Raw genomic sequence first — 72,089 nt, 5'->3', positions numbered from 1 at the left:
CTAAAATGAGTGTGTGGTTCTTTAGCAGGGATTTGAGCCACTGTGCAAAGTTTTTTGTTCTAATTTTAGTGTTCTTTGCCTAGTGGTTTTAAGTGATAATTGTAAACAATGTATCTTCTTCTTCTTCTTCTTCTTCTTTCGGCTTTTCCCGGTTAGGGGTCGCCACAGTGGATCACCTGTCTGCTCATGATTGGCAGTGGAGTTTTACAGTATTGAGTTGCCAGCCCGGCGCCCAACCTTCCACAGAAGGCACACACACACATACACTCACACCTAGGGCCAATTTAGAGTGTCCAATCCACCTACAGCATGTCTTTGGAATGTGGGAGGAAACCGGAACACCCGGAGGAAACACACGCAACCACAGGGGGGACATGCAGATTCCGCACAGAAGGCACCCTAGCCGAGGATCAAACTGGAGAACCTCTTGCTGTGAGGCGGCAATGCTAACTGCTGCACCATGTGGCCACCCAATTGTAAACAATGTAAATATTGTAAATAATGTAAATATGATATGATGTTTAATAAAGAATCCCTACTCTTTTTGATTGGTGCTATGGAATCTTTTACATCCACGTGAGCTACCACCAACTCAAACACATGTCTCATCTAAAAGACAACATACTCAGGAGGGCAGCACCCTTCTTATGCTATACTACAGGGTCAGCAATTACTCTACCTGGTGTGGAAATAAAACCCACAATCTTCTGCACCAAAGGAGAACGTGCTACCTGCTCTACCACTGACACTGCTACATAGTGTCCTAAAATTAGTTTACTTCTTTTATTATCTTTGTGTATGAATTACTTTTGTATTTATATTTATGAAATAAGTAAAACATAGAAAAAACTTAATTTATTACTTTGCATTTTTGTGGAAATAATGTTTTTGTATACTCCTGATCACACCCAAGTCAGTCTCTTCAATCTCCTTTTCTCCTGCACTCTAAGACATCTCTTCTTCCACTGCCCCACATAGAGGATGGCTGCTTAACTATCTCAGATGTGTGTTTTTACAATATTTCTGACATGATTCTGATTACAAATCAGCAAGTCACTGAAGTTATTACTGCACTTGTTTAACATGTGGGCTTATTTCTGTACTTATTTCTATTGAGTTTTGCTACATGCTTTTATTTATTAAGCAGGGGACTGCAAAGCACAGATTTTCAGAAATTTATTGTGCTTAATCCATCTGTGTTAGTAAATATTTCCTCTTCAGTTCAAGTTGAAATAGATGTCTGCATGTCTTCCTTCCGACTGTTAAATGTTTATGACTTTGTACATCTTGCTTCTTTAGGGGATGGTCATTTTCTGCAACCTGTTGATACAATTTCATTGTATTTTCTGCCTTCCGTTTTGCCTCACATGCTTTATTTGCAGTTTAAATAACATAATGTGAATTAGCTCTAAGCAATCACTTTTACCTTCAGCTCAAAGAGACAAGAAGTACACAACTATGCCCCCACATAAAAATGTAACAATTGAAAGGAAGTTATGACATCCTTCCTGTTTAACTTGCATTAAACAAAATATATTCACTATTACAGATGGATGCAATAGAAACATTCCATGGCAATGTTTGCTTTGATAATTTTCTGGTTAATAAATGTAAATATTTAAGGAGGTTAAGTAAAATGTATGCAGAAGTAATCAAACAGTGCATTTCTCTGTATCCTCTGTGCTGATCTTCGGGCCAGATTCTTTAACATTCGAGGACTCTGGTGCATTTTGCTAATATCAACACAAAAGTTGTGGATAAGCCTGTAATATGCAAATGTGCCTCAGTGAGCCTAGAATACTTTGGCACAAAAGAGAATTGCCCGGCAGGATCAGTGCACTGTCTAGAAGTCACAGCAAATCCATAATTCAAGAAAAATCTATCATTAACCGTGATGTGCAGCACCAAAGCTATAAAACTTGTACAAACCCAATGCAAGCTGGACAGCATTTAAAATAATACATATCTGCAACAATACATCCAGTAGGTCCACAAAAACTATGAATGTTTCCATAAGTCATGCAGTAATAAAATACATTCACAAGAAAATACAGAATCCAATGGAATCTGTCAAATTTTGAATAAAAAAATTACATAATAAAGGTGAAAGGCAATCACAGCCACTTTGCCATGGTTAACAGTAGCTATCAATGGGTGCAGGGCACTAAGTAAATCACACATCCAAGGAAACAGAGAGATAGAAAAGGGGTATGGATAAAGAAGAGGGACACATAAGAGGTCTGCTGGAATAGTAAAATCTGTAGGACAATCAGACAGTTAGAGGGGCATCAGTATTTTTTTTTTTGTGAATAGGCCCCATTTTTGTTTTTTAGGAGATTAGAAGGAAAGGATAAGGCAGGAAAAGAGGAGAAGAAGGGCAAGGCAGCATTTATAAACATATACAAACATAAGAAGTGACAGACAAATGTTGGAAATAAACATAAAGGAGAGGTAAGGTACACAGACAGCACCCTCTACAACATGGATAACAGAAAATGGCCAAACAGGATAAGGATGCATACCAGCCATGGTGAAATGCAGAAATACATATACACTGGGCACTATGATGTTCTGACATGTTGTAAACTGTGTGGCAGTCCTATCTGAATAGGTATGACTGATGACAGGTGCATGCTGTAAGAGAGGAAATAGGGATCACAGCACACATTGGATATGGAATCCAATCCCAAAGTAGTCTGTCATCAGGCAAGTGTAAGCCAAGCAACAGCACAGATGACCAAATATAGCCCAGGAAATGTTGGAGAAGACCAGAAGAGGACAGAGTAGAATCTCTGACCATTCATGCAAAAGGCAAACAACCAAGCACAGTGCCAAACAACTATACTTTAGCAAAGCAACAAAGTGGCTGCACATTCCCCTAGTAGGTGTACACAACCCAAACATACATGGAAAGGAAATCATATGTCAAAGACATATACCATTTCAGAGGCAACACAGAGGTGTTAACATATATGTGTGACCTTCAGTGGCCTAACAGGAACATGTCAGAATGCAATGTTAATACACATACACATACCAATGACATGGAATAATAAATGGTAGGAAATGTATAAATGATGCTATGTACAGATGAACTACAACCAAATACTCCATACAAGTATAACAGGAACAAGGATGGAATGCAAGCAATTGCCAGCACCTTGTGTGTATATGACCTGCATGTGCATAATGGCCAAATAGTTGGCACAAGGTAGCATTGTAACAATACAACTACATGATAATGGATAACAATGCAAAGGAAGGTTAACTTATAACATGCATATGTGCAAGATATATGCCAAACCTACAAAGTGGGAAGGGAGGTGGACAACATAGGCACACATCTAGTAGGATATGCCAGCAAAGCAGTGTAAGCAAACAATAAACCTGGACAACACTTTCTAAGGGGACACATTGCATATGCATGTGTCCACCACATAGGGTGGTGTGGAAGTCCACCCAAGCTATATTGAAGCAAATGCTAACTGTATATCACATGAGCAGACTGCACTGCTCACAGCACTAAACATGGCCATGTACAAATCATACACACATAGTAATGTGCAATCATCAAACAGCAATAGGCATAGTTACGCAAACTATGAATCAGTATCACATATTCATATATATAGTCATGCCAACATACTACAAAAGGTGTAAAAACACCTGTGGTGATATATATATATATATATATATATATATATATATATATATATATATATATATATATATATATATATATATGGTTCCCTATTAGAATCCTGAAACACTATAAGCCTGAAAGTCAAAATCCTGAAAACTAATGACTGAAAATGCAAAATCTCGAAAATGCAAAATCCTGAAAGTCAAAATCCTGAAAATACAAAATGGACATACTGACGTCATTGTGGCTTTGCTATTGTTAGCCCTGTGGTGTTAGGTCATGCATTGGGTCCGGGTGAGTGTGCGGTTGGTTTTATGTTAGGGTTTGGGGCGGTATAAGTGAGTTAGGGTTAGGGCGCAGGTTAGGCATGTATGCAATAGTGACAAATATTGGGGTTAGGGGCGGTTTAAGTGAGTTAGGGTTAGGGCGCGGGTCAGGTGAGTGTGCGATAGTGACGGACCTTAGGATTAGGGTTAGGGTCAGGGTCAGTTGGTAGATATTAGTGTCTTTATAGTGACATATTTGCATTATTTGTGTTTTCAGGATTTTGACTTTCAGGATTTTGCATTTTCGAGATTTTGCATTTTCAGTCATTAGTTTTCAGGATTTTGACTTTCAGGCTTATAGTGTTTTGGGATTCTAATAGGGAACCATATATATATATATATATATATATATATATATATATATATATATATATATATATATATGGGTCTACTTTTAAATTTCGAAATCCCAAAACCTTGAACCTCTAAATCCTTATGTTCAGAAGTTTGAGGTCTTGGAATCTCAAAATTAAAAATAAAAAACGCTTAAAAGAAGAAAACCTCATACATACATTGTGCTTATATATCATTGACTATGGGTATGACTGAGCAAAGTACAGTCATGTGAACAACAGTACAAGACAGGAACATGGATTAAATGTATGTACAGAGTCCCAAGGTACAATGGGGTTTCGGTATCAATCAGACTATGTGCAGAGACATGTTCTTGTGCGTAAATGACTACATATGTATACCAGTTGCTGAAATATGGATATGTCTGTGAATATTTCCATACATGTTGTAATATAACAGGAGGACAAAGAAGGGATTCTGGAATGTTGCTAAATAAAGTAGCAATTCCACTGTGTATACACAAACAATACAGTGGCATTCTGTGCAGTATGTGAAGGAGGACTGCCAATATATATCCTAAATAGCCTTGCACTTCCTAGAAGGAAGATACTAAAGACAAATAATGAACTTTGACTATACAAAAGAGTAGAATGTGAATGCAGGACAGAGAAGAAACATGGAAAGAATGGCAAAAGCATAAAACACCACAACATCTTGAAAACTTCAGAATGCTTTGCAATCATACTAAAAGCAACTAAATGAAAACAAAAAGGCCATACTGTAATAACTTTCAGAATAATAGTAAACACAACTAAAAAATTCTGAAGAGCCATTAAAGAAATCTTGTATCCCAGCAAAAAGTTCAACCCTAACCCCTCTCCCAATAACTCACCACTATAAATCACAATATAATTCAACTCTTATTTCATAGATGGTATTGTATCTCTAACCATGGATGCCCCAACATCTAATCCCAGCTCTGCCTCACATCCACCTTCACTTTCAAACTTGTGCCTCATCCTATATAAAACTACCCTTAAACTCAAACCATGCTCTTCTTCAGCTGATAAATAACATTGCCTATTCTGTCTCAGTCGTTATAAATAGGTTAGTCCGTGAATCCCAAGTTTCCTTTTTCTAGAAAAAGTCACACATTATCCCTCTGCACAAAGCAGGAAATTCAGCAGACATTACTAACTTTAGACTTATACCAATCTCATCCCCCTTCTTCAAAATACTTAAAAAATGTATTCAAAAACAATTGCAAATTATCTCCTGCTAGAAGAACTCCTATTCCCCACACACAAAGCTCTGTTCTTAGTCCTGCCCTCTTTAACGTTCTCATTAACATCTTCCGTACATAGACACAACAGGCCTCCATAATAAAGTATGCAGATGACTCCACACTCATTTGCACATCCGACAACATGGCACATCTCCAAAAGCTTTAATAGCCACTGAAACATGACTTTTGTAACTCACAACTCATGCTTAATCCAAAGGAAAATGAGCTACTACTTTTTTTCCACAAATCCTCCACTCATGAAAGATCATTTAAAGCCCTCTTTCTTGATAATATAACCATTAAAGTCACTTGTCATAGGAAACTATTAGGAATGATAGTGGATGATAACTTTAAATTTGAACAGCATATACAAAATTGCATAAGAAAAACTCATCAAAAACAAGCAATGGTTTACTTTCTCAACAATGCAACTAAAACTACACTTGCTAGTACTTATCACTTTCCCACTCTTCTTTATGGCACTCCCATCATTACTAACCTGCAAGCATCACAAAAAGAAAACTTGAACAATTCTATAATAATGCTGCTAAATTTGCAGCAAATACCCCTTTTAGAACCCACCACTGTATAGTACTAAAAAGCCTAAATTGACTAGAACTATCCTATCAACTAACATATACGCAGCTTCTTACCACCTATACAATTTTCTAGCATCCATCTGCTTGTCCAACACTAAATATCATTCTACACAACTATGTTCCCAGTCAGTCATTATAATCCAATGACCAAAAATTGCTGTCAGTCCTCAAACCTATAAAATCCAGCAGGCATTGTTGTACTCATACCATGTTGCTAAGGTCTGAAACAACTTACCTGTATCTATCAGGTCAATACCCTCCCTCCCATCCTTCAAAACCATTCTGAAAGATTTCCTAGCCAGAATCTGGTTCTGTTCTTGCTCAACACCAGGATAAGCTATATCCCTAAATGTGAACAAATACCTATTCATACTTTACATATACTCCAACACTAAATATCATTCTACACAACTATGTTCCCAGTCAGTCATTATAATCCAATGACCAAAAATTGCTGTCAGTCCTCAAACCTATAAAATCCAGCAGGCATTGTTGTACTCATACCATGTTGCTAAGGTCTGAAACAACTTACCTGTATCTATCAGGTCAATACCCTCCCTCCCATCCTTCAAAACCATTCTGAAAGATTTCCTAGCCAGAATCTGGTTCTGTTCTTGCTCAACACCAGGATAAACTATATCCCTAAATGTGAACAAATACCTATTCATACTTTACATATACTTACTCTCCCTTCTTCACTCACTTCCTTACTTCTATCAATTTCTATCCCTGGCTTTCTCTCTAAATATACCATAAACTTGCTTTTCTCTCACTTCATATTGCAATTTCTGTTTGTATTATACTAACTTACTTTAATTTCTGGATAAACTGGCTAACATTTCTCTAAATATTAAATCATTGTCATATAACCGTATCTATTCCTAACCAATATTTTCATATTATGTCTAATTCAGTGTAATTATTTAAACTGTATGTTTTTGTATTATTTTTGAAGATGTAATATTATTGTTCTTGAAATATTTTGCAGTACTTTGGAGCTTTTCTCCCGGGGCCTCCACTGAAAATGGACTCCTACCTAGTTGGACTTTCCCAGTAATCAAATGTCAATAAATAAAATAAATAAATATAGCAGCCACAGTAATATGATGCAATGTGGCACTATTGTAGCCAGTACCTGTCACACACAAAGGCAGTATACCAGTGTGATAGCATGACACTACAGTGTCATAGAAAGCACAGGGGCAAGTAAATGTCATGTTGATGAACAGACATGACACAGCAATCCACAAAACTTACCCATCTCACTGTGTTATGTGGGAACTTATGAAACAAATGTTGTTTGTGAGTTGCTGTTATCCTACACATGTACACAGTGGAACTCTTGTGTCAGTGGCAGCATGTTAACTGGAACATTCGTAAGTGTAACATACAGGGCTACAGTGGATTGGGCATAATAAGACTGTGCTACACTGCATGCATAGGAGTACACACCTACAGACAGATATAAGGAGTAGCATACCTCCCCACATTGAGCAACGTATGCATCAAGTACAGCATTTCATGGACATCGGCATGAGTACTGAATGTTTCCTGTGGTAATGTGTTATGCTCCAGGTGCAATGTATACAAAATGTCATATGACATCTGCATTGCATGGTTAGATGTGTATCAAATATGGCAGCAGTATGTTATGCATGTACAACTGTGCCTATACAGTACAATTGGTCATATTGCAAACATCAAGATTACAGCAGTACACATTTGGATAACACAGATAATACTTACAGTCCTGAGGGGCCACTCTGATGGGGCTGAACATCACAAATGATTTCACAAGCTATTTCACTGAAAAGATGCACACAGCCCCACCATGTCTTTAACAAAAATCCCACCATGACCCTCATCTCAGTCTGAAAGACATCAGTCATAACCTCCCGCATCTTGTCCTAAAAATCATCTGCCTGTGGTAGTGGTTGACATCTCCTATGGAGAGCACCAGGGATGAAGCCACTTGCAAGCCCAGGTCTGTCCTTATTATCATCATCATCAGCTCCATCATCGTCATCATCCTCAGACTTTGAGTATTCGGTCTTACATGATCCACTGCACAGATGGTAATGTTCTCCATTTTAAGGAGTGCCTCGAGTGAGTGCATTTTGAGATTTAGACTTCTAGCATTGAGTAGCATTACCCTCAGATTTTGCTTGCCTGTTCCTGTTATGGTGGTGAATTTGTTATTTGAACCTTGCCTAAAAAAAGGCACTATAGGGGCAGTAACAGCCTTAGCCAGTATCCGGAATCCCAGGGGTGACAGGTGCAGGCCATCTGTGGCAAAGCATCATGGTCTGTCAACCATGTCATCCCAAGCAGACAGATACTGGATCCCCTTAGAATGACACCAGAAGCTTAGCCAATTGTTGAATTCAATCATTTTGTCCTTGTACTGCGGTATCATTCGGAGCGATGGCAGAATGCTACTCAGGGCTAGGGTCATACCTGCCTGGGCTAGTTAGTAATAGCGATTCACTCAATTAAGCATTTGCTCAAATGATATAGACCCACAGTAGACACCCATTCAATATGAGAATAGGCATGCAAAACTCAATGGAACAGCCAGATCTACAAATTTGCCACCACCTGCTGTGCAAACAGCAATAACAGCACAATTAATTTTTATGTTAAATATTACAAACAAAAGCATGTTGAGAGTTGCACAGAACTGTCTGTCATCTTGGTTATGATGCACAAGCAAAAACATTACCACCTGAAAATATGCCCTGCTCCTAACTCAAATGTAAAATAAGCACAGGATCTGTATGACTGTTGTAGTCACCTTGCAGCTGCATGATAGGTAGTCTTGCATTAATATTAGCATGCATGGAGCTGCCAGCCAAACCATTCCTCTATTAATGTTATTGTCTATTCTAGGTAAAATAACATAGAAATGTCTAACACATACCTCTCTCCCTCTGCTGCTCCTCCAACAAGTGTATTTTCTCGATGCATAGTGCCTGACTTCTGGCACAATCCTCATCACTTGCAAAAGGTACAAAGCATGTATGAATGCCACCGACATTTTGTGTAAGGTCAATATATGATGATAGGCAGATATAACATAACAGTGAGCAGCACATGTTCTCTAGCTTTGACATGGAATATAATTTCAGATTTTGCCTATTCATTCATTGCTGTGTCACACACAATACTTTACACAGTGGAAGAGAACTGAACACAAACTGGAGAAAATGAGATTCAAACCTATAACTCTCAACTATGTTCACATTATAACCTTGACACGTACCTGCCTAACTAATCCATTTTGGCTGTGATTGCCTTTGATAACTGCACTTAAACAACTCAAAGGTGTGACTGCAGGGAACGAGTAAAGACATGTATCAGGGCTTCCACATTAGAAGATGGGTAAACTACAGTCCAACATGCATTATGTGCTCTGCATTTGTAAACAAAAACGTGCAGTCCTGACTGCATCCCAGCACACTGGTCATAGCAATAATAGACTGTATTGTGATGTACCAAATCATATCTCCCAAATGTCCCTGATGTTCAGGGATGTCCCTGAGTGTGTCTCAAAGTGCAGCTCAGTCCCTTTTATTCCCTTCTAATAATACTTAAGAAAGATGGTGAATTGCATTAATAAATAATGACAATTACTTGAGGTGTATATAGCCTTAACTTTGGCAAATGAACATTATTTCACATTCCTGTATTTTGTCACTGTTACACATTAATAGTATGAACACAGAAAATGGGTCCCTGATTTATACTGAGTATTTCTGGATTAGTCTCTAATTATGTTGACATGTATCCCTGATTGGTTGAGAGCTATGTTTCATCGAGATATGTAACAGCCAGACTGAATTACATTTTATAAAGTCCAACATCTGGTAAAAATGCCAACCAGCAGTGCTCTTCCATTCATGACCATGTGTACAACAAACATGTATTTAACCATATTATGTGTTTTGTAAACAAGAGAGGAATAATGTAGGTCTGTATGACTCAGCATTCACACATACAGGAGTATATTGTGCAATGGTCTTTGAGTATGAAATGCATAGTTTCAGTAATCTAGGCAGTATAGGTGTCAGTAAAACATGACCATAAAAAGATGTACTGTATAAGTTGCCAAACAGGTCTTATGTTCAATAGTGTGTACATAACAAATACTGTTGAAGAGAAACCTACCATGAGAATTGAGCCCATGTGGAAGGGAGGAACACTCACCTTGCTTTATTGTTTAAGCACATAAGCTAAGTGATGGAACAGCTAAGTAATAATACTAAAAGGAATATTTAGGACTTATAGGTCACAGCTATATGTGTGATGTCCATAGGAATGTACAGTCCAGTGGGTATTATGACACTTAAAGTAGGCATCCACAGCCTGTCTCTACACCTCTACAAGCCTCCAGAAAAGCTCCTATGCATCCCTCTGATGTAAATAATCATAGGTTCATAGGACGATACTAGGCTATTGGCCCAGAGGCCCTTATAAGCCTAGCCAAGAATTTTTGCCCATGTTCCCTCAACATCAGCACTGTTTCTCCTGTCCAGCAGGGACACAGGTGGGATCCCAGGGGTGTATTTTCTGTTTCCCATCCAGTCATCCAGGTTCCTCTTAAAGAGGGCTGGAGAGGTACTCTGCTTGACATGGAAGGGGAGTCTATTCCACAGGCTGGGGAGTCTTTGGGACACAAATCTATCCCACCAACAAGTTCTACTAATGTCACAGACCAGGTTAAGGCCTTGCATGTGGGTTGCATGCGTGTGGGTTGCATGAGTGGAATTTGTCTTACGGATATGCAGCAACTCCATCAAGGCTGGGTCTGAAATGGTCTTGTATGCCAGACACAGGTAACCTCTGAGCAGTCTGTATGAGACTGAATAGAGGGACAAGGCTTTTAGCCTATTTGTATAGGATAGGTGTTTGAGACCCTGGATTTTCCTGGTCAGGAACCTCTGTGGTCTCTCCAACTGCTGCATGTGCTTGGCAAGGTACATGCCGAAGGGGGCATTGTACTCTATAATGGGTCTGATAAGGGAGGAGTACAGGGATGTTATGACCTCCTTGTTCCTGGATGAAATACCCTTATTTATGAGGTGGGCCATGTAGAAAGCCTCCCATACAACAGAGGCAACGTGTTGGTTAAAAATCAGGTTGCTATCAACCCAGGTGCCCAAGTCCCTTATGATTGATTGCATGCTTAGTACATTGTTATTAATGTGATAATTAGTGGGAATGATATTTTCCCCAAGGGGATAATGATGCATTTCTTGGCATTCAGTTTGAGGCCATGCTTCTGGCACCAATCATTAGTTTAGGCAAGGCCCTCTTGGAGGATGTTCACATCACTAGGGGAATTTAAGACAGCACCCAGCTTGCAGTCATCTGCAGACTTGGTCAGGAACAGACCACTGGTTTTAACTTGCACCTTATAAAAGTATATCCCAAACAGTAGAGGCCCCAAGACCAATCCTTGGGGTACACCACTCATTACAGTTCTACTACTAAAGGTGGCTTCCCCTACTTTGACTGAGCGGGTTCTATCATTGAGCCAGTTAGCTACCCATCTGGTAACATATGAGTTGATGCCTAGCTGGGAAAGTTTATCTATTATGTCTGAGTGGGGAATAGTGTCAAAGGCTTTGGCTAGGTCATGGTAGGCAGTGTGTACCATCTTCCCCTCGTCTATGATGCTGACTGTTTCAAATAAGCCAACCAAGTTTAACAGGCATGATCTCCCTTTGACAAAACCAAACTGTGTGGGGTCAAGTGTTTGGAGGTTGCCAGTGTCCTTATTTATAAGGTCCATGATAATGTGTTCCATGGCCTTGCAGATCAGGCTAGTTAGGCTAATGGGCCTATAATTGCCTGGGTCAGTGGATGCTCCACCTTTGTGTAGAGGAATGACAGTGGCTGTCCTCCATTCAGGTGGGATGAAGCCAGTGCTCAGGCTTTGGTTAAATAGGGTGTCTAATGGAGCTGAGAGCTCATGCCCAAGTTCATGTAGGATATAGCCAGGGATGTTATCAGGTCTCATAGAGACTGTATTTTTTGCCTTTGAGAGGGAATGAAGGACCTACTCCCTGATGATGAGGGTAGGGGACAGGTGCTAGGGATGTCCTGGTTTACTGATGGGGGAACAGAGGGGTGAAGATTTTACTGAACCTGTCTTCAAACAGGTTGGCTATATCTATGGTGTTTGTGTATGTGGTGTTATTGACCAAAAGTTCAGAGCAGATTTGAGTGTTGCCTTTGAGATTGCAGACATATGTGAGTAAGGCCTTTTGATTGTCCTTGGTGGACATGGCCAATTTGGACTTGAAGTTAGCCTTAGGGGATTTCATCAGTGACCTTATTTACTTGTTCAGACAAAGAAGAGATTTCTTCCAACTTAGCACCTGCTCCTTCTTGGCCCTGGACAGCACTTTTTCCTTTTTATTCTAGACTTTGTTTATTGCTGCTGTCCACCAGACAGGTTTACTCTTCCTTGAGGAAGATGATTTGGTCCTGTCGGGTTTTGCTGAGCCCATACAGCTATGTAGGTGCTCATATAGTTTTAAGGTGTAGGCTTGGACATTATCGCTTGTTTCAACTGAAGGAATGGTGGCTGTGAAGTTGCTTATGTCTGCCCTGAGGAGATTGTAGTCAACTTTGGAGATGTTTTTTTCGTTTGACCCTGACAAGGGTGGAGGGGTCAAGGGAGATGGTGACTTCAAAAGTGATTGCTTTATGGTCAGGTCTTACCAAGGAGGATGACACTGTAGGAGTGCTACGGTGACTGCTCATGTTGGTTAGGACCAGGTTCAGGATATTTTCACCTCTCTTAGGATTGTCAACCAGCTGAACCAATGCATTGGCATTGACGAAATCAAGGAATCTCTAGGTGTTCATGTTTGGGCTCAAATAGGTCTTCCACTCTAAGGTCGGGTAGTTAAAGTCACCCAGGATCAGGGTAGAGGGTTGAATCGTGATGGATTCAAGTAAGTCCAGATAGGTGGAGTGGGCGTGCTGAGTCATGGTTGGGGGTCTGAAGCTATCTATTATTTGAATATGTGTTTTGTCAACAGTTAACTGCACTTGGAGTGTCTCCTGTGTGTCATAACATTTGACCAGCCAGGAGGTGTGTATGTCTTTGATAAATATTGAAACTCCACCTCCTTTGACTTTATAGCCCTCTGTTTGGGGTCTGAAAGTATGGTAGGATGAGTAACCTGGTAAGGATGGGGTCCTCTCCACAGCTTTGAACCAGGTTTTAGTGACTGCACAAATGTCAGCATCCTCCAGGGCAAGGAATGCTTGCAATGAGTGCAGTTTCATGCTAAGACTCCTAGCGTTTAGCAGCATGACCTTTAAATTTCATTTATATGAATTTTTCATGTTGGTAATTTTGTGCTTATGACTTTGCCTAAAAAAGGCACTATGGGGGAGGCAAGAGCCTTTGCCAGAAGCCTAAAACCCAGGGGAGACAGATGAAGGCCATCTCTGGCAAAGCATCGTGGTCTGTCAATCATGTCCTCCCAGGCTGACAGGTACTGGATCCCCTTGGAATGACACCAGAAACTAAGACAATTGTTAAAGTCAATCATTTTCTGTTTGTATTGTAGTATCATTCTGGGTGATGGTAGGATGCTGCTTAAGGCTAGGGAAATACCTGCCTGGGACACTTATTCAGTGAGCTCAATCTTGTCTCTCTTCATATAGTCCAGAGAGGTATATCTCAAGTTATTCATACCAGCATGGACTATGATAGATTCATAACAGTCCCTGTTGTTAAGAGACTTGAGTGCATTTGTGATATGGAACATTCTAGCATGTGACAAGCAACTTACTGTGACTTTCTCCTTGTCTAGCCTGGTGAGGGGCATATCTTGTGTCTCACGATAGAGTCTCCCATGACTAGTATGTTGGGTTTGTGGTTGGGCCTTAGAGGCTATGAGACACAATGATGTATGTACTATGTGTGATGCTTGGTGCTGTGGGTTGTGATGAGTACATGCATTTTTGCTTCGGAGGTCTCTTTTTGTTTAGGTATGTTTTTGTTGAGAACCCCCACATATGTAGGAGTGTGTTGTACATATGTGGGTGGTGTTAGAGGTGTGATGCTCATAGTGTTTTTGCAGACAACCTTTTCAGTGCCAGATGTACTGGCTTGTGACTGAGCAAGGATTCTAGGTTCTTAATGTGATTGCATCTCTCACATATTGTGTTCCTAGTTTGTAGTAATAGTGGGTTGCCTGTTTACATAAGGCAGTTGCTACACTGTTTCAGGATGCCCATATCAAGCAGACTAGCAGGAGAAACCATAGCAAATTGTCCATCCGTGGTTATCAGAATCTGTGGAAGAGAGGACAGGGATAGTAGAGTGGGCACTATCTGAGGAGAGTATATATTGGTGTGAGTAGGGCTGGATAAAATCAATACAGTAGCTGCAGGCGAGGGCCTGACTCACACAGGAGTGCTGGTAAGGGAAAAATGCAACTGATATACCTCAGAAAGTGTTAAAACAGCACAGCTGTGATGTGCAATGGGCAAACAAGCATTATCCCAAGCAAATGCTGGGTTTAAATACCACAAAAACAAAAGTAAAGTAGAAACACTGGAACTGACCAATCAACCCTTGTCCCTGAGCTCTTAGCTCAACACCCTATGCCAGACCAGTTCCAACCAGTTCACTTACTCCCATTAAGTGCAGGTAGGCCCTGGCCAACACAAGATGGTGTAGCAGAAAACACAGGAATCACCCAAACAGATCTTAATACAGAAAAACCTGTAATCAGATTATGCTAAAGATATTTAAACTCTGTTTAGGTCAATTTAACACAGCAGAACAGATACACACTTAAATATAATAATAACAGACAATAGCAAACTCATTTAAACAAATTAACCAATTAACCAATAAAAAAATCTTAAAACTGAGCCCTGTTCCAACAGTCTTTAATCAGAAAAGTTCTAACTGCACATACCTGCCACTAGGGTGAAGGGGAACCCTCTCCAAAAAGATGGCCTGGATTAGTGCTGAAGTTATACAAACAAAGCTAAATTCAGCAGGTCTGAATCTGGTCTATGCTACAGCAAACAAGGTGCATCAATTTCAGAAAGAAACACTTCAAATAAGCAGACACAATAAGCCTTTAACCAGCAATTCCCAGCTCGGAAGGGCAGAATCTACCCTCTCCTTCCACAAGAGTGCAGACCACAAACCTTCTTAATGCAAGATAACTGGCCTGAAGCTCAGGTGCTTAAACCAGAACTAAGGCACTTTTAGAATAAGCAGACACAATAAGCCTTCAACCAGCAACTCCCAACTTAGAAGGATGTAAGCTACCTCTCCTGCCACAAGAGTGCAGACAACAATTTTCTTAATATAAAACAACTGGCATGAAGCCCAAGTTCTTAAACCAAAAGGCTTAGAATAACAGTTACAATTTAATCAGGCTACTAACAAGCAGTAATAAATGCAGCAGAATAAATGCAATTGAGTAGTTTTAAGAATGGGCAGCAAAAGCAAAATAAAATAATAAAGTAGGATGAAATACAAATACAGTAAATGCAGATGAATAAAGTGCAATTTTTTTAGGTTAAGTGGGAAGGGATGAAACACAATACTTTTAGGTTGAGAAACTAAGGGGGGGGGGCTTCCCAAATGATCTCTCTCTACTCAGTAGAATAAGCTGATGAGATGGGACTGGGAAAAGCATCCAAAATGAGATTTATAATAAGGGTGGGCAACTCAAAAGCCACCAAATTTAAGAACACAACAAGGACTGGGCAAGTGGTAGGGGGAACTCTTAAAACTCCAACAGGACAGAAAACTTAAAACAAAACAAATGTAACACTAGAATAAGATATAAAACAGAAGTGATCAAACCTTAAATAAAGAGCTCCAAATCAAAATAATGCAGAGATGAGTGATACTCAGAGCAATGCAGACCACACAAACACTTCAGCTAACTACAGATATTTCTAAATAAAAGAGCAATGCTGAATCTCATCGTAGTGGTAGTAAACCTGCATTCCAACCTGGTAGATTCCTGTTCATCATTTGTGCTCCTTCACAATCCTGTTCCATATGTTGATCATCACAAAGTTCCTGGATTGTGCTTGCATATGTTGCTCAAGTCCAACATAGATGGTGAGCATCTAGGTGGTCTCCTCCTCAATCCAGTTTGGTGACCAGATACACCAAAGCCTTTTTGCTTTAGCCATCTCACTGATGCAGGTCAGGAAAAACACCTTCAGAAAATTGCTCACCGAGGTCTCATTGTGTTCATAGGTAGCAATGGTATGAGCTATAAATGCATCAAAACCACACTTTAAAAGTGGCACTTGTAAGATGGTGTCAGATGATTGGAAAGTAATGGTCATGTGTTACAGTTAGTCCTGTTTAACAATGCCCATTGAGCAATTGCATGGTGCACCTTTCCATTACACTGATCTATTGGTTAATGCACCAGATTTTGAGAACTTGTGCAGACCTGAACAAATGGGATTCTAATACCTTGAATGACATTGAACCTAATTAATTATGTATGGTGAAAATGGTACTTAAATGTTGTTTGCACATAACTGGTCTTACTTTAAGGTATACCTGACTTATAGGTAGCTTCAAAGGTAATGTGGCATCTGCTGGCATTGCTGTGGTAGGATATATTGCTCTCATTCCAGACCTATGTTATTATTACTCCTTATATATCTATTTATACATGTTGATTGTCACTTCTTTGGCAAAATTGTCTTCAATACAAAATTTCAGTGACATACTGGAGTGTTGTAGAACTGACCACTATGCGTACAGGTGGGTTCATTTGCACCAGGGATTTCACATATACACCTGTACAGATAAATGGTAAGAGCCCCACTGAACAATATATATACAGACTGACTGACAATACATCTGTATGTATTGCTGGTGTCTGTGTACATTCTGTGGTATACTTACAGAAAATAATGTATTCCCAGTGTATTTGTACATTGCATGCTCACCAGTTATGCTTTGGATATTCATTGTTGCTTAGTAATACATGTGCCAGAAAGAATACATCCATGTTCATGTAGGGTTATTGTCTATTTTAATTTCTTCAAATCTTTTGGGTTTCTAACACTATGATGGAAATGGACCCCATTCCTAAGTCAAAGTACGATTAAAGTTCATGAAATTAGTACTGTTTCAATCTTTGATTTCAGCCAGAAGTGCTCTTTGCAGTACCCGCAATGTGCTCAGTAATGACTCCTTCTGCAATTTCTATGGAGTTACATGGATTTGTAACATATCTAAGTACGATTGTAGATTCTTTTTTATAAGACCCATTGCTCCTATTACTATTGGAAATGTCTGGGTATCTTTCTTTCACACTGCACTCATTTTTGCCAGCAAATCCTGATATTTTATGACTTTGTATCTCTCTGTGCAAAACACACTGTAGTCACTGGGTGTGGTGATTTCAGTGATTAATGCTACTTTTATCTTCTTTTCATGGACCACTATACCCATTTTTCTAGCATATATCTTTTGAACTATTGGTAATGGATGATCCCATGTGATGTAGACTTCATCAGTTTCCATGGTGCTTTGTGGCTCATGTTTCAAATGTTTTTCAGCCACTTCAGTACCATAATGTTTGCACAATCCCCAGTGCAGCAGTCTTGCCACATTATTATGTCTTTCAGGATACAGTCCTTCTGCCATTAGTATGTCACACCCAGCAATGAGTTGTGTAACTGTTTCCAATTCTGTTTTACAAAACATACATTTTTCTGTTTCTCCCACATGTTCAATGGACTTTGTAATCCAACGTGTACGTAGCCCACTATCTTGTGCCGCCAATATTAACCTTTCATCTCTTGGTTTAAATTTTCCTCTCCTTAACCATTCCTGAATTTGTTCCTGATCAACATGAAGTTCTTCTAGAAGTTTTCTATACTTGCAGCCATATTTATGCATTTTCCAGATTTCTTGCCTTCTCGTCTGGTCCTTCACCTTATATTCTTTCTTTTGTTTTTTTTTGGCACATTCAGTTGCTGCCTGATTTTTATCTGCTTCTGGTTTGATTTCAATTTTTGCTTGATGCTGATATGCTTCTGCTAGATTAAGCAGAGAAATCATCTTAGATTTATTCTCCTCATGTTTCAAAACTTTCACTATGTTTGGGTCTCATGACGTCAGCAGATATGTGTGGAGTCCCATAATTGCAGATCTATACATGCAATCAATTTCAAGGAGGCCTATTCCTCCTTCAGAATGGGGAATATATAATCTTGGTAGACACATTTATTTTTATAAATCATTTGGTGAGCATGAAGCATCCTTCTTGTTTTCCTATCTAATCTATCCAACACATTTTGGGGCCAATCAATCACTCCAAAACTGTAAGTTAGGATAGGAAGAGCAAACTGGTTTATGGCTTTGATTTTGTTCTTAGATGTCAACACTGTTTTCAGAATTAATTTAAGTCTTCTAAATTATTCCTTACTAAGTTTTATTCACATTTGTTCATGTTTTATTGTTGATCCTTCATTAATTCCCAAATATTTATACACTCCCTCTTTCTTAAGTTCTTTTATATCACATTCTTGTCCCAAACTGTTTTCCTTGTGCTGCACTTTTGCAGTTTTCTTGCTTTAAAGGTTGCTTTTGCACATTTACCAAAACCAAATGACATTCTTATATCATCTGAAAAAGTTTTGAAAACTTGCAGTTGTGCTTTCAGTTCCTTGTCTGATGAGATATACATTTTTAAATCATCGACAAAGAGAAGATGAGAAGTCTTTACACTTTGTTGTTTTCTAGGGACCAAATTATAGCGATGACCTAAGCTGTTGAGTAGACAGCTTAATGGGATAAGAGCAAGGAAGAATAGCAGCGGTGACAGAGTCACCCTGAAATATCACTCTTTGAATTTTTATCCCTGGAATAATAATTTATCATGGCTTAATTGCAAAGTGGTCTGGCACTGTTTTGTGGTCAACATAATGTAGTCAATCAGTGTAGGGTGTATCATATACATTTTTAAACACTCTTTTATCCATGAATGTGGGATACTATCAAATACTTTTTTTGTAGTCAATCCATGCCATACTTAGATTCTTCCATTTTTTACAGTTCTCCACTATGACTTTATTTAACAACAAATAATTATTTGTTCCATATGACTTTCTTTTATTGCCTTTTTTTTCTACTAATAAACTCTGTCAGCATCAATTCCCATGTAAAGTTTATACATCATCGGAAGTCAAGTTATTGGTCTATAATTTTTAGGGTAGTTTCCAGGTTCACTCTTAAGTAGAAGCATTGTTTTTCCTGTTGTTAACCAGGTTGGTGTCTGTTCAGGTTGTGCGTATAAATAGTTCTTACTCATGGCTTAATCTTCGTGCAAAGATGTTAATACTTTAGCCAAAAGTTAAGTACTGCATCTGAGCCTGGGTTTTTCCAATTAGAGGCTTTTCTTAACTTTGTTTTAATCTCTGTGGCTATTACTTCATCCCATTTCATATCTTGTACCTTTAAACTTCTTATTCTTTCTTTTACTTCATCTATCCATTTAGCATCTTTGTTATGTTCCACAGGATCTTCATAGATACTTCTCCAAAATGTATCTATTTCTTCTTTTTTTAGTGGTCTTTCAATTCCTTTTACCTTGTTTCCCAATTCTCTTAAAACCTTTTTGGGTCATTAATGAATTGCATATTTTGTTTTCCTTTATATTTATCTGTGTATCTTCTAAGTTTTTCTGCCTGGGCTGAGATTTTTAGTTTATTTGCAATAGTGCATGATAGATCCTGGTCTGTTTTAACACTGCGTATTTCTTTTATGACGCCTATCTTAGTATTTTTGTTCATCTGTTCCCTCTTCTATATTCTTCTGACAGCGACACTTCTTGTCTTAGCTGTTTTATAGTTTTCTCGATTCGATTCTTCTATGATGGTATTCGATTTCTCCCCCCTTACTACCCTGTGTTCTTGTGGTAGAACTTTATCAGTTATTAATTTAGCTGCACAGTAACATATCCTGTTTACTTCTATTATATTAAATGGATCTCTATGGACAGTCCTAATTACTGTGTTCATTTGTTTTATCAAATTTCTGCCTTTTTGGGTTTTATTGACCTTCTGCAGTCTATTTATTTCATTGCTCTTAATATATTTATCTATCTCTATTAAATCAAGCAACTCTTCTCTTAGCTCGTTTTCTTCTAAACTGAGGGCACATTTTTTATTTTCCATTTCCTGCGGGCATTCAATATAAAGTTCTATAGCATCTTCCTGTAGCACATTCTCTTCAATTTCATCCTGTGCCATCCATTGCTCTGTCATATGGGAACTCACTGGCCTATCACTCCGCAACATTGACTACGTCAGAGTTTCCACAGTTTCCTGTTCTTTCTCTTACTATCCAGCTTCAAATGAACATTTATACTGGTTTTCTGTGGAAGGCTTCAAAATATCTTCATATGGCACCTGATCAATTGCTTCCTGTTCCACTGGTTTCCCCTTAATTTGGATATCCATTGCTCTATCCTGTCATGGTGCTTTCTGAATTAGACTTTCCACATTGTATCCTTCACTTCGCAAGTACTCCATAACCTCAGTTTCTATTTCTTTAACTTCTCCATTACTAATCTCCTTTTCTGCTTTTCCTCTTTGTCTTCTTATTTTTTTTTGTATTGTAAAGTTTTCCATATTTGGATTCCTTTGCCTGTATTTCTCTTCAAATATCTTTGGTGCTGCTCTTTTTGTATTGTTAGTTTTGCTTTCTGCTTTGCATAAATATTACACCATACTAAATCGCTTTTCCTTTCCCATGTTCATATTTCTTCTTCATATATCTCCTGATCTTTCTGCTTCTCCTTACTTTGTGAACTCACTCCATCTTGCTGTGATGTAACCTGTGTTAGACCTTCTACACCAAATCCTTCACTTCGCAGCTACTCCATAACTTCAACTTCTATTTTTTTAACTTCTGCTTTACTAATCTTCCTTTCTACATTCCCTCTTTGTGAAATTATTTTCTTTACTGTGAAATTTTCCATATCTGGATGCCTTTGCCTATATTTCTCTTCAAATATCTTTGGGACTGCCTTCTTTATATTGATTAATTTGGCTTTCTCCTTTGCATAAATATTACACCATATCAAATCTCTCTTTCTTTCCCATGTCCATATTTCTTTTTTATACTTTTCAAAAATGTCTAGGTTTTGTTGTTTATATTTTCTCACTTCCTCAGATGCTTCTTTTTTCAAGTAGATCAGCGTTTCTTGATCTAAATACTGTTTTTTCACAAATCTGTTGTATTAATGAATACAAGTTTTTATTTGAAGCTTCTGACAGTTTTTCTTGTGGAAGTATTTTTCTTTCCAATAATTTCTCTCTTAATCATTTTGTATATTGTGTGTCTGGAAATTCTGGGCTTTTTGCATAACAGTAACAATACATAATTTATTTCTTATCCTCAATAGTCCACTTTATCGTCTTAATGGTTCTTCTCTGGCATATCAGTTTTTGTGATTTTTGTGGACTACTACTTCCTTCTGCAACAGGGGGCCATCATCCCCTGGTCCTGGCCTAACCCCATTGTAGGGATGTTTGCATATCTGAGGATTCTACACTGTCATTTTTTCCAGTTCTGGCACCAGTGTGCCTACCATTATTGGGCACTTTTTTATCCTGGGCCTTGTGCACCCAGCTATCCTTTTTAATTTTTAACGTACTTCTGTCCATGCTATATGCTATATAAATACATCTATATATCAGTGTCGTCTTGGTGAGATTTTGTGAAAAACAGGGTCTACCTTGTGAAGGTACTCACCAAGACTTGAGGATGAATTCAATTTCAGCAATACTACTCTCCTTTGCCTGCTGACTTATCATCTCTGCATTCAGACCCTTACCTGGTACCTTGTACTGTCTGTGTTGTGCCTTCAGATAATGAGGCTTTCTGAGGATTTCCATAACTTGTGCAATCACTATTGTACAGATACTTTCTTATAATAGTAATATAGTGGTAGCTAGAGCATTTCATCCCATGCAGACAAAAGGGAGATGGTTTTGCCTATTCTCTGTTTATTGTGTTGATATGTAGCTATTTGTGTATAACAGCTCATGTTACTATAACTGTTTGTTTTCTACAGGTTTTCTTTATACTGCTGTGTTGCATACCATATATTGACAGTAATTACATTATTATGATGTATCTCACTGAATGTGGTTGTGTTTGACAGGCATTCAATATTATCGGTTTACACATAACCATTATTTTATGATGTGTATGTTAATGTGTGAAGTCCATTCATATTCTACTGAGTGTGTGGCACAATGGTTGAATGGTTGCCTTTTCATTGTTGTGATATCCACTGCAATGGTTTCAAAGCCCACATATAACGTCTACAGATATCACATGTGACGATGTTTCATGTGTTATGTATTCAGAAGTTGTTTTCATATCACTTACGATCTTTTACATCATCACCATCTACCCCCTTTTTCCCATTTTCTACGTGGTGTTGGGGTGTTGTGTCACCTGTCACCATGTCTATTCAATATCATCCTTCTACCGTCTTCGATACTCATGCCTGAATGTCACAGGTCTTCTCTCGCACAATCCATCCACCTCTTTGCTGGAGGCCATTTTTTTCTCTTATCTTCTTCCTGTCTGTTCCAAATGTCTTTCACCAGATTGTCTTCTGCTTTTTTTTCACGTGCTTGAACTACCATAATCTGTTCTCTTTGACTTTTTCTGCAAATGGAGCTACTTTGGCTTCTGTTCTGATGGCCTAATTTCTTCACCTGTCCCACAGTATGTATCCTACAACCCATCTCAGGCACTTCATCTCCATCACCTCTAGCTTCCTCAGCTCCATTGCTTTTACTGCCCAGGTTTCTGTACCATACAGTAGAACTGGTTGCACCACTTTTTTGTACACCTTACTTTTCAGCTTCTTTGGCATTCTTTTGTCATACACTACCCTGCACACCCTGTGTCAGTTGGCTGCAGTCCCTCCGATTATAGCCTTATTTTTTAAACAAGTAATATTTTCATTGAATTATCACTTATGAAATAGGTGACCATACATTTATATAAATGAAAACAAGCCAAACTGACATATTTTCAGTTGCAAACATTATTCATCATGTATAATCTACTGTAAAGTCATTGCCATTTGTACATTATATAGTTCATTCAATTCCTGCCTTCCCTTAAACCTCATTCCTCCTCCCAAGCATTATTCTGCTTGTATTGTTCCCACAATTCACATTTGTTCTATGTAATTTGCTCCTACCCTTTTCTAAAGATCCCACTTCCATTTATTTTATCTCTATTACTATATTTACTACCTCTGGTGCTGTTCATTTAGACTTTGATTTTCATTTTCTTGTAATTGCTTTTTTGGCAGCCACCAGAATTAAACTTAGCAAAGCCTTACTGTGTCTAGGCAATTCCAATTCTGTATCACAGCTCCAAAAAAAAAAAAAACTAATTTTTCTTAGTTACACCTAGTTGCTCACACACTGTTTCTGACAGAATAGTCTGAAGAGAATTTTTAAAGTCTGCCAACTCATTACACTCCCAAAAATGTGCTCCTAATTACCTTTTTCTTCCGCATCACACCTCCAACATTTGCAATCTACTTAAGGAAAAAAATTCTTTGGAGTCTGATTGAGGTATAAAATTAGCTATGCAAACACTTCCAAGAATAAATATTCTAGATTTTGCCTCTGATTCTAGCATTGACCTCCTTATTCAGACTTTCCTTCTCTTCAACCATCCCTCTGAGATACTTGAAGCTGTTAACCTGTTCCACTATCTTTTCTTCTATTTCAATTCTCAGCTTCTTCTGATGTCCTCTACTTGCTGCCATTACAACTGCTTTATCTGTACTCAGTTTCATCCCACGTAACTTCAGGTTTTTCATTCCATTTCCCCATCCTTTTCATCACCAATATGAAGAGCAGGGGGCTCAAAGCTGAACACTGATGTAGCCCCACTCCCACTGGGAACCCCTCTGTGAGACCAAACACTGTTCATACTTCAGTGACTGGCTCCTTGTACATAACCTGCATCAATTCTACCACTGTTTCTGGGACGTCATACCACCATAGGACTGCCTAAATTAGCTTTCTTGGAACCTTGTCATATGCTTTCTCAAAGTCTAGGAATGCCCAAATGGACTCTTTTCCCATCTCTAACTTTTTCTCAACTATCTCTGTCACTGCAAACAGCGGGTCAATTGTATTGCATCCTGATCTAAATCTGAACTGCTTATCTCCCATCTTACTTTCTACTGCTTTGCATATTCATTTGTCAATCACCCTCTCCAGAACTTTCATGCAGTGTGATAATAGTTTGATACCTCTATATGTCCACAGCTGTGGATGTCCCCTTTGTTCTTGAGCACTGGCACTAGTATGCTTATTCTGCAGTCATCTGGGATGCACATTTCTCTCCATACTCCTATGAGTGCCCTCCAAAGCCATTTCTCCCCTCTCACACAACATATTTATTATAATTTCTTATCTGCTGTGGCCGCATTTAAGCCTGCTGCTTTCCCTGACTTTATTTTCCTCAGTACTCTTATTACTTCTTCTATGGTGTGTTCCTCCTCTTCTTTCATCATAGGCTGGGTCTGGGGAAGTACAGCTTATGTGAGATTTTCTTCATTCAGAATCTGCTGGAAGTGCTCCTTCCATCTGCCTTTGATGTCCTGTGGACTAGCGAGCAGATTGTTGCTGGCATCCCTTATAAAGAGTGCCTAACTATCTTTTTTATCTTTCTGTCTTTGTCTTGCAACCTGGTATAGTTTCTTTTTGCCACCTACTGAATCACTTTCCAGAAGATTGTAGAGTGCCTCTGATACCTTGTTCTTTGCTACTGAAAATGCTTTCATAGCCTCTTTGTTAGCCAACCTGTATTCCTTCCTAGCCTGGTCCAACTTTTCTATCTCCCATGCACTCCTTTCTTTGATGAGTTCCTGAACTTCTGCATTCCACCACTAGCTTTCCTTATGTACCTTATTTCCATACCTGGCTAGGCCTCATATTTGTTCTGAAGCCCTCCACATGCTGCATTGAGCTGCTTTTATTCTTCTTCAACTCTACCTATTTCTTATTTTTCTTCTCGAGGTGCAAGAGCCCCGAGTAATTCTTTGAACTGTTGTGCTTTCTTTCCCATCAACTTCCAAGTCCTCAGCCTGGTCTCTGTTGACCTTAGAGCCTTCTCTGACCACTGCTTGTGGCAAACAATGGTTTATGTTGCAAGTTGACTGTTTCCTGGGAATCACTTTACAATCACTGATTCTACTCCAGTGACCTTTCCTTACTAGGGGCAAATCTACCTGAGTAGCATGTTCGACACTCTTGTATGTGATCTTGTGACTCTCTCTCTTTCTGAACCATGTGGTGGAGACTATCAAGCCATTTGCCAGACAGAAGTCTAAAATGGCCTTTCCTTCTTTATTCCTGTTGTCAACTCGTGGACCGAGGTAGTCCTCATATCTTGTTCTGTCTGTCCCAATATGTGCGTTCAGGTCACCCTTTATCAACAGCAATTTATGCTGCCCTGCTTTATCTTGTAGGGACTGCAACTGCTGTCTCAATGCACCTTTTTCCTCATTATTACACCCTTGCTGTAGGATATAGGCAGATATTATGAATACTGCCCTATCATTACACTAGTCTGATTGCCATGAGCCTGTCACCTATTCTGATAACATAACTCACTGTCTTCTGAAGTCTGTCCCTCACCACAGTTCCCACATCATTTCTAGTTTGTGTCATCCTGAGTAGTAGACTTTGCATCCCAAGCCAAGTGGGTTTGCTGCACTGCTCTTCCACCTTGTCTCCTGGATACATAAGATGTCCAGTCTCCTCCTTACCATCATGGCTATGATGATTATTATGTTCTTTTATATGTAACTGTGCTATACATGACAGGGACTGTTTTATATCACTTTGCATTGCACATGAATGAAGAGCAGGTCAACTGACATATGCTTGCAACATCATCATGTCCACATGTGGACCACCCATACAAATTATACCCTGTGCATATCACTGCCTTCCAAATGATACACCAAAGTAGAGGTGACACTTTATCTCCCTGAGAAAATGACATCATCAGTGCTCTGCACCAGCATGAATGGAGTCTCACTGGACAGGTGGGAAATAATGTGTGGAGGAATGAAGTGTGGGCAGACCTGACCAGCATGATAAATGGTGTGGGAGGTCACAATACATCCTGGGGGACCTGCAGCAACACTGCTTTGACATGATCCTTCTTGTAGCAGACAGAATACACTTGTATGAGAGTTTGAGGATTGCCACCAGTGGTGGCCTACCATTGATTCCCCCATTGTTACTGGTATTCCTGAATAACAGCAGGTACAAATGCCGTATACCCGGTAGAGGTATAGAAGCAGGTGTTCTAGGACGTACATGTAGGCCATACTCTTCCGAACATTGCTGCATATATGCTACCACATTAATTATTGCTGTCTCATGCATATTCATGTTATTTTTGTGTTCTACAGTAGAACTGCATCATGAACATGGGAGCACACATCCTGACAATATCCAATGTAAGTGTAATAGCATGTTATCATACAAATGCAGTACATATATAACACTTCCAGAAACATATGTGAGGTTGCCTTTATTCATATGAATAGGTCCATCCACTTCTGCACAGCAGCAACACATCAGGTAAGTATCTCCATATACAGTTATGGTGACCATTACCTGTTATTGTCTCTGCCGCTTGTCATTACAGTGGTCTGTGGTTACATGTTGATATATCCCTGCCATTGTAACTTACAGATACATCATCACAATATACAGATGTACCTACAGACAGACCAGGAATGGTTTTTCACCATGTTTATAGGCTGCAGCACTGTGTATCACACCTATGATATTTGATATTTATGTCGCTGTTTTACAAACACAGGTGCATCTGGATATGTGCATCATATGTCAAAAGTGTCTCCATATCCTGTTTGTATGATCATTATGTCATCATGCACCTTTGCCTGCATTCATGACTGTTTTGTAAACCCACATGTTGTGCTTTGTGCTTTTTTTCTACTGCAGGATCCTCACTATGACAGATGAGAAATTCACCACACAGGAAGGCTGTAACTGGTATGACATTTCCTCTCTTTCTTACATGTCAGTCTTGCTACTGCTGTTTGTGCCCTGTGTTAATACTGCATCCTTCTACTACTGCATAGGACAACTGCCATTGGCACATCAGCCTCAACCAACTGGTAATTGTATATATTACCTACTGCATGCTGTACCTCTGTTGGAATGGTATATGATGGAGACTATGTGCTTACTAATACTGTCTGGTCACCTTTGTTTCCCTACAACAGTTGCATTTCAGCCCTCACCCCCAGTAGTGGATTTCCACAAGGACATGTCAGGTGTGTTTTACTTTGTTATTCCTCACATATGCCATATATGTTGCATATGTAATGTAAATGTTATCTCCCATTATATAGCTTCCATGCGCCAGACCTAGACATGACTTGTAAGTCTTTAATCTCATTAACATTGCAGTCATATTGTTGTCCCATATGTCAGTACTGAACTGCACCATGTAATTTATGTCAGCGTATCTGATCCTGTGTCCTCTGTCTCTTATTGTAGCATGTCCACTGCCTGCCTCCTCCAGTAGCCCATTCCCTGATCCTGAGGTGGAATATGATATGCCTCACTGTGCTAGCATGACATGTGGCACACAAGACACAGATTTGTTAATTCAGTTTCTCCCAGATGGTGACAGCCTGTAGCCATGTGAATTGGGCTGTAGACTCAGACATGGAGGAAAACATGTCCATCCATTCTGATGATGTGGGGGCATCAGATGTTGGATAGGATGATGCCTGTGCACCACTGTTCCATGCTGAGTGTGCTGGTAATGTTGACTCTTCCCCATGACAGAGTGATACTGTCTGACACAGTACATGTGGGTAGGTAGCTGGTGTGCATAGGGGCATGTCATAAATATGTCAGCATACTCCTACAGGGGAATGAACATTCCCAGCAATGTCATGGATCTGATATCCATGCACTTGTCTGTGCTACTGATCATGTTACACATCAGCTGTATGTGTGTTACATGAATGTCAGTAGCTCAGACATGGAGAACTCATGGTGGCATTGGCTACACAGCATGACAGTACATTATCTGTCATATGCTTCATTGAAAGCATGGTTATGGCAGTGCTACAGCAGTGCCATAGCACTAACCAGGTGATGCTTACCCCAACTTTTGCTTAGCCAACTACCACATGAGAGAGGTAGTTCCCCCCTCATTAGACCTACACTTGCCCATTGGACATGTCTGTGTTATGTCTGTGCTGCAACTTGCATGTACATGTGCTGTTGGCCAAACCACTGTGAGCCCAGCAGTCACAACCAGACAGTCAACTCACAGTCATTATCCTTTCTACAATGTATCTCCACATACTGGTATCCTCACATTAAGCTCCTCATTAGAGTAGCATGGGTCAAGTGTTTCTGGACATGGCAGGGGCAGTTAGGACTATGGTGTGAGCACCCAGCATGGACACCCTAGACTGAATTAGTGTAACACTGACAGTTGATCAAATGTGTGCCCTGTAGTGTCATTCTGACACTGTGGCGATGAACACTGTGCAAACCACTGACATTTTCATCTGTATGTGGTTGTTGTGATGTATAATGCCACAGGATTCTGTTATTTTTGCTGACCTAGGTGACTACATTCCCTTGTTGATTCCTTGATTTACATTGACATATGTTAATAGTAATATTGACGACAGTAACTCAATATGTGATGACTTGCTTTCATGTTTGCATGGTTTGATAGAGGATAGATAGGGATGGGGTTTACATTATAATGTCTCTTGTTGTCTGCCATTCACACATGCACCACTATGACTCTGTATGCATTCATAGGTTCATAGGTTGGTACTAGGCTATCAGCCGTAGGGCCTATACAAGCCTAGCCAGAACAATTCCCTGATTATTTTTTCCCACACTATTTACTTCCCTGGACCCCTGTCTAGCAGGGCGTTTGTCACTTGTGGCCTTATTTGGTGGTTCCTCTTATTACTGTTTTGTATATGTTCATATTGTTATATGTTATGATTATGTTGTGAATGATGCTCAGTGTGTAAATCTAGTGGGTCATTTCCATTAAATGTTATCTGACCTGCTGTTGTGGGGCAACACGTGAACATCAAGGTTTACTCTGTGTACTTCTGTATGTCTGGCTTGTCATGACTCAAAGGTGTGTATCAGACACTGTAGTTTTGCCTGAACTAGGACTTGTGGTCACATCCTCTGTCACTCATGCCTGTTTCATCTCCCCCTGTGTCCTCCAGATCCTCCTTTTACAGCTGTGACATGTCATCTTCAGACATCTGGGGTTCTTGGGGTAGGTCACCCACACCTGTGGCAGGCAAACCTCCATGTGTGGTTATTAACATGTTGCATGGCATGACGCATGTAGTAATCATCAGTGCCACTTTTAAAGGTCTGTATTGCAGTGCACCCCTGGATGTGCCCAGACACCTGAATCTGGCTTTCAGCACGCAAAATACATGCTCAATGCTTTTTGTTGTCGCAATGTGTGCTTTTTTGTATGTCTCCTCTGCCGGGCTGGATGGGACCATGTATGGCTTCATTACCCATGGCTCAAGTGGATACTCACAGTCAACTGTTGGTGGGGAGGAGATAACATATATGTCACCAACATGCATACTGTTGACAGGGTGTACTCTACTTATATCCCACCTGTGTTCCTTTACCTACCCATTAAAAGTCTCTCAGGTGTTTTGCCATGTTGAAAAGCAGCCATCAAACCACTTTCAATCTATATAGCAACATCTTGGACACTACCAAGGTGTCTCACCATGATATTTGTTATGCTGCCATCTGCTGAGTACACCATCTGACAGTTCAGTGATGGCCGCCCCTTTCTGTTTATGTACCCTTCTGCTTCAGGTTCCATGGAGGAAGTGGGTGTAGTCTATAACATTGAGGAGATGGGAGAAGTTGGCAATGTTGTCGAACTGGTACATGACATTTCACCACTTCATGACTGTAGATGGCAAGTGGATATATTCTTCTAGCTTGGGGCACATTGCTGCTTGGAAATGTAAGAGGATGCGACCAGCAGCTGTCTGGGACACTATTACAGCTTCTCCCATATGCTGTTGGAATGTTCTGGATGCCAGTAAACCCAGACTCGGACATACTTTGTTTCTGACAGGTATGGGGTTGCCTCACAATGTACATATAGACATTTGTAGGGTGCACATGTTGTACACAATCTGCACCAGCAGTCTGTCTAACTGGGGACTATATTATAACATCGAATGTTATAATATCGAACCCCAAACACTGAAATCTGAAAACATCAAACAGTCAGAATAGCAAATATTTTCCCAGGGAAAAAAATTGCTATTCTGAGAAACATACACACAACACAAACACACACAAAAAACAGCAATCCACACACATACACTTAAAATCCTACACCTAAACCTAAACTAAACTTTACATACACTACTAGCTATCCACTTACCTTAACCCAACCCTAACCCTAAGGTCCATCACTATTGTACACTCACCTCACCCATGCCCTAACCCTAACTCATTTAACCCGCCCCAACCCTAACCTACACACAACCGCACACTTACCTGACCCACGCCCTAACCCTAACTCACCTAACCCGCCCCTAACCCTAACCTACACACAATCGCACACTTACCTGACCCGCGCCCTAACCCTCCCCCTAACCCTAACGTCCACACAACTGCACACTTACCTGACCCGCTCCCTAACCCTAACTCACCTAACCCGCCCCTAACCCTAACCTACACACAATCGCACACTTACCTGAACCCGACCCGTAACGTTCCAACATATTGAACACTGAAAACAGCGAAGCCACAGCAATGGTCCACCGAATTCTTTCCCTGGGAAAGAATTTGGTGTCCTGCACCTTCACTGTTTTCAGCATTCGACATTACGGTTCAATATTATAACATTCGATGTTTATAAAATTCAGTGTTATAATATAGACCTGTCTAAGTGGTACCAGTCAATTATTTCCTGCTCTGACAATTGGCTTAGTTGTGGTTTGGTTCAGTGACTAGGTGACTGCCTTCTGGAATGCATTGACATATCTTCCTATATGGCTTGCAGTACCATAGCTGGTTGTATTTCATGCACTGGTAGTTGTATTCTGTTTTTATTTTTCAGTAATGATATAGATTCTACAAACTTCCATCAGAGATAGCTTCCTTTTGTTGGGTCACAATAGGGCATTCACCGAGGGTTTGCAAATGTAGTCGGCAAAATACTGGGTTGCATTTAAGTGGCATTGGGCCCACACTGTTTGTTTTGGAATCTTATAGGTGTGTACAGGTCTGTAATTACCCTATACTGAACAGATAATTACTCAAACTGATTCTGACATGTCTTCTGCAATCACATCCTTACCTGGTGCACTGAAGTCTTCCTACAGCGTGCTGTGCTATCTGCAGTATTGTTTTGGAATCTAGCCCATTCACTTGTTATTTTAACCCTCACCTCCACTCTGCCTAGGGAGTGGTGGCTAACTGAGTTTAGCCATCTTAAATGTGCAATTAACATTTTGGAAGAAATTACTATCTTATACAATTATCATATTAATACATATTTTGTGTCTTACACAAACCAAATCTTTTTTTTCTAAAAATGATCTGATTGTAGGATAGCTACTTACTAGTGTATTATACCATGACCCCCTATTAATATTCCAAAACGTGCACGCTGATTGGCCAGCGTGCACGTTGTAAATCGACTTATACTAATGGAAAAAGGTCCGGTCGCCCGGACTTTTTCCATTAGTATAAGTCTTTTTTTAAAACACTGTCTCGCCATGTTAAAAGAGTTTAACATAGCGACACAGGTTTAAAAAAAGCAATGGAGATCTCTGTTGCTTTTTTTAAAGCTGTCTCGCTATGTTAAACTCCTTTAACATAGCGACACAGTGTGTAAAAAGCAACGGAGATCTTGCTTTCTCCGTTGCTTTTTTTTTTAAACCTGTCTCGCTATGTTAAATGGGTTTAACATAGCGAGACAGCTTTAAAATAAGCAACAGAGGAGATCTCCATTGCTTATTTTAAAGCTGTCTCGCTATGTTAAACCCATTTAACATACCGAGACAGGTTTAAAAGCAAAGGAGAAAGCAAGATCTCCGTTGCTTTTTACTGTTTCGCTATGTTAAATGGGTTTAACATAGCGAGACAGCTTTAAAATAAGCAACGGACATCTCCGTTGCTTATCTTAAAGCTGTCTCGCTATGTTAAACCCATTTAACATAGCAAAACAGTAAAAAAGCAACGGAGATCTTGCTTTCTCCGTTGCTTTTGGCCACAGCTCTGATGTACTGTGTAGGCATGCGCAGTACATCAGAACTGCCGCGGATGCCAGACAGCTGTGGAAGGGCAGCAAAGAGGCATTATACAATGCCATTATTTAAGAAAAGTAATTGTTTCTTTTCTTAAATAATGTCATAGTATAATAGCAATAACCCACTTCTGGGTGTGGGTAATGCAGGATTTAACCACGGTTGTCTTTGTTTGGTCCCGAGGGCGAAACCACACCAACCGTGGTTAAATCCCGCATTACCCACACCCAGGTGTGGGTTATTGCTATAATACATACAGTATTTGAAATTAGTGGCAATGTAAATCTGTTTTCTGTGTGTGTGTGTATATATATATATATATATATATATATATATATATATATATCTATATATATATCTATATATATATATATATATATATATATATATATATAGTTCCTCTTCAGAAGACTGAATGATCATAAGCTTGAAATTCATAAGCCTGAGACCAAAAGCCTGAAAACTCAAAAGCCTGAAACCCAAAAGCCTGAAAACACACAAAATACACATACTGACTTTAATGTGGCTTCGCTATTCTTAGCGCTGTGGTGGAAACGTACGGGTTGGATTCAGGTAAGTGTGTGATTGTTTTTACGTTAGGGTTAAGGGCGGGTTAAGTGAGTTAGGGTTAGGGCACAGGTTAGGCGTGTGTGCGATAGTGACAGACTTTAGGGTTAGGGCGGTTTAAGTGAGTTAGGGTTAGGGCGCGGGTTAGGTGAGTGTGCGATAGTGAAGAACCATAGGGTTAGGGTTTGGGTTAAGGTAAGTGGGTAGATAGTAGTGTCTTTGTACTGGCATATTAGCATTATTTGTATTCTGTGTGTTTTCAGGCTTTTGAGTTTCAGGCTTTTGAGTTTTCAGGCTTTTGGTTTCAGGCTTATGAATTTCGAGCTTATGATCATTCAGTCTTCTGAAGGAGAACCATATATATATATATATATATATATATATATATATATATATATATATATATATATATATATATATACACACACACAGCTATGCACACACACAAAAGCATATCAGCACATAAACATGCCATGCAGTTATATTTGCACATATGTCTATCCCTACTTATACCTTTGGATTACATATATAAATATATTAGCACTTACACATACATTGCTTCATACATTTACATACATTTATGTTATAATTATCATAGAAATCTGGCCTCTCTCTGTCACCTTGTCTATCCATTCAGCCAGCTGGCCAGATCTATGCCTCTGTAGGTCACTGTGCTCATCCAACTCTTTCCAGGTGTCAGTTATTTTCCACTCCATGCTGCATTGTGATGACTCAAGTTTCATCAGGTACAAATCCCTTAGGAGGTATATCTCGAGTTTGGTCTCCTTGTCAGACAAGCATTAAACTCATGTTTGTGCCTTCATGGGTGTTGCAATCTTTCAAAGTGCCAATTCACAGGTTTAGTACCATGCCTTCTGAGGTATGACATCACCATACCAAACCCATGTACCAAGCAGACCTGGCCAATGATTTCAATCTTACCTGCAGGGCAGGCAAATGGCAGTCCTATGCCAGGACAAGCTTTCATCTCGCCTACCTGTCACATTAGGAGCCCCCCAGGGCTCGATACTAGGACCCCTTCTTTTCTCCATCTTTATCAACAACCTTCATTCAGTCATCCCAGATGCTACCTGCATTCAATATGCAGATGACTCCATCTTGATTTGTTCTGACACCTAACCAGCTACTTTATTCACATTAACCCAAAATACCTTCAATACAGTGGGCAAATGGCTCTCCAATCAACATCTAATCCTAAACCCCAACAAAACTAAGCTGCTCCTCTTCTCCCCCACATGTAGGGCCACCCTTCAACATAACCGCTAACAATGGCACTATCATCTCCCCAGAAGCCCAAACTAAAGTACTGGGTGCCATAGTTGATAACAACCTGAAGTTTGATGCACATATCAATCAAACTATCAAAACCATTAATAAAAAAACTTGGCTGTCTTTATAGAATCAAACCTTTCCTTACCCCACTTGCTAGAACTGCAATTGCCCATTCACATCTATTATCAACTCTTCTCTATGCCTCACCTCTATTCTCCAACTTAAACAAAACAGATCTTAATAACCTATCATCCTGCTATAACCACATTGCCAGATTTGCTACTGCCACAGCCTACCAGACACACCACTGTCACAACCTTAATCGCCTAGGATGGCTTGAACTGCCAAGCCTGCTGCAGTTCAACCAGCTAATAGTGGCACATAAAGTCCTTTACCAACCAGAAAATACACCTGCACTAAAAAGTATTATCAGCCCCTACACCAGCACCCGGCCACTGTGATCATCCACTAGACTCCTAGTTCAAACATACATATCCAACTACTCAGCTGGGGACTCTCTGTTTGGAATCTCTGTTGGAAAAACATGGAACAGACTCCCAGCTGACTTGACCCTAGAATCCTCACTAACTCAATTCAAAAACAAACTCAAGAAATACTTCAAAACTCATTGGTTATGTCCTTGCACTAACCTTGACTAGTGACCTCTCTATTTCTTGGGTGCCTTACCTTCAACTACTTCTAACTTTTTTCTACAACTCCATTTCAGGAAGGGTCAATTGTATAACTGCTGCTCAATGTGTCTTAAACCTGAATGTAATGTTATGTATATATAACTTTGAAAATAATGTTATGTTTTGTAAAGTGTTTTATAATAAGTTAGTACTATATGTGCTAAATGCTGGTATTGCTTATGACTGTAATCTGCTTGAAACTAGCATTTACTAAATGTTCAATGTGTATTATTATCTTGGAGCTTTTCTCCCCGGGCCTCCGCTGAAAATGAACATATATCCAGTTGGACTATCCCGGTCAACAAATGTAAAATAAATAAAATAAATAAATTAGACATGGAATTGCTATTATTGGCAAGTTTGGTTTCACCAAACTGCTTTGTCACATATATTTTTAAAGGAATACGTTCACATTTCTTTTCTATGGTAAATAAAATTCAATTTTGAAATCATTATTTTTAAGTTGCTTATATGTGCCATTTTTCTGTGATGTAATAACCTGAAGGTCATGCATTAGTCTTTTCTTTAAGTATGCCTTTTTCAGTATAGCATCAGAAAAAATGTTTTTTTTCTCCATTTTTTTTTACTTTACTGTATAAATATATCTTCCTGTGGATGTCATTATCATTTTATATAAACTATTGAGTGATTTCATGTGATGAGTAGTATCTCATTATGGAGGATGGGCATGGATTATGCATCAGGATTATGCAGACTCAACTGTATCTGACTCCATTTTCCTTTTTTCAATCATAGGGACTTTTGAGATTTATTATGCATGTTTACAAGGATAGTTTGGCTCAATGTCTTTGTGTGCAGCTTGCTCACCTGAAGAGTAGTTACATGAATTTACTGAGTTACATACTCATGTATTACTGCAATTCTTAGCGATAAGTGTAACTAAGCCTAATCTGAAAATAAATCATGTAAATGAGCTTGAATGTATGCCGTTAGCAATGGTATAAGATGACAGTGTAAAGTTAAGTGTTCTCAATACTACTATGTATTTGTTGATGATGCTGTACAGGTTAATACAACAAAACTTTAATGGGCTAAATTTCAACTTGCAGTATGTGGATATGAATAAGGGTGTTGTGTCACCAAATTCATTTTTAAACTCAGATCTTTGATTTATTGGTGATGAATGCTAGCATGCTGTCATTGCTCAGTTCTTTAGCTGATGAGTGGATCAGAAGTTTCAGTACATGACTTTGGCATGCTGTTTTAGGCAAATGAGTGATCCAGGAGCTGGGATCCAGAAAGAGAAAGGACAGTTTTTGCCATGAGGAGAAACACATCATCATGGCTGCCGTTACGACATATGGCAAATGACATTTTGGAAAAAGGGAACCCAAACAAACTGAGATTGCAAAGACCTTGAACCAAGTTGTTATGCATATAAATGTTGTTGGTGAAAGTAACTGTACATTAACACACTGCAACAAGAAGGACAATGATATGATAGGATGTGCCAAAGCAAAGTCAAGGCAGAATGTAACTGCCTATACTAGTAGCGGGGGGCTCAGACACTTATTCCTTTAAAACCTGATGAGTGATATGTCTTCTGCATTCAGAGTGATGAGTGTGAAACAGATGATGATGGCACTGGCATAATCAGAGGTGGTGTGGACACTGGCTATGACCCATGTCTGCAGCATTAACAAACATCTGTTCAGGAAGGTAGGTTTGAGCACTCTAACATATTTACATAGAGAAATGAATGCTGAAGAAAAATGATGGCATGTAACACGTGACAATTTCTGTTAACAGGTGAACCCTCTACTTTGCACATAATGACCATGAACAGAATGTGCATTGGAAGTATCCTCCACACCTCACTACACAGCATAAAGTAGTTCACTCCAGTATCTGAGTAGTAATGTAGTTAATTAATTCTTTACAAGGTTAGCAGCAGAAACAAACAGTTCCACTATACCAGTACATTTAGTGGATATCTTCAGCAGAATGCCTGATGATGATGATGATGATGATGATGATGATGATGATGATGATAACATAGTTATATTTATGAGACAGCCTGAGGAAAGTGGCACACAGTTGCCAAGCTTAATGGCAGGATCTGACATTCAGAAACAAAATTTCCACATGTAAGGCCCACACTGAAAGGTGCACAGACTGAATAATTAAAATTGAAGCCAACCAAGCACCACCAAATAAATGTCAAAATGGAGAGATGCTAAAACAGGAAATCTTGGAAAGCACAAAGTTTATTCAGCAAATCCAATTGACTGGTTTCGTCTTACATCTTCATCAGTACAAAAAAAAGGTCTATTGTATTTGCTGAATGCTGAATGAATTTTGAGTTTTCCAAGGTTTCCTTTTTTGGTGTCTCTCCATTTTGGCATTTTTTAGTGCTGGTTGGTTGGCTTCAGGAACTCACATCCCACAGTATGTTAATAGTTCTGCAGGAAGAAACAATGGATCACAAAGTCAAGTACTTGGTGACATTATACTACAGGTTGGTACAAAACCTATGCACCTCAACACCAGTGTCTGCAAACCCACAGGAACACCCTCTGGATGATGGCAGAAATTCAGAGGTAACAGTGTCCACTGTGGCACCTTTACAAAGTAGTGAATGGCAAAGACATATGTCACAGCTACCCCAAGAAACATGTAAAGCATTGTCTACACAGCAGCAAATGTGCTGTGAGATTGTGAAGGTTCAGTGCACTGCCACAGAGAGTCAGCTAGAAATCATCATAGTCCACCACGGGTGTGTGTGAGGATTTCCAGCACCACATGGAAATGGCAGAGAGTAGGGGTAATACCATGATAACATTGATCAGTAGTAAGGTGGCACAACAAGCATCAATGTCTGCCCCTGTTTGTAAACTAGTGAGGACTTACCATACTCAAATAAAAATCGGTATTGAAAGGAGAAGAGGACAGGATACTGCCTAGATGTGTAGGGGCATATCAACTTGTGCTCCAAGTGTTTCTGAAGAAGGTAGTGGAAATAGTAGATGTGGGAACAAACATAACAGAATTCATGCAGGCCATGTCAGCATTCACTTACACATAGCAGAACCTCTCATTTGAGGTCCTGCTTCTGCAGCACTTCATGATTTGTGTCTGTAGGATCACCCGCATGAAGTAGGTCATGGCATCACAGCAAGTCACCATGCATCTCACATTTCAGCACCTCCTCAAGATCACATGCACCTTCACCTACCCCATCTTTAGAGGATGTCATGTATGAAACATTTGTAGTTGACCTAATGTTAGTCACTTTAGATATTTCAATTACTTACAATTTGACTTCTACACACAGATGTCAATGTTTAACTTTAAAGGCAATGCGTTATTAAGGAAAAAAATACCGCAGAATACAAACCAGTATTAAGGCGCTTTGCATCTGCATGCATTTCATTTCAATAATGGTAATGCTTGCAATTAAAGGAAATATCTACAAAGAAAGAAAGCTGTACTTCATAACATTAAAATTGCACTGCTTTACATGATTAATGATCTATCCATTATCAAAATTTTCAATTCAGCATTGTTATTGCGTTCAGTTACCCAGAACATAAAACAAATAACACACACTATTAAAAGAAACACCCCTTAAAAATAATAAAAAGGCTACATGAGTATCATGCCATCTACACAAGCACTGCTGCCACTTCACCCTCAGCACTGCACAACTGATGATTGCTATTTCTCAGGAAACAACTTGGTATATATGACAAAGTGAAATAATCGGATGTGCAGTACCTTAACAGAGAAAACTAAATGATTTTGAATATGTTAAAACTGAGGAAACATTGCATAATACAAAGAAAGTATGTGATACATATTCCATTCAAGTGCAAGCTATAAACTCACATTAAGTGCATGTTAGATTTAAGTCAAATACTGAAATGACACATTTTATTAAAAGTACCACTTCAGGAGATTCAGTACATGCATACTTAAATGCACCGCATAAGCAGAATGTATTGTGCAAAACTGTTAAACATGTAATCATTCCATACATAATTCCTTATGACATTACTGAACAGGTGTCAGTGAGCACTCAGGCATGACTTTTATAAAAATAATATCAGTAAATGTTCAGAAATAAAAAAACATATTTAAAGATTATAGGGAATGTCGGCTGAACAGTGACAAGTAGACAGTGCACCACACAGCATAGCCCACTCATTTCACTGCATGCATCAATTATACTCTGTGTGTTTTTCACAAGTAGGGAAACACTAACCTGAATCTCATGGTCCATAGTTCTAATCTAGGCACTGCCTCTTTACTTGTGAATTTGTATGCCATGTTCAAGCCTGCCACATTGAATGCCTCACTACCACTGCTGCTGGCTGGTCATCATTTGTTATAGTAGGACTGGAACTGGGAGCTGTAGTGACAGCATGGGGCACTTCACCACTAGACTGGCACATGATTATGTTGTGCAGAATACAACAGGCAGTAAACATCCTGCACTCAGTATCTGTCTTATATTGTAGAGCACACCAAGATTCATCCATGCATTTGAATCTGCTTTGCAACATGTCAAACACTCTCAATGATAATACAGGACTGTGACAAGAATGTATTAAAATTATGTTCCACAGCTCTACTTGGATTTCTCACTGATGTCATGAGCCATAGCTCCAGTGCATAGCCAGCATCACATGAAAAAAAAGGAAAAGGGGTGAGGCACACAAAGAAAAAAAGTTGTTTAGTGTTAAATAATACATTTTACCTTGAATAAATACTTGAATGAAAAAAAAATTACACTTACCAACAAGATGACCAGTGAGCATCTTCCATGTAGGAAGAGGTGGTGGAGTGAAATAGTGTGCCAGATGTGGGAATTGTATACACTGCCAGGGTACTGAGTAGACACACAAGTGATACACCTCCAGGTATCACACACTACCTGGCAATTGATAGAATGGTAGCCTTTCTATAGCAGTAACACTTCCCCTATGGACCAGATAGGGCCAAAATTGTAATATGAGTTCAGTCTATCACACTGAGCACCTCAGGGAAATGTGCCACCCCATAAAAGGCAGTCATAGTTGGGGGGGTCAGTCTTAATGTGACACCCGGAAATAGATGTACTGATCCACACATGCCAAGAGTATATGAAGAAACTACTGAAGTATCCTCAAGGCTGAAGCCTGTTAGATATCCAATGTGTCCCCATTCCATCTCTGGAAGGTGCAGGTGGCAAGTATAATGAGGTCTTTACATACTTTAGTGACCACAGTGATAGGAAGGCCACTCATCCCCACACTACCCTTGTGAAGACCATACATACCCACTAAGACCATTACAATATGTCTGACCACTCTACATTTAAGTATCTCCTAATTATCAAATTATGATGAGTTATTCTCTGTCAGTATCTCCACCTTCTTGGTTGTCAAGCACCTCTGGGTGCAAGCAGTTTTGGCTTGGCCAGGCAAGCAGCTCACAGGGGGAAATAGCAATGTTAGCAACAAAAGAAAGCATCTTTGCTGACTACAAATTAGAAAAAGCATGATTCCGCATTTTATAATGAATCTGAGGATGGCACAGAAACATGTCAGAATGTGACTATGAGTCCTAAACAGGCAGAAGAAGGATGTATTAGGATAAAAGGATTTACATAATTTCTCATTTGCATCTCAACATGTGTTCATTTGCTTAATGGCCTCTATTAATCATGCTTTTTGCTACACAAGTACCCGAACAATGCAGGTTGACTTTTTACATTCCCATAATGACTATGAATACGCTGTCTGTTTTGGCTGTGCAAAGAGTTTATTTTATAAAAAAACAATTCTAACTTTAAGCCTTTTGATTGTAGACAGTTTATTCGTCAGACTAACCAAAAAGGGTCAATGATATCTGCGTGTGTGTGTGTGTGTGTGTGTGTGTGTGTGTGTGTGTGTGTGTGTGTGTGTGTGTGTGTGTGTGTGTGTGTCTATGTGTGTGTGTTTGTGTCTGTATAAACAATAAACAAACAATGCACACCAGCACTACTACTGTATGCCAAAATAATCCTTTATTAGTGATAATCAGATTGCAGCTTCACTCAGGAAGAGCTTTATCAATGAAAGAATTCAGACCAACAAAAGTGCCCTGATAAATAATCATATAACAATCACAAGTAACATTACATGACAATGCAACACAAAACATTATTAAAGAAACACAACAGCTGATAGAACCACAAACTATTAGCAGCAATAAAGCAAAAAACATTTGGAAAATCATTTACAAACAAAACTTGAAAATAATATACAACAGTCTGTTTCTTTGTTGAGATCTGGTTTCTTTAAAGCCCCTACATTGACCCATTTCCTTTCTTTTCTAGATTAAACAGCATGTTTCAGAGTGTTAGTTAAACCTGTACCCACAATGGTATTGGTACCCATAAAGAAAAAGAGAACCTTACTATAGATCAGTGAGTGTCTGTATAAAGCATTATGTTTTACAACTGATATCATTGAGATGAACAGAGCCAATGTTTCCAAGGCAGGGAAATTTGACCAGTATAAAAATCCTCTCATAAATCAATCTGTCTGGCCATTAATAATATGTTTAATCGTAAAAGTGTGGGTGGTATTTATAGAATAGCAGCTTTTACTGTAAAAGGTTCAGTATGTGTGAAAAATACTTAGGGGATTCCAAAGAGATAGTGTTCTGTCTTCTAACAGTATTGAAAGAACTTTTCTTACATTTTGAAAAAATTCAGATAAGTTCTTGTCGCATCTATAGGACATCATGCAGTGCTCAGATATAAAAGAAAAGAAAAAAAATAGTTATTAAGTTTATTAAGAATTTCATGGAACCTAAAACTATTAGAACCATACATATTAAGGAATCTTAAAGGTTGCACTCTACCAACAATATCCTCTGCTTTACTGAATGCTTCCTGACACTTCATTTGTGAAGCTGCTGTTAAACCCTTTGAAATATCCCCATTATTATAACCTCTACTGAAAAATCTAGTTTGCAAATCTTTAATCTTATGTGTAAATGGGGATTGGTCACTATATAAGTTGCAGAGTTCCACAGCAGAATATATTCAGCTGTGGAACTCTGCAACATCTTTTTCTTTAGTATTCGTGCTTGTGTTGTTACTGCGGTGGTGGTGTTGCGGTAGCGTTGTCGCCTCACAGTAAGACATTGTCCTGTTCGATTCTCAGCTAGAGCACCTTCTGTGTGGAAACATGTGTGAATGGGCGTACCTTCATTGAAGGTTGTGCGTCAGGGCCGGCAACACGGCACATAAAAAAAAAATCTGCTGCCAATCATTAGCGGACTGGAGTTCCGCTGTGGCGACCCCTAACCGGGAAAAGCCGAAAGACACAACAACATACGTGCTTGTGTTGTTGCTTGAGCTTACTCAGTGCTGGCTCTATTTTTGTTTTCTATTGGTCACTATATAACCTCCTTAATCTTAAAAACTACTGGCTTCTAAAACTGCATGCTGATAAAATGGCTTTCTATAGATACAGATGTCATAACAGAACCATTAGTTAGCTTAGTGACTGTAACATCTAGGAAATGTGAAGCCAACACCAAATTCATTTTGTTTAAATATTGTACAAATAACTATAAATCTGAAACACTTTCATTTCAAAAAAAAAAAAAAGCAGCCATCAAGATTAGCTGTACAGTTGCTGCTAATACAGTAAACGCCAGCACTAGTTTAATTTGTATTTTTGTATGAAAGTTCTGTGCAATCATTCTTATTGCAACTCCAATTAACACTATATGCAACTCATATCATAGATCAATCCATTCAGCTTTCTCATTACTCATATCCTTTATCAGGATTGCATAGATGCCAGACCTTATCCCAAAAGTCAGTCGGCATAAGGATTGGCAGCTTATTCCGGACAGGGTAACATCTGTTTCAGAACACACCCTCATACACGCATTCATGCCCATGTACACCTACACCATTTGTAAAATCAGCTGTCAACGTACTACTTCTTTGAAATATGGGGAGGGCTGAAGTAACCAGATTAAACCAGCATTGATGCAAGGGGAACATGCCAACACTGCAGACAAGGCATATCAGATGAAATCCAGCGTGGAGAACCACTTGCTGTGAAGTGGCAGTGGTACATGGTTCTACTAGAGTAGGAGATATTTAAAAAAGAAGACTAGTAAAATCTCCCTTTTTTATATTAACAAATGCCCCTTTCACCCTCTGCTCTCTCAGTATTAATTTTCTTCTGGTTCTCAAGGCCATGAACAAACTAGAAAATCTTATGTTGGCATCAAACTACTTATTCAAACCACTAAACCCATAGTTAGGATGAAGAATATGGCAGCTAGACCAGTACAAGCTGTTAGGGGTCACGATCATGGCTGTAAAAGAGGCTGCGATCATCCTCTGAAACCAGTAGCAGTAATCATTTCAGCAGCAGTGACAGTCAGCTAAAGAACTTGTAGCAAAAACTATTGTAGGCCTTTGTTACACTTTATTAAATGTTCCCTGTAAAATTGCTACAAACAACTATAATTTATACATAACCCTATAATGTATATATAATAACTGTTAAGCTTACAGGTTGAGAGGTGCTGACTTGAAATAATTCCTTGAATATAATTATATATACAAAGCTGCAAACTCTTGGCTGCTTAAATGACAGTCTGTGGTAGGACTGCAGCTTAGGAAAAGTTGTGTGAGATTCAGGTACTCTGCTAACTTTTTGATCTTCAACTTAAGGGTCTTGAATTGAGAAAGGAGTGGCCTGGGTGCGCTAAAGGCACCTGACAACCTTATCACAGTTCTTCAAGCCATTGTGCTAGGACATTTTGAGTCTCTCATAATAGAAGGCACAAATATACAAATCTACTGAAGAAAATTAAGCCACTTTTTGAAACTACCAGATGTGCACATACATCCAGAAGTTTCAGTGCAAAACTAGGATCTAATTATTTTGATTCTTATCAGAAGTGTCCATTGCAAATGTGTGGTCCTGAGTCTACCATGCATTGGTCTAGTCTTCAGGATGGCATACCTCAGCTTTATACTCCAAATATTGCTAATACAAGTGGAAGTGACAAAAACAACAATTTTATCAAGTGTGATAATGATAGTGACTGGAAATATTTCAAACATGGATGATAAATTAAAAACATTCAAATATCAGGACTGTGCTGAGTTAAATATATATATATATATATATAAAATGCATTTTTTGAAGTGAAAGAGATGTCAAATACTGCAGTATGTGAATAATGTTAATGTTCCCTTAAGATGACTTCACCTAAAATCATGTGACCCTGAGACTGGTGACCGCAATCTTCTAATAAAGCTTTGAACAGTAAGCAGCCCAGTGTGTGTACGCATCTTAACTGGATCATCTTGAGAATGCATATTCTTTAAACCAATATGCAAATTTGATAGTCATGGGTCATTTCAGTGTGCAGTGGAACAGCAGGCTATGTTCTCGTCTAGGCAATAACTAGTCGAGTAGAGCCAAATGTTCACATTAAAAATACTTTGTAAAATGGATTTTTGGAATTATGACCTTCTAGACTGGGTGCTATCTAAATATCTTCATAATGTCTCATTGCATATTGCACTCACTATCTATCAGTGACAATTTTCTGATGCTTTGCCCCATAAAAAACACACTGCACAAAGCCCTTAGAATCATTATCTAGGACTATTCGAAAAAAAACTGCAACCACTCATTATTAATGGTCATCTCCTGATCTAGATGGATAGAAATGTGACTGTCAAACATTTCTTTAATTCCTTCCTGCAACAGCAGGGTAAATACTTGCCCCCTATCTATTCCCTGTTTGTAAAATGCATTTTTATTGCTCTCCCTTGATATAAAAAGTCTCATGAAACAAATAGATGAGGCTCACTCAGTATCCAACAACTCTAGAGACTGAATGGAATTTGTTAAGCAACCATTGGAAACATCACATCAAGTATGTTTAAACAACCTTATTAAACAAAATTGATGAAAACTGAATAAAAAAATGGAAACTTTTTAATACAAAGAAACAAAGCAGGCACTTGGAAATAGTGCTGCAACCTGTTTGCACTACTAAATGTCCTTTTTCAGCAGTGTGTACAACTCAACACCTCCTGAAATGGCAGCCCTAGCTTCTCCAGTCACATTCAAAATTTTCATAATTTTTTTCTACATTTAACTTCTTTGCAGTGTCTCTCTAATGTCTGTTGGTGGTCTCTTAATAACTTCTTTCCAATATGTGACCTGCTGTAGAAGCATTTACCCACCCTTTCTTGTAACTTTTAAAACCTCTGTAATATTTTATCTCTTACATACCTCTCCACTAACATTTTCCCACACTTAAGAAAATTTCCTGTCAAGAAGCAGGACACACTTTTCTCCATTTCTAAACATGTCACAATGTCTTTCTCATTATTCACATCTATTGCAGTGAGATAATGCTTATCCAGCTTCAAGCTCACCTTAGAATTGCAGCATAAATTCATGTCTGTGCACAATGGCACTATAATTTAAATTTCCATGATTAAGTCCAGATACAAGCACTCAAATCTAGAAAATATGACTGCAGCCTCATTCATTAACTTAACAAATGACTTTGACTCTTTTTCTTTGTCCAAGCTGGGCTTCTCTATATACAGCTACCAAAATTCAGGTTTTTGCCCATTAGGTACTGTCTTATTCACCATGTGCTAGAAAAACAGATCCTTTTTGAGTTTCAATAAACTCTACAGTGTCAGATTGCTCCTCCCTCTAGCATCGGTGATGCTCTGGATCCACTACTGTTCTTGTTTTTGTTTTTCATAAATGTATTCTTCTCTTCATGATTAGCATGCTATTCTATATGTAGCTGACCTGTCATTAATCGTGGCTGACCACTATCCATCCACTTCAGCACAATACTCATTAGTGACCTGTCTGATACCAGTGAATGATTTCAACACTAACTTTTAAAGATCAACATCATTAAATCAAAGATAATGGTTTTACCCACACTGCTAGAGTGTAACATCCTCCTCCATGCAGATTATGCCATGCACCAGTCTGAAACCTGCCTTCAGGTATAATTTTTATACATAGCTCTACTTACTGTCAGTGCTGTAAATGTGATAACCTTGTGTTGGTACACCCACTAGGCACTCCTGAAAAGCCTGTGGTGAAGTCCCTGTGCATGACAACAGGGCAACTAAAAATGTTGTTGGCTGTTTTATCTGAGGAGATGTTCTGAGAGGAAATAGCTAGCTTGAGAAACATACTATCATCAGTCAACACGACAGTTCTCCATGTTTAAAAAGACCCTAAGGAAGCCAATATTAGTGAGTACTACAACTGACTTAAGAGAATGCTTGGTATCAACATATTAAAAATAAACAAAACAGAGCCAGACACTGACATGTTGAAACAATAAGAGAAATGTATGACACCCAAAGCAAAAGACTTAGAGAACTATTCACAACAAATTAATCTAGTGCTGTTTAGGTTGAAAGAGAGCAGTCCCATGGCACGCTGATCTTTCCTTAATGTTTTTTTTTTACCAAAACAGCTAGACCTTAGAGTCACGGCTCTCTCTGATTATACTAGAGAACATGCACCCCAGGCACTAAACAGCTCTAGATCCCACAATGGTTTTAGTTTGCAGCTACCTCAAAAAAGACACTTAAAGCAACACATAAGACCTGAATGCTTTTTGGGGATAATTAACCATTAAGGCTTGTGCATGCCTGGAAATATAGAGCTGTGCATAACGCAGTGTGTACAACATCAATTTCTACATCATTTAAGCTGAGAGTAAAGTAATTGGATTGTTTCAAGTCTTGCTTGGGTCTCTTGGGTTTCATGTGATAATGCTGATTTTGACATATTTATTTCCTGACTTGCTTAAAAACATTATGTACTTGTATGCAAAGTGTTTTTATGTATTGCCATGTATATATTTTTTTCTCTTTCTCAGTGAATACTATATAATATCATGTGATCATCTCATTTTCTCACCTGAGACAACCAAAATGTATATGCCTTATAATTAGGTAGGCCACTGGGATCAATGTAACATTCTTATGGATCTGGAGGTTTAAACATTCTCACAAGTACAAACTGATAATTAGATTGAACAATAGCAGTTATATTTGGGGCTACATATGTTGAGCAGATGGATCCTAGAGCTTATGCTGTGCTGTACCTGTCTGGAATGAACTGATCATGCATAGCTTTGTTTGCAATATATATATATATGGGGTTAGTGTGTGTGATAGGTGAGTGTGTGTGAGTTTGGGGTGTGTGTGAGTTAGGGTTAGGGTGCAGGTAGGAGTGTGTGTGTGTGTGCTTGGGGTTTGGTGTGTGTGAGTGTGTTAGTGTGCAGGTAGGAGTGTGTGTGTCGGACCTTAGGGTTAGGGTTTGGGTTAGGGCTGTGGATATGTGTGTGTGTACTGTGTTGTGTGTGTGTGTCGGTGTTATGGTGTTCGGTGTTTAGTTGTCGGGTTTGTGTGTGTCGGTTTTCTGCCGGTTATTTCACTGTCGGTGTGTGTCATTAGAAGTAGACCCATATATATATATATGTGTGTGTGTGTGTGTGTGTGTGTGTGTGTGTGTGTGAGTGGGATTCATATTCATAAAGAACATATTAATATACACCTTTCTGTTCTATATGGGGCCTATTTATGTGTCCTGCAACATAGAAAGCTGTGCGCTGAGGCTGGGAAATACATATGGATATGTCTTATCCACCAGCCCCAGTGTGCCTTGTATGTGGTTTCGGGACTTGCATTGTTACTGATTGAAATAGTCTGCCAAACTCTACGTTGAGCAGAACTAGGCTATTTTCCCTTGCTCTGTTCTCATCCTGTGTTCTATTGTTTGGTTTTGTGCAAGATATGGCTTAATACTCATTGCTGTACAAACACTGGGGTTGCCTTAGTGTGGGGTATATGCATAAATGGCATAAAAATTGCTGCACCTCATTCATACCTATAATATAATTGTAGATGACATATGTGAAGCAATGCATTCTGGGTGTAGGGACATGGAAAATTCCCTGTATGTCCTTACATGACATCGATATGTATAAACTGGAGTGGTAGTAGTCTTCATGATGGGAAGAAAAGGGTTAACATGACAAATTTAGTTGATAATCATTGCCCCTTGAGTTTTGTTTTTACAAGAAAATCATACTACGTAGAGTACCTTTTAGAGTCTGTAATTTATTGACTTCAAACTAGTGGGGCATTCCTCTAGTATAGAATACTGATGGTATAACTATCTTATTAACAACTAATAATCACTAAGTGCATAAGAGACAATATATTGGAAGGAATGATGGCCTTATCAGTGACAATGTAGATGCACAGATTATATGTTTGTTAACATATATGCACCAGCACTCACTAAAGCACCTTCCTGGTAGCCATCAAGCAGGAACAGGCTAAACTACCTTCGTCCTTTATTATTCTGGAGGTGTGACTGGAACTGTGAATCTAGTCCCAGACTATACCAGTCCTTTTGGAATATTTACTTAGTGTGGGTCAGCCAGCAAGAGGAGTTTGGTGAGTTGTGATCTATGGTTGGGCTGATAAATGTTTGGAGGGAGCTTCATCCTGACAGGTAACAATTAATTCATACTTCATATGGATCCAATGCCAAGGTGGGCTTTTTTTTGCTACTTTCTGTCCAATTATTCAGGTAACATGTTGCCCCAAATTTGTTGTAGCTCACTCTGCTGTAACACTCAAGCTGCTCTCCGTGTGACACTTTGATGTGGACCAGTTCCAGGGTGTAGCTAATGCCATGCTGTGGAATGAAGTAACATTTTATCTAATACAAGAAGAAGTGTGTGCTCAAGTCTACATGGTTGACTCAAACCTTACAAGGCTGACTTGGAATACTAAAGAGCACATTATTATTAGACATAATAATTTTCAGCCAGGGGACAAATTATTTACTGTGAAAACAGATGAAAAGACTGCCCCACATTTAGGCTCAGGTAGACATTAGCCATTCTAGAACTATCAACGTTTGCAATGCACAGAGCTACTCTATTAGTTGAATCAGCAATGCAGGTTATGCACTTTGCAAGATATCAGTGGGCTGGTCTGAGAAATATACAACTGACAACTACCCCAGACTGCATACAATAGCCCATATTTTGTCTCATATCTTTTATTCTGTCCCTCAAAATGTCTGAATTGATGGTGTTTTATTGAGGATTACAATCAGTCAATAATGCTAAACATAAAATTCACTTAGATGCAAAACCTGTTCTTCTATAAACGTTTGAAGTAAATTATAGTACTATTTTAAAAATGTTACTGATTTTTGATATGTTAGCTCCTTTGAACCTCTGGGCATATATATGTCAGAGTCCCCCATTTAATTAAGGATTCTTGGATGTTTTTGGGATCATTGACAAAGGACATTTGGAAGAAGGACATAATTTATGTGACTATTGATGTAGTAGATTTATTTTCTTGTATCCCAAAGGAAGAGGGATTACAAAGTTTTAGCAACAGTATATATGAGTATTCCACATTGAATTGGGAGAAAACTAAAGTAATTATGGAGTTGATGAGTATTATTCTGGACCATAATTACATTTATTATGAAGGTGAATTTTACAGACAGACTAGAGGGGTAGCCATGGGGGCATCTTGTGCCCCTATTTTTGCCAATTTAGTCTTGTTGGATTGGGAAAAGGAAACTGTATTCAAAAGCCAATACTACAAATACATCAAATTATATACTAGGTTTTTAGATGATATATTTATATTATGGGATGGTGATGAAACAATATTGGATGAATTTGTAGCATATTTGAACAAAAGCAGTTTGTTCCTAAAGTTTACACACAATCTAAATAGAAAAGAAATTTCATATTTAGATACCTATGTTTCTAGTACTGATGAAGGTTTTTCCTCTCGTATATATAGAAAAAATACTTTTTCCAATACGTATTTGGAATACGCAAGTTATCACCCCCTAAAAATGAAGAAAAACATTTTTAAAGGGCAATCCATCTGTGCAGCAAGAATGACTTCTAAGTACGATGAAATGATTGAGAAAATTGAATTTATTAGTGATTTATTCTTAGACTGTGGGTATCCCAAATATATTATTACTGAAATTAAAACGTATGTGATTGAACAATGGGGTACTAAGTACTTTCCTGTTTTGGGACATGAGATTATGGACAACACTATGGCAAAAAATGATGATAAAGGTTATAATAGAGCATGTATTATTTATTATACCCCCAGGCAAATTATATCAAAGAAATGGTGAAAAAATACTGGAACGTTTCATTCTATGGCACTGATGTAATGGAAACCTTGGGAGAGTCACCCATTTTTGTATACAAAATGGGAATGAACTTGAAGGCCCTTCTGGAAATTAATACAGGACTGAACATTAATAAAGGTTACAAACAGGGAACTAGAAAATGTGAAAACTGCCAGTATTGCAAAACCATTAATGAGGAAGATAATTTGGTATTAGACAATATAAACAACACAAGAGTTAAATTTGTCAATGGTAATTGCAACACTATGAACATTGTATATTTAGCCACATGCCAGTTATGTAGTTGTTTTTACATAGGCAAAACAGAAAGGAAATTTAGAAGGCGAATATATGAACATTTATATGCTATTAAAAAGAAAGACAGCACAAATGCCTTAAGCCGACATATCCAAGAGACTGACAACACACATCATTTTAAGTTTGCCATCTTAGAAAGGGTAAATTATAATATTAGGGGAGGAAATTCAAAGACACATTTAGCGGCTAGAGAGGCTAAATGGCAAATTCTAACTGATGCCTCCACAAAACCAGGAATTAATGAATATATAACATTAAGACCATTTCTAGTGTAAAGTATTTTATGGATGCAAGGTATGACATATTTAGTTATTGAATTGATTATTTTTTTCATTTTGCTTTTAACGCATTTTAATTGGTTTTTAACATATATATATATATATATATATATATATATATATTTTTTTTTTTTTTTAATTATAGTAATCAATTCTGCATTATTTACACATATTTTCACATTTAATATTTGGTATATTTATTTATATTTATTATATTTATCACAACTCAATGGATATATGACTTTTTAACACTATTTTTAACACCTTCCTCAGTATCATCAGTTATTAATTATAATTTATTATTTATATATTTATTTATTTATATATATATTTATTTATATAGGGCATTTATACTTTAATATGCATTTTGCCTATTTTGCAGTTACTGGTTCTATAGATAGGTACATGTCATAGTATTGTTTTTCTTGATTCCATGCTTTTATTATACGGTTTTAAAATATGCAATTTACATAAGCATTTATAAGTTACACTGTACAAAATTGATTTTTACATGCTATTTTAGGCATTGTGTATTGCAACATTTTGCACATTGATTTTTACTGGAAATATGCATTAATTGATTGTTAAGTGATGTTTGGATAAGTAATGAATGTATATGACTTTAAATTTATGTTAAATGTTGGCGCCAAAAAGTCTTTAAAATGTATTATTTTTGTTTAGTATGCGATTCTGAAGAAGTCCACGATTGAGTGGAGGAAAGCGCTTAATTGCTACGCACTTGTGCTATTGTTTTTATCCAACTGCTCAGGATTATCGGTGATTTATGTTTTTTTCGTTCTGCTGGTTGTGTTTTAATAAAGGGTGTATTATAGCTTCGCTGGTCCTGGCGTATTTCTCTTGGGTTACGTGATTTGGTTACGTGATTTGAACCTCTGGGCATACTTTCTATCAAGACCAGAGTTTTGAATGATATAAAGAACCCCAGGCAAAAATCAGAGTGCTTTTCATATTATTTTCATAACTTTTATACTGTGCCCATTATGCAAGAACCTCTTCAGGTTATAATTGCATACATGACTTCAATTGGATTGGCTAAGATGAATGTCAAGGACAGGCAACTAGTAGAATACTTGTTTTGAAGAAGAAAAGATGTCCATCAGCTCCCTGATTCCTGAGAAATCTCTCAGCCAGGATGGTTTATCAGTTTAGGTTACAACCGAGCGATTGGCGATGTGACTCATGCATTATAAAAATTGGCTAAATTCATCTCAGAAAATAATGTTGTCCATGTCGCCTTATGCAATGCCATCATTACATTGCTTCTTAAATCAAAGGTCTCTTTATATAAGCCAGTCTCACTTTTGCATTGTAAACTAGACAGAGTGTGGATATTTTTGCTGATTCGAGGTCAGGTTAGTTTCAGTAAAAGAAGGTAGTTTTTCATCATATTTGCACAGTGTATCTCACATAGTTTTGTCTGCTAAGAACAGCAAAGATCAGTGGATCTGCTCTCCCTAGTTGGATTAAATTGAATGTCTTCTTCTTTTTCTTCTATGCATCTCTACATATTATGTCCTTTCTTCTGTACTCATGCTAGTATCAATTGGCTATGGTTAGGTGAAGAAGGGTACTGCTTCTCTTATTTAAAATATTAATTTGGAGAAGGAAGGGAGGTTGCTTATGATCCCCTTATTATGTTATCCTCATGTTAGAACCCTTGCCACAGTGCAATGAAAAGGTAGACAGTATCCATTACACTTGGGTGGGATGGCCTACAGTTAAAGACTTTGCTTATGATGTGTCAATGCTTTTCAGCTTCCCTGTGTATTCTGTTAGAGTTGGCCTTAACTTTACTGATGATAATATTAAGTTTAATTGCAAGTTAATTACCACTAAGTCTCTGTGCTCTATCTGATTACAAAGTAAATGGATAAACAGGACATACTTGTTTTGGGTGTAACTGTCCTCTAAAGGATTTAAGTGCTTGGAGTAATGGTTCTTGACCAAGAAAGGGGCACTGATGAGCAAGAACTTGCATAAAGCATGTTAGAAGTTGTTGACACAATTCTCAAAATGGAGAGAGTGCAGGTTTCTTTTTCCGGGTACAGTCAATGACACTAAAATGAATGTTTTACCTAGGAATTTGTATCCAGTGCATGTTAACTATATGGTTTGACCCAGATAACATTCACCAATGGAAAAAAAGCTTCTTGTGGAAAAGAAAGCCTCTTTGTATTAGTTTTAGTGTCATAACAGTGCCGTTCATTGAGGGAGTAGGCCAGTCTTCCAGATATTTGGATACATTGTGTTGAAATGCTAGCGCTCACCCACCCAATCTCTCCATAAGTTCCTAGGTTTTTAATAGGATGAGAACTAATGGGTCCTTTACAAGCCTAGCCATGCAACCCAAATATAACCCCATGAGTTATTGTGCCTTAAAGGTTATTTTAAGAGGTGTGTAAGGGCATGATTTAATAGCTGTCACTGCCCATAAGAGACATAGATTCTAGACCAGGGGTGAATTTCTGATTTCCCATCCACTGGTCCAGGTTTTGCTAGAATGGGGGTAGGGAAGAACTCTGCTTCACATGGATAGGAAGCCTATTCCAGAGAATGGGATTCTGTAAAATATGTACCTGTCCCTCCAACACGTCTTATTTAAGATGCAAGTAAAGTTTATATCTTTAGAGCTAATAGTTCTGGTGCTGTTTGTTTTGTGGTTATGCAACATGTCCATCAGAGCAGAATCTAAGGATGCCTTGTATGTCAGGCATAAATCACCCCTCAGCAGTCAGTAGAAAACAAAGATAGGACTTGAAGGTGTTCTGCATAGGACATTGTGCTTATGCCCTGTATTCTTTTTGTGAGGAACCTCTGTGGACATTCCACTTGTTGCATGTGCCTGGTAAGGTGCATATAGAAGGGGCATTATAGTCAATGATGGGTCTAATAATGGCTGAATACAGTGGCATGATGACTTCTCTGGACCTAGATGCCACTCTCTTACTTATATGTTGACTGACACAGAATGGTTTTCATACAACCTTAGACACCTGCTGATCAAAAACCAGGTTACTGTCTACATGAGTCCCCATATCCCTGACTACTACTTTTAGGGGTGTTTTACCAATGAGATAGTTTTCTTGGGTGACTGACTACCCAAAAAGTACTATTTTGCATTTCTTGGCATTGAAGTTTAAGGCATGGCTTTGGCACCAGTTATTTCTCAGTGCTAGACCTTTCAATAAGATATTAGTATCTTGGGTGGTCTATAATTGCTCCTAGATTGTAATCATCTGCAAATTTGATAAGCCAGAGGCCCTTGTCATTAGCCTTGACTTCCAAAACATAGATGCCAAAGAGTAGCAGAACCACCACAGAGTGCTGGAGATCTTCACTAGTGACCAGCCTCTTTGTGGAGGTGGTCTCTCTAATCCTAACTTCTTGGGCTCTGTCTGTGAGTCAGCTGATATTGAAAGAGTAACAAAGGGGTTTATGTCTAATTCTGTGAGTTTGTGTACAGTGCTCGAGTGGGGTATTGTATCATATGCCTTAGCTAGGTCAAGGTAAGTAGTATGCACTGTTTTGCCATTGCCTGGTTGACTTTCTGAAAGAAGTCCACCAGGTTCAGTAGGCATGATCTGCCTTTTTTGAAACCAGACTGGGTTGAGTCCAACGTCTTAAAGTTTCCTATGTGATTGCCAATCAATTGCACGATAATTCTTTCCATGGCTTTGCATATGAGACTAGTCAGACTAATGGGTCTGTAATTCAAAGGATCCATTGATGGTCCTCCCTTGTGCAGAGAGATGACTGTTGAAGTCTTCTAGTCACGTGGAGCAAAGCCTGGGCTGATGCTATGGATGAATAGCAACACCAGTGGCCCTGATAGGTCATATTTCAGGCTATTTAGGAGGCATCCTGGGATATTATAAGGGCCCATCAAAGCTGTATTCTTGTCCTTAGAGAGCATTTCTAAGATCTGTCCCCTACTGATAGTTGGAGGGATTATGTTAGATGGAAATTCCTAGGGTGTAGCTGGGGGTGAGAGGTGGAGTAAAGTTGGAGCTGAATTTGTCAGCTAGATGATTTGTTATATCTCCTGGCTCCATGAACATGGCTCCATTTTCCAGTTCAGCTCACTGTTATGTGCTTCCTCTGGGGTTATGGACATACAGTAGCTAAAGAAGGTCTTGTGGTTGTCCTTGGCCTAGGATGCTATCTTTACCTCAAAATTTGCTTTGATGTACTTAATTAGTTCTCTTAGTTGTCTGTTCAGTTTGATGAAAGAGTTTTTCCTTTTTGGTGTTACATTTCCTAATTTTAGCTATGGCTTTTTTTCTTTTGTCGCACATCCTGTTTAATTTTAGAATCCACAGGGTGTTTTTTCAGACCTACTTTTTGGCTTACTTCTGGTAGGCACACCAGCCTCTGTGCAATCACTGGCAGAGTTGTACAGAGCTTTGTTGAATAATTCCACATATGCTGCTGTGTTTTCTGGGTTTGAAGGGACTTGAAATTTTGACAGGTTATTTTTCAAAGTATTAGCACAGAAATCAATTAACATTACATTATCAGTGGGTATTGAGATTGAAATATAGGCAACTTAGGTATTTCAGTTGAAGTCATATCTTTTCTGGCTTTGAGTCACCTCCCCAGTAGGATAAGACACTCCTCTCTGGATGTTAGTACTGCTGTGAACCTGGGCAGTTCTACCCTTACCAATTTCTGATTGCCAGACTTAATGGGATACAAGGCTACAGCTTTTCTTTACAATAATTCTGTGATATCACTGGTTGAGTTGCAAATTAAATTCCTACAAGTGAGTGTTTCTTTGCAGAGATGGCATCAGATGGCTAATGTGTTTTGACTCCTGTCTCAACAAAGATATAATAAATGAACGGTAGAGAGACTTTGCAGAACCCAGTAGTTTTTCTACAGCTCAGGATTCGTGTGTCAGACTTAGACAACTATGTAAACTATGTAATTTCTCTTACTTAGACTACAAACTAGACTTACTGCTTGACAGAGTGCTTCCTAAAATAGAGAATTTGTGGTGCATAGTAAACAACATAAATGCTCCAATCACTTTGGTTTAGACTATAGCACAATATTTACATCACCCCATTGAGTTAGTCATTGTTATCTGTGTGTAACTAATGAGTGCCTCAATTGTCTATATCCCTTAACTGATCTCCTCCACATGATATAAGATCAGTTAGATCCAGCCTATGTGGGTTGCCTAGGCCCCTCTGGCTGGGAGGGGCCCAATGGTCAGAGGGGCTACCACAACATTTACTTTTTAATTTAAAAAGTCTTACAAGTCTTTCTTTAAGGGAATTTGTCTTTAAGAACACTCTCTGTGTGCAAACATCTCGCCGTGTGTCCACATGTACCTACTGCTGCTTGCATCAGTGCACACTTGCTTTGCTTCTTCTATTCTGTGTGTGTGTGTGTGTGTGTGTGTGTGTGTGTGTGTGTGTGTGTGTGTGTGTGTGTGTGTGTGTGTGTGTGTGTGTGTGTGTGTGTGTGTGTGTGTGTGTAAAATATCCTAGTTAGTGCTAGCAGGTTGTTAATTTCACCAGGCTCAAACCCTGTACCTTAGTTACAGGAGACAAGAGCCTGAATCTTCTACACCAACTACCATTGTGGTTTTAGTACATTTTCAAGAAATTGTAAGCTTCAGTGCATTTTCAAGGAATTGTGAGCTTCAAGGGAAGAGAAGTTTACTGCTTCTCATGCTACGCCTGTTTTCAATATACAACTGTTTTGCAAAAGTTCATCACTGTTTGTGCTAGAGAGTTTGAAAGCAGTGTTAGTAGTACATCAGGTAACACTTTTTTTTCAAACACCTTAGGCAAATTTATGTTCATATAAAAGTAATCCTGCCATATTAACATAATACAAATTATACTTCATATATATTGCTATATATCATATAACCTAAGCAATACATAAATGATTCAATTCCTGCTTTTTTTAAAACAAGAACCATATTCATTAAACCATACATAGGCAATCATACATTTATATAAAAGGTAGCACATTTGTTTTTGATGCATAAGGCTGTGTTCAACTCTCACACCATGTAGCACTGGTACTATGTTATAATTTAAGGGGGGGGGGTACTGCAGTCCTGACTGTGTCCTCTTCTGGATGAGATTCCTTGTATTTATGAACGTGTTGTCAGTTTGCCTTCCATTTCCTATTGCAATATTACCAGCTTATCAATTTTTTTATGTAACATATGCAATTTGTATGCCTCCTCTTGAACCCCCCCAAAAAACAAACTCCTCTTCACTCCTACCCGTAAATCACTCCCAATGAACTTTTCAGTCTTATCCAATAATGGTACACTCATATCTCCCGATCCAACAACTAAACTTCTAGGGGTAACCACTGATAACAACCTGAACTGTGAAACACATATCAACAATATCATAAAAACTGTCAACAGGAAACTAGGCTCCCCCTATAGGATAAAACCCTTTCTCTCCCCACTAGCCAGAACCACTATTGCCTATTCCCACCTTATCTCCACACTTCTCTAGGCTTCTTCCATATATACCAACTTGTCAAAAAATAACCTTAACAAGCTAGCCAACGCTTATAATAGCATTGCCAGATTTGCTACTGCTTCCTCCTTTAGGACCCATCACTGTCACAACCTGAAACAATTAGGCTGGTTAGAGCTTCTGAATCAGATTCACTTTAAACAACTCACCATTGCGCACAAAACCCTTTTCCAGCCTACCAATACCCCAATACTTGCTAGTCTCATTACCCAATATAATAACCTTTCAACTTTACGCTCATCTAATAAACTACTTGTATCAACATGTAAATCTAATAACATGGCAGGAGATGCTCTGTTCTCAAATGCAGTTGGTAATTATTGGAACCAACTCCCCCATGAACTTACATCACTGTATTCATTTACACTTTTTAAACACAGTCTGAAACTCTATCTTAAAACCCATTGGTTATGTCCCTGTACAAATCCAGACTAATCTCATACTATATCCCAAATACCCTCTCTTAAGACTTAATTCCTGCTCTATCTGTGTCTTTTTAGATCAAAGCCTATCCTTGGCAAAACATATCTTACCATAATAGAGATAATTTAAAATACCTAGTTAAATTCTTCTGCATATAATTCTAAAACATCCTACCTAAGGCAAGCAACAAGTATTGTTTAAACTGTGAGCATTGCTGAACTGTTGAAACTTGAAGTATGTATTTGTTTAACAATTACTTTCTAGTTACTAATGAAGTCTTGTACATAAAGTCTGAAATATCTTATCTAATTCTTGTAACATGCATTTTTGCATAAACTTTGAAGATTTCTGAACTGTTTAAAATTTGTAGTATTTAACTGTATAACAACTAGTACCTGTATGTTAGTAGTCTAGTAATCTCTTGGAGCTTATCTCCCTGGGACTCTACTGAAAATGGACATAACTCCAGTTAGACTATCCCGGTCAACAAATGTAAAATAAAATAAATACATTTATTCTTCAAGGGCAGCAGGCACTGAATGTGTAGTTAAAATACTGAAATATAACATTGTTTGCTAGTAGCAACCTCTTCATTAGTTACAGACCTCTTCAATTTGGAATTATTCGGACGACTTTTACTTCTGCCGAGATAGTACATATTGACTGATATTGATGGATTGTAATGACAGAAGTTTGAGTGGACTTTTATGGTTGAAATGTCATTATTGGTTCATACATTTTGTTTCATTGCTTACTGGAAAAAGAGGTGCTGAATTATACAAGGAATATAATTTATACAGTCAGGAAGGTGAATGTAAGGACTCTTGCATGCTTGCATGCTCCTAAAAATGTATACAAGGGGCCGAAGGCTTGAAAACAGCCCAAAAGTATATTTAATCCACCACTGGCCAGATGCATTTTCTTTGAATGTGGACGCCAATGCTGCTTCAATGAATGCATGTTTCAAGGGCAAGAAAGTTTACATTTAATGTTAAGTCTGATTTCTTTGTGAGTCTGTTTTGTTTTCTTTAGCAGATATCTATTAGTGTTTGTGCTATAAAATTTGAAATATAAGTTTTAAATTAAACCCAAATATCTGTAATTATTACAGAAGTAAAGAATAAAAATAAAAGAAAATATTATTCACTCTGACAGGTTTGAACGGTGTTTATGGTAACTGGGGAGAGATAGCCATGGAAAGGGACACTGGAATGACTGGGGGGGGGTGGAGCTGCTGGAGGGGCAGTCCATTATCCTGCCTAGAGTCCCATTTGACCATGATCCAGTTCTGTATGGGATTACAACAAAGTGCAATCTTTTGGGGAAGCTATTTAAATGGAGGCTGCAGTATAGACAGCAAAAAAAGATTTACCAACCATGGTGCAGTAGTGTGTGTGCTAGATGTGTCACCTAAATGGATGTCCCAAAAATATAAAAGTATATGACTGTACTTATAATCTCAGTCTGTTTTATTATTTTGTAACTGCTGAAACAAAGCACTTCCACATCAGTGTGTAGAATTCAGTCAAATTTTCTGAATAAATTGTTAGGACTGTCATTTGGATTACTGTTTGGTACATTATTTTGTCTTCTAACTTCTGCACCATTTCAGCCAGGTGGAAAAGGATTGTTTTTTCCAGATGATAAAAGTTACTCCTAAGGATCATTTTAGTGTGCATTAACTTGAAAATTAACATATGTCCTGGTCATACCTATCCTGGACATATCATATTTCTTAATTATAAACACCACTTGCAGTACTCACATATCCCGGGCTGTGCTCCAATAATTAAAGTTTTACAGAGGCTATAAATATCCAAAAAAAGTTACAAAAGAAAAAAATAGCTGGAAGAAAAACATGACTGCACATTGATTAGCAATGGGTAAAATATATATATTTTTCAATGCCTACAGGAAAATCTGTATTGTGTTTCAATAATCATTTTGTTTAAAATAAGACAGTTGTCTTGTTGTATTCCTTCATGGGTTTCTTTTCACGTTATCTAAAACAACACATATGAAATATATAAGTTCCACTTATATGACTCCAAGAAATGTGTACAAGCAGCATGATTTAAAATTGTATTTATAGCTGGCCTCATATGTTTGTTCCTTCGTATTTGGACTGATTTTACAACTTTACCCACATAATGAGACACATTCTAAAAGATGTGCAGAACTCAGCACAAGATTTGCAGAAAATCCATTTATATGCAAATGAGTCCCAATGTAATGAACACATCTCATTGCAATGCAGACACAGAAAATAACCAGTGATGCCAACGCAACTGCAGTCATGTATTGCAAAATCATATTTCAAAGAAAAATGTCCATGAGGTGCTATATTTCCATTAGAAATGTACATGTGTGACAGGTAGTCAAAATCAATGGAACATGCCAGTAATATGGAGAAAACTGATAGAAGAGAAATGTGCACTGGCAATAGTCCACTAAGACTACAAAAATCTGCAATAGTTTGAATCTATCATCGCATATAGACACATACATTTTTATTTGCAGAATCCATCATAATCCACAAAAATTAAATAAAAAAATAAATGATGGTGAAGTGGCATCCATGGCCATATCACCAGTGCTAACTGTACCCAACATTGAGTGCAGGACTTGTGTGGGGAACACAAGTAACACACACACCCACAAAAAGGGGGTGATAGCAAACAAATTTGGGGTAAAGAGAAAGAAGAGGAGCATGCATTAGGTATGTGAGGCAGAGAGGCATGGGTATTTTTTTTGGGTGGATATAAGGCCCATTTTTTGAAGAAGAACAGAATGTATGGAAAATACATAGGAAGAGAAAGTGGGGGGAAAGTGTGGGTGCAATCATATAACAAGTAGCACAATTCATGATGGACAAAGGTTGATAACATAAATATATATATATATATATATATATATATATATATATATATATATATATATATATATATATATATATATGTATAAAGATAGGTAAGGTGCACAGTCATCACACATAGAAACTATATTACATGGATTAAGGAAAGATGTCAAACAGGGTCAATAATACATTACATATCAAAGCATAAAGCAGTTATGAGGTTTTGCAAACTGTGTGACAGTCATAACAAAAGGAGCATGACTGATGGTAAATGTACAATCCAGAACGCAAAATGGAAATTGCCAGCTTTGCAATACACAATGAACATCATCATCTACTGAGCTGGTGGCAGTGCAACTGTAAGCCAAGCAGTAGCAAGGCTGAGTAAATCCAGCAAAAGAAATGTAGGAGCAGAAAAGCTGAGGTCAGATTAGAACCTCCAATCCTGCATGCAATAAGCAAACAACTAAGCACTGTGCCAAGCAGCAGCACTGCAGTAAAAGAGTAATGTGGCTATGTAATAAACCACTAACTATGCACACTGCATATGAGGACACGAGAAATGGGATCTTTATGTCAAAGAAGACGTTACATGTCAGAGGCAACATAAATAATGTTCCAGTATATCACATACCCATATATATAACCATGTAAATGTAAGACACCAGGTGGCACACTCACAAAAATCAATAAGAATATTACATGTAAATGTGTATGACCGATCAAAGGACAGTCATGTATACATGACCGTGGCACACCACCTGCGGGAGCAATACTTATTACATTACAAGAGTCGATTTGTGTGTTGTCAGTATTAAGGGCTTACAAATATACAGCCATATAAAACAATGCAGGCATGTTATACAAAAGGAAAACCAGACAGGTATGTTAATGTGTAATGGACAGCAAAGGTGCACATGTGTGAGAAGAGAAGCTATAAGTACAATACAGTTTTTTTTGTTTGCTATAATAACAAGGTTGAACAATACAGTACTTGTTTCATTAATATGAAACCATCATAAAATAACAAAAACAACATGTTTGATGTAAATCCTTGTCATTAATACAATATAACAAGGAGACAGGCTATACAGAGGTTAACACCTGAAAGCATTCATGATGAGAATAGAGGAAAACTGTGTAATACAAAGCACACAAAGTACCATGAAACATCATACACAAAGACAGAGTACCAGTAGGACTTTGTGACACTAATGTCACAAATGTAGCAAATACCCTGAAATGGCATGTATATTAAAAGACATACAAAATATCAACATTGCAACAATGTATGTAAAGTATGCACATATATCAACCATGTGCACATATTCACAGGAGAGTGGCACTAGAGTAGTATGTGTATGGAATGTCATAAAATTTAGCAGGTGTAATGTGCCACACATGTCATATGACATCACCTCTCCATGTAGTAATGTGATCACTGTTAACAGAACAAGTATGTGACACTGTCAGGTCTGTCACATACAAGGCCAGACATGATTAGAAATAATTTCATGGGCCACAGTATGTAAATGAGGTAGGCCACACACAGAGTGCAGGAATAAGTTACCTGCATGTCCGTAGCATGTGACATGATGGTGATAATGGCAGGAGCATATTTTGAACATGTGTTACAACGCAGTGAAATTATATAGTCTCATACAATCAGGACTGTGAAGTGTGCATCATCAGGTACATATTAGAAGCATGAGTGCAGTATAGGATATGTGCACAAGAGTGCATTTAGTAATGAAACATTACCAAGAAGGTTTACACCATGGTAGCAGCATGATCTCATTGGAATGTATAGACAATACTTACAATCCAGTGGAGCCTCCTTGATGCAGTCAGACATCTCAAATGACCTCCCTGGTGATCTCCTGGATGGAGTCAAGCATGGCCAGTGCCATGTCTTGGTAGAATATTCCCATCATGTCCTGCATTTGCGCCATGAAAACATCAGATGACAAAATTGTGTATCTGGTCCCTAAGGGCTTCACACTGGTGTGATGGAGATTGCTGTCTCAGTAAATCTACAAGAATGATGGCCTGTACTGGTCCCAATCCCTTATTGTTGTCATCAACTAGATGTGCCCCTGGTCCTCAGAGTCAGAGTCTGCCAGAAGATTTTGAGAATGTTGCCATCTTCTGTGGTGGATGAGAAGACTGACAGTGGTCCTGGACTCTGTAACATGACAATAAGTGTTCAATTTACTCATAAAAAAGCATCAGTGATAAAAGATAATATCAACAAATATAATAACATAACAGATTCATAGACTGTGTACAGTATTGATTTATTACTCATGTGATGTGTCACTATGATGAGCAATAATCTATCTGTAATGTTTTGTCACAATCTGCAATACATGCACCCCTAACATATTATGCACTTGTCTGTTATGTCAGTCAGAATCACAGTGACCCATTTGCAATACAGTCATGTCATACGTAATGCAGTCAGATAGTTAATTCCACCTAAAATGTGGCTTTTCAGCGCTTCTGTGGATCCCTAGTGATATCTGCATTGCTTACTGTACTTATATTCTTTGTTTCACTTGAACGAAAGTTACTGTTTGTCATTTTTGCATTTAAGTTACCTGGCACTTGCTCACTAAAGCAATTATATAAGTCAGCACTAAACAATTAAAAGCACTACATCCTCACAAACTCCCCCTGGAGTACCTTGCTCCCCATTGGCCATTTTTTTCAATTATAAAGAAATTCCCAATACTATTCTAGCATGTCCAAAGGTCAGTTGTCAATCTCCTCTCCAGTCCAGCTGGTGAATCTGGGAATCTTGAGGCAATGTTGCAACTGCCTCGTACACAGACAACCCTCTCCTCCTACCAACAAATTCCAACACATGTGAGAGATGCAACCATATCGCCAAACTGGAGGCTAAGCTCTCTCAACTCAGTACTGGCGTAACCAGTCAGGAGGAGAAGGAAACCACACTCACTACAATTCCAGTCTCACATAGACCTATCACGACAGCAAACCAAACACATAAACACACAAAAACATACTTGGAGGCTCTAAATAAAAATCTGCCTAAGCAGCAGAGACCTCCAAAGCAGACACCCAAGCAACCGCTACCCCAAAACAAAACACATGCAACACATAGCTCACAAAGCCAGTGTGCCGAACAGTCACAGCCCATAAGGCTAAACAACACACCTGATACACTTGTAATAGGTGACTCTATCATCAGGCACACTGACGTCCCCCTCACCAGGCTGAACAAGGAGAAGGTCACGGTGAGCTGCTTGTCGGGCGCTAGGATCCGCCACATAACACAAGCACTCAGGTCACTCCAAGGCAAGTACAAATATGACTCAGTCATTGTCCATGCTGGTGTGAATGACCTGAGACGTACCTCCCTGGACTACATGAAAAGAGACATAGAGGAGCTCTCTGAGCATGTAGCCCAGGCCTGTATGACCCTGACCTTGAGTAGCATCTTACCCTCACCAAGAATGATGCCACAGTATGAAGACAAGATTATTAATTTCAACAATTGGCTTAAGTATTGGTGTCATTCAAAGGGGATCCAATGCCTGTCAGCTTGGGATGACATGCTCGACAAGCCACGATGCTTCACTAGGGACGGCTTGCACCTGTCACCCTGGGCTTTGGATATTGGCAAAGGCTCTTGCTACCCCATAGTGCCTTTTTAGGCAAGGCTCAAAAGACAAACCCACCTCCATAGGTATCACAAGGGATAAGAAACTAAGAGTAATGCTACTCAACGCCAGAAGTCTAAACCTCAAGATGCACTTTTCGAAACTCTCCTTAGCATGGAGAATATCGATATCTGTGCAGTAACAGAAACCTGGTTCAAGGCTCTCGAGAGCCACCTAGCACTACCAGGTTATACCTCATACCATGCTTTTCAGCCCCAAAACTTAGACCAAACCACAAAAGGAGGGGGAGTATCAATATTCGTCAAAGATACCCACACCTCCAGGTTGGTGGCGCAGCACGAAGCAACAGAGACTATCCATGTGCAACTAACAGTGGGTAAAACTGCCTTCCAGTTTATAGCCTGCTACAGACCACCCTCCCAAACCCAGGAACCCCACTTGGCCTTCCTGAGAACACTGGAAAATATGAAGGTCTCTCCAAACACCATTATATTGGGTGACTTCAACTACCCAACCATAGACTGGGAGCATTACTCTAGCTCCAACACCCTAGCCCAAAGGTTCCTAGAATTTATAAACTCAAATGCTATGGAACAACTTGTTACCACTCCCACAAGAGGGGAAAACATACTGGACCTGATCATCACCAACATGGGGACTTTATGCTCCAGACCAGAAGTGTATCCCTCACTGGTAAGATCAGACCATAAACTAATCTCACTGGATATTCACATCCCGACCCCACCCCATGCCCAGAAAACCACAGTGAAAAACTTCTCTAAAGCAAATTTCACACTCCTCAAAACCAAGGTGGAATCCTTCAAAGCCCCCAGGCCTGTGGATAATACGGCCCAGACCGCAAAATCCTTTATAAACGCATTCTATGAACACCTTCAGGAATGCATGGATCATGCAATCCCAAATAAAACCAAGACCCAATCCTCCAAAGGCAGATGTCCTGTCTGGTGGACCCCAGCCATAAACAAACTATACAATAGAAGGAGGAAGCTACTACATGATAGAGCAAAATCCCAAAAAGGGAAGGCATCTCTGATCAGTATTAGCAAAAAACTACGGGCACTCATAAAATCGTCTAAGGCCAGCTTCGAGAGAAAAATTGCACAGGACACTAAGGATAATCACAAGGCTTTCTTTAGTTATGTTAGGAACCTGGGTGGGAATTCCCAGATATGCTCAGAATTAGTCCAAAATGACAAAAAGTACACCGAACCCACAGACATTGCCAACATCCTAGCTGACAGGTTCAGCGCAAACTCCCCCCCCCTCCTCAACAAAAGGGCTAATATCTATCCCAGCAGAGTGCTGCCCCCCTGACATCTCGGATGCTCAGGTAAGAGCTGCCCTCTCCAAAGCAAGAAACACAGCATCAATGGGACCAGATGGTGTCCCGGGCTGTGTCCTACATGAACTCCAAGAAGAGCTAAACCCAAACCTAAAACTACTGTTCAATCTCAGCCTTACTACAGGATATGTACCCAAAGAGTGGCATACAGCAACAGTGGTCCCTCTCCACAAAGGTGGTGCCTCAACAGATCCTGGAAACTATCGCCCCATAAGTCTCACTAGCTTGGTCTGCAAAGCTATGGAAAGGATCATCATGGACCTTATAAATAAAGATATTGGGGACCTGCAGACACTGGATCCTACCCAGTTCGGCTTTGTTAAGGGCAGATCCTGCCTCTTGAACCTGGTCAATTTCTTTGAAACAGTCACCAAGGCCATTGACAAGGGGAAGGTGGTCCACACAGCCTACCTGGACCTCGCAAAAGCCTTTGATACAATACCCCACTCGGGCATTATAGATAAACTTACCAGCTTAAATATAAACTCCTATGTCACTAGATGGGTTGCAAACTGGCTCAAGGACAGAACCCACATGGTTAGAATAGCTGGAGCCATGTCAGACTCCAAACCAGTTACAAGTGGCGTCCCACAAGGCTCAGTCCTGGGACCTCTCTTGTTCGGTATATATTTCTCGGAGGTACAGGCCAACATGGAAGGACTGTGGCTGACCAAGTTCGCAGATGACTGCAAACTGGGTGCCATAATAGACTCTCCAGATGACACAAGCATCCTCCAAAAGGGCCTCATAGAAACAGACAACTGGTGCCAGAGCTATGGCCTCAAGCTAAACGCCAAAAAGTGTATAGTCATCCCCTTTGGCAAAAACAATGTGCCCACAAATTACCACATTGGTGGTAATCCATTAAGTACAGAAGAAGTAATTAGGGACCTGGGGACCCAAGTTGATAGCAATCTCTCATTTGACAACCACGTGGCCAAAGTGGTTAGAAAAACATTTTATATAGCCCACCTAATCATGAAGGGATTCACATCTAGATCAGGGGAGGTCATCATGCCTCTTTACTCATCCCTCATCAGGCCCATAATTGAGTACAATGCCCCTTTTGGGATGTACCTTACCAGACACCTGCAGCAACAGGAAAGACCCCAAAAGTACCTCACCAAGAGGATCAAGGGGCTCAAACAGATGCTGTATGCTGCCCGGATAAAGAAACTCCAGCTCTACTCAGTGGCATACCGCCTGCTCAGAGGCGATCTGTGCCTGATGTATAAAGCCATGTGCAACTCAGAATTAATGGACATGCTGCACCTCAGAAAATCCAAATCCCATCGAGCTACGCGCTCGAAGGACTTGAACCTCAGCACTGAAATAAATAGGACATGCTGGAGGGACAGATTCATAACCCAGAGGCTCCATTCACTCTGGAATAAAATCCCAGTCCAGGTTAGGCAGAGTCCCTCATTGACTCTCTTCAAGAGGAATCTTGATGAGTGGATGGGAGATCGTAGGTTTACCCCGGGTATCACTTCTGTGTCACTGTTAGACAGAGGCACAGTATACTAACCTTGAAAAAGGGCATAGCAAAATTAATTTAATATGAGTGGCGAAAGCCATACACACTCTGGCTAGGCTTATAAATGCCCTAGGGCAGATAGCCTAGTATGAACCTATGAACCTATGAACCTATAAATGAGTCAGACAATATCATTATCTCATTGGGTAGGAACACACTTCATACATGCTGCATGATAATGTAGTGTCTGCTGCTGTCAAAGGTGTTTAAGAAAACCTGGGAATGACAATGAAATCCATGTTTTTACATCTCATTGTAGGAATAATATTGAAGTGTTGTGGATGACAAAGAAAAATGTGGTCATCAGTGACCTAAATGGATCAGGTATTGCAACACAGAAATGACCTTACTAAAGTTATACTTACCAAAGCATGCTTAAATGTCTAACAGAGCACAAGGTGGGTAATACAAAATGAGGTCCACAGGTTCATTGGCATATACTAGGCTAATGACCACCATGGCAATACAGCCCAGTTGTGTCCCTATGTACCAGAAAGCTTCTAGAGGTTATAGGTTCATAGGTTCATAGGTTGGTACTAGGCTATCGGCCCTAGGGCCTATACAAGCCTAGCCATAACAATTCCCTGGATATTTCTTCCCACAGTATTTACTTCTCTGGACACCTGTCTAGCAGGGTGACTGACATGATCCCCGGGGTGAATTTCCTATCTCCCATCCAATCATCAAGGTTCCTTTTGAAGAGGGCCAAGGAGGCACTCTGCTTGACATGTATGGGCAGTCTATTCCAGAGTATGGGGAGTCTCTGGGTCAGGAACCTATCCCTCCAGCATGTTTTGTTCATTGTGATGACAAGGTTTAGATCCCTGGAGCATGTGGCTCTGAGGGATTGGGATTTCTTTAAGTGGAGCATGTCCAACAGCTCAGGGTTTGACATGGCATTGTATGTTAAGCAGAGATCACCTCTGAGTAGATGATATGCCACAGAGTATAGCTGGAGTTTTTTTAGACAGTCAGCATATGGCATCTGCTTTAGGCCTGTGATTCTTTTAGTGAGGTATTTCTGTGGCCTTTCCAGCTGTTGCAGATGTCTTGTGAGGTACATACCAAATGGGGCATTATACTCTATAATGGGTCTAATGAGGGATGTGTACAGTGGGACAATGACCTCCTTTTTCTGGATGAAAAGCCCTTAGTGATGAGGTGTGCCACATAGAAGGATTTCCTGACTGTTGTGGCGATGTGGTTATCGAAAGTGAGACCACTGTCCACCTGTGTCCCTAAGTCTCTCATCACACTTTCAATGTTTAGTGTACTGCCACCTATGTGGTAATTCATGGGTACATGTTTTTTTCCAAAGGGGATAACTATACATTTCTTGGCATTAAGCTTGAGCCCATGGCTCTGGCACCAGGCATCTGTTTCTGTAAGGCCCTTTTGTAGAATATCCACATTATTTGGGGATTAAATAATGGCTCCCAGTTTGCAGTCATCTGCGAACTTTGTTAGCCAGATCCCTTAGTGTTGGCCTGTACTTCAGAGAAGTAGATGCCAAACAAGAGTGGTCCCAGGACTGAACCCTGAGGTACTCCACTTGTCACTTATCTGGAGCTGGATTTGGAGTTGGCTACTTTTACAGTCTGGGTTCTATCAGTAAGCCAGTTGGCAACCCATCGAATGACATAGGGATTTATGCCCAGCTTAGTAAGTTTATCTATGACTCCAGAGTGGGGGATGGTGTCAAAGGCCTTGGCGAGGTCCAGATAGGCTGTGTGGACCACCTTTCCCTCGTCCACAGCTCTGGAGACTGATTTGAAGAAGTCAATCAGGTTCAGGAGACAAGATCGGCCCTTCACAAACCCAAAAAGGTTGCTAATGTCTCATTTATAAGTTCCATGATAATGCATTACATGCCCTTGCAGATCAGGCTCGTCAGACTGATGGGACGGTAGTTCCCGGGATCCAAGGTGGATCCCCCCTTGTGGAGTGGGATAACTGTAGCTGTGCACCACTCAGTGGGCATGAAGCCTGAGGTGAGGCTATGATTAATCATGACACTTAGGTGAGGTGCCAGTTCATTTTGTAGTTCATGTAGTACACAGCCTGGGATGTCATCTGGTCCCATGAATGCTGTATTCTCAGCTTTGGAGAGTGCAGTTTCTACCTGTGTGGCCGTGATTACCAGAATTTGCCAATCTTTTGGTATTGAGATGGGCCCTTTAGGGGGTAAGAGGGGGTTGAAGTTGGCACTAAATTGATCTGCCAGGACATTGGCAATAACCTTGGGATCAGTATATTTAATGACATTCTGTCGAAGCTCAGAGCAGATCTGAGCATTGCCATTTAGATTCTTGACATAACTATAGAATGCCTTGTGGTTATCTTTGGAATCTTTGGCAATTTTATTTTCGTAACTAGCTTTTGAGGATTTTATGAGGGATCTCAGCTTCTTACTGAAGCTGGTGAGGCAGTTTTTGCATCCTGGGATTTTCCTCTTTTCTGCAACAGTTTCTTCTTTCTGTTGTATAGTTTGTTTATAGCAGGGGGCTATCAGATTGGCTTCCTTTTTCTGGAGGAGATCATCTTGGTTCTATTTGGAATGGCATGATTCATGCACGAGTGGATGTGCTCGTACAGTGCCTTAGTGTAGGATTCTGCAGTCGAACTTTCAGATCCTGTCTGCATGGGCGTCATGAAGTTTGTCACTTCTGACTTCAGTAGCATGAAGTTGGCTTTAGAGACGTTTTTTAAGGAGGTTTCCTTACTGGGGGTGGGGGTGGGATGTGGATGTCAAGGGTGATTTGCTTATGGTCAGATCTGACCAATGAGGGGGTGACCACTGGTGTGGAGCATCTATCTCCCATGTTGGTAATTACCAGGTCTAGGATATTGGAGCCCCTGGTCGGACAATGGGTTAGTTGATCCAGGGCGTTGGAATTTATGAATTCCAAGAACCGTTGGGAAAAGGAGTTGGTACCTGAATAGTTTTGCCAGTTAATGGCAGGGTAGTTGAAATCACCCAGTATTAGGGTGTTTGGTTGTATCTTAATATTTCCAGTATGTTTAGAAAGGTGTAGTGAGAATCTTGGGGCATGGTGGAGGATCTGTAGCAAGTTATAGTTTGGATTGCAGTCTTACCTAGTGTTAGTTGCACCTGAAGAATTTCAGATGCATTGTGTTGGACAACTAGCCTGGAGGTGTGAATATCCTTGGTGAATATGGACACTCATCCACCTTTAGTGTTTTGGTCTTGGTTTTGTGGCCGAAAAGTGTTGTAAGAGTTGTAGCCTGGTATTGCAGCAGTGCTCTCTGGAGCCTTGAACCAAGTCTCAGTTACTGCACAGATATTGATGTTCTCCATTTTTAGGAGTGCCTCAAGAGAGTGCATTTTGAGGTTTAGACTTCTAGCATTGAGTAGCATGTGGGGGTATGTTAGTTTGGACATAACTGGCCACTTCTGTCTATCAGAGATGTGGGGGCCAGACCTGGGGTGAATTTCCGATTTCTCATCCATTGGTCAAGGTCACACTTAAATAGGGTTAGAAATGGACTTTGATTCACATGCATGGGGAGCCTGTTCCACAGTGTGGGGATCCTCTGAGACACATACCTATCTCCCCAACAAGTTTTATTTATGTCACAAGCAAAATTTAAATCCTTGTATCGTCTTGTTCTGATGCTGTTCATTCTGTGGATGTGCAAAAGGTCCATCAGAGCTTGGTCTCGGGTTGCCTTGTATGCTAGGCATAGATTTCCTCCCAGAAACCTGTAGAAGGCAGAGTATAGAAATAGTGGTTTAAGGTGATCTATATTTATTTATTTATTTATTTATTTACATTTGTTTACCGGGAAATTTCGACTGGAGACAGGTCCATTTTCAGTGGAGGTCTGGGGAGAAAAGCTCCACTCAAAGCAATACAAGCAATAGACATTGTAAGCATGACCAACAAAGTTTTATGAAGAACAGCTGATATACATACAATAGCAAATAATACATACAGTAGTAACATTGTCTACATACAAGATGAACACAGAATGATCAGGGAAGCCAATATGTTAGTAAGTATGGTATATATGGCAATATGCTTATACTCTGGATTCTCCTGATAAGGAACCTTTGTGGGCATTCCAAGTCTTGTATATGTCTGGTCAGGTGCATGCCTCGGGGCAATATACTCAATGATGGGTCTGATAAGGACTGAATTAGTGACGCTATGACCTCCTTGGACCTGGATGTCATGCTCTTACTTAGAATACCGGCAACATAGAATGATTTTCTTATTACCTTGGTCACATGTTGGTCAGAGGCCAGATTACTGTCTTCATATGTTCCCAGATCTCTTACTACTGGGCCAAATCTTAGGGGCGTCTTATCGATGGAGTCATTTGCCTGGGTGGCAGTTTTATCAAAAGGCTCTATAATGCATTTCTTGGTGGGTCTATATCACATTCTTCAGTGGTTTGTTCAGCGAATACCTAATCATCAGACTATAGTCATCGAAATCCCAATTCAGCAAACAACCTAATTCTTTAGAGCAGTCAGGAAAATATTTCCTGTGATGGAACTTATTTATTATTATTAATAAATACATTTAAACTTTTCAATGTGGCTGGTCTTTCAGCGAATATTTTAATCTCTGAGAGTACTTCTATATATATATATATATATATATATATATATATATATATATATATATATAGACACTATAGCCACTCATGAAAGCCTTACTGTTGGACAAACTACAATTTGTATTAATATTAATTCCACTCAGTATAACTGGGTACCTGAGCCTTAGAGCAGCTGACTTTGGAGTGTCTGGTGG

The sequence above is a fragment of the Protopterus annectens genome, chromosome 5.part0, assembly GCF_019279795.1.
Source record: "Protopterus annectens isolate FY-2018-M chromosome 5.part0, PAN1.0, whole genome shotgun sequence".
Taxonomy (NCBI): domain Eukaryota; kingdom Metazoa; phylum Chordata; order Ceratodontiformes; family Protopteridae; genus Protopterus; species Protopterus annectens.
Note: the sequence above shows the minus strand (reverse complement) of the source record.